Raw genomic sequence first — 72,089 nt, 5'->3', positions numbered from 1 at the left:
TTGGAAAAACACGTCAGACAGCTTAGATTTGATGTGCAACTACTAGAAATACCTTTTCTGCTATAGTGGAAGTTTAAAAGGTCATGTTCTGATGCTTCCCTGAAAAGTTATGGCACAATGTAGAAAACGCGTGTTTAGCCCGAGATAAGGTCGATTCCGGAACGGCAAACATAAAAATGTTCATTACTTTGGAAAAACACTTCAGACAGCTTAGATTTGATGTGCAACTACTTGAAAGACCATTTCTGCTATAGTGGGAGTTGCAAATTTCATGTTCTGAAGCTTCCCTGCAAAGTTATGGCACAATGCAGAAAACGCGTTTTCAGCCTGAGATATGGTCGATTCCGGAACGCCAAACATAAAAATGTTGATAGCTTCGGAAAAACACATCAGACAGCTTAGATTTCATTTGCAACTACGGGAAAGACCCTTTCTGCTATAGTGGTTCGTGAAAATTCGATGTTCGGAAGCTTCCCTGCAAAGTTATGGAACAGTGCGTTAAACGCGTTTTCAGCCTGAGATAAATCGATTCCGGAACGCCAAACATAAAAATGTTGTTAACTTTGGAAAAACACTTCAGACAGCTTAGATTTGATGAGCAACTACTAGAAACACCCTTTCTGCTATAGTGGGAGGTTAAAATTTCATGTTCTGAAGCTTCCCTGCAAAGTTATTGCACAATGCGTAAAACGCCTTTTCAGCCTGAGATAAGGTCGATTCCGGAAGGCCAAACGTAAAAATGTTGATAACTTTGGAAAAACACTTCAGACAGCTTAGATTTGATCTGCAACTACAAGAAAGACCCTTTCTGCAATAGTGGGAGGTTAAAATTTCATATTCTGAAGTTTCCTGCAAAGTTATGGCACAATGCAGAAAACACGTTTTCAGCCTGAGATAATGTGGGTTCCCGAACGCCAAACATAACAATTTTGATAACTTTGGCAAAACACTTCAGACAGCATTGATTTGATGTGCAATCCATGTTCTCAAGCTTCTCTGCAAAGTTATTGTACAATGCAGAAAAAGCGTTTTCAGCCTGAGATAAGGTCGATTCCGGAATGCCAAACATAAAAATGTTGATAACTTTCGAAAAACACTTCAGACAGCTTAGATTTGATGTGCAACTACTAGAAAGACCCTTTCTGCTATAATGGGAATTGAAAATTTCATGTTCTGAAGCTTTCCTCCCAAGTTATGGCACAATGCAGAAAACGCGGTCACAGCCTGTAATAAGGTGGGTTGCGGAACGCCAAACGTAAAAATGTTGATAACTTTGGAAAAACACTTCAGACAGCTAAGATTTGATGTGCAACTACTAGAAAGACCCTTTCTGCTATAGTGGGAGGTGAAAACTTCATGTTCTGAAGCTTCCCTGCAAAACTATGGCACAATTCCGAAAACGCGTTTTCAGCCTGAGATAAGGTCGATTCCGGAACGCCAAACATAAAAATGTTGAAAACTTCGGAAAAACACATCAGACAGCTTAGATTTCATTTGCAACTACGAGAAAGACCCTTTCTGCTATAGTGGTTTGTGAAAATTCGATGTTCGGAAGCTTCCCTGCAAAGTTCTGGAACAGTGCGTTAAACGTGTTTTCAGCCTGAGATAAGGTCGATTCCGGAACGCCAAACATAAAAATGTTGTTAACTTTGGAAAAACACGTCAGACAGCTTAGATTTGATGTGCAACTACTAGAAATACCTTTTCTGCTATAGTGGAAGTTTAAAAGGTCATGTTCTGATGCTTCCCTGAAAAGTTATGGCACAATGTAGAAAACGCGTGTTTAGCCCGAGATAAGGTCGATTCCGGAACGGCAAACATAAAAATGTTGATTACTTTGGAAAAACACTTCAGACAGCTTAGATTTGATGTGCAACTACTTGAAAGACTATTTCTGCTATAGTGGGAGTTGCAAATTTCATGTTCTGAAGCTTCCCTGCAAAGTTATGGCACAATGCAGAAAACGCGTTTTCAGCCTGAGATATGGTCGATTCCGGAACGCCAAACATAAAAATGTTGATAGCTTCGGAAAAACACATCAGACAGCTTAGATTTCATTTGCAACTACGGGAAAGACCCTTTCTGCTATAGTGGTTCGTGAAAATTCGATGTTCGGAAGCTTCCCTGCAAAGTTATGGAACAGTGCGTTAAACGCGTTTTCAGCCTGAGATAAATCGATTCCGGAACGCCAAACATAAAAATGTTGTTAACTTTGGAAAAACACTTCAGACAGCTTAGATTTGATGAGCAACTACTAGAAACACCCTTTCTGCTATAGTGGGAGGTTAAAATTTCATGTTCTGAAGCTTCCCTGCAAAGTTATTGCACAATGCGTAAAACGCCTTTTCAGCCTGAGATAAGGTCGATTCCGGAAGGCCAAACGTAAAAATGTTGATAACTTTGGAAAAACACTTCACACAGCTTAGATTTGATCTGCAACTACAAGAAAGACCCTTTCTGCAATAGTGGGAGGTTAAAATTTCATATTCTGAAGTTTCCTGCAAAGTTATGGCACAATGCAGAAAACACGTTTTCAGCCTGAGATAATGTGGGTTCCCGAACGCCAAACATAACAATTTTGATAACTTTGGCAAAACACTTCAGACAGCATTGATTTGATGTGCAACTACTTGAAAGACCCTTTCTACTATAGTGGGAGGTGAACATTTCATGTTCTGAAGCTTCCCTGCAAAGTTATGGCACAATGCAGAAAACGCGTTTTCAGCCTGAAATAAGGTCGATTCCGGAACGCCAAACATAAGAATATTGATAACTTTCGAAAAACACTTCAGACAGCTTAGATATCATGTGCAACTACTAGAAAGACCCTTTCTGCTATAGTGGGAGGTGAAAATTTCATGTTCTGGAGCTTTGTGTAAAGTTATGGCACAATGCGTAAAACGCGTTTTCAGCCTGAGATAAGGTGGGTTCTGGAACGCCAAAAATAAAAATGTTGTTAACTTTGGAAAAACACTTCAGACAGCTTAGATTTCATGTGCAACTACTAGAAAGACCCTTTCTGCTATAGTGGGCGCTGAAAATTTCATGTTTTGAAGCTTCCCTGCAAAGTTATGGCACAATGCAGAAAACGCATCTTCAGCCTGAGATAAGGTGGGTTCCAGAACGCCAAACATAAAAATGTTGATGACTTTGCAAAAACACTTCAGACAGCTTAGATTTGATGTGCAACTACTAGAAAGACCCTTTCTGCTATAGTGGGAGGTGAACATTTCATGTTCTGAAGCTTCCCTGAGAAGTTATGGCACAATGCACAAAACGCGTTTTCAGCCTGAGATAAGGTGGGTTCCGGAACGCCAAACGTGAAAATGTTGATAACTTTGGAAAAACATTTCAGACAGCTTAGATTTGATGTGCAACTACTAGAAAGACCCTTTCTGCTACAGTGGGATGTCAAAATTTCATGTTATGAAGCTTCCCTCGAAAGTTATGGGACAATGCAGAAAAAGCATTTTCATCCTGAGATTAGGTCGATTCCGGAACGCCAAACATAAAAATTTTGATAACTTTCGAAAAACACTTCAGACAGATTAGATTTGATGTGCAACTACTAGAAAGACCCTTTCTGCTATATTGGGAGGTCAAAATTTCATGTTCTGAAGCTTCCCTGCAAAGTTATGGGACAATGCAGAAAACGATTTTTCATCCTGTGATAAGGTCGATTCCGGAACGCCAAACATAAAAATGTTGATAACTTTCGAAAAACACTTCAGACAGCTTAGATTTGATGTGCAACTACTAGAAATACCCTTTCTGCTCTAGTGGGACGTGAAAATTTCATGTTCTAAAGCTTCCCTGCAAAGTTATGGCACAATGCAGAAAACGCGTTTTCAGCCTGAGAAAAGGTCGATTCCGGAACGCCAAACATAAGAATGTTGATAACTTTGGAAAAACACTTCAAACAGCTTAGATTTGATGTGCAACTACTAGAAAGACCCTTTCTGCTATAGTGGGAGGTGAAAATTTCATGTTCTGAAGCTTCCCTGCAAAGTTATGGCACAATGCAGAAAATGCGTTTTCAGCCTGAGATAAGGTGGGTTCCACAACGCCAAACACAAAAATGTTGATAACTTTCGAAAAACACTTCAGACAGATTAGATTTGATGTGCAACTACTAGAAAGACCCTTTCTGCTATATTGGGAGGTCAAAATTTCATGTTCTGAAGCTTCCCTGCAAAGTTATGGGACAATGCAGAAAACGCGTTTTCATCCTGTGATAAGGTCGATTCCGGAACGCCAAACATAAAAATGGTGTTAACTTTTGAACAACACATCAGACAGCTTAGATTTGATGTGCAACTACTAGAAAGACCATTTCTGCTATTGTGGGAGGTGAAAATTTCATGTTCTGAAGCTTCCCTGCAAAGTTATCGCACAATGCAGAAAACGCGTTTTCAGCCTGAGATAAGGTGGGTTCCGAAACGCAAAACGTAAAAATGTTGATCACTTTGGAAAAACACTTCAGACAGCTTAGATTTGAAGTGCAACTACTAGAAAGACCCTTTCTGCTATAGCGGGAGGTGAAAATTTCATGTTCTAAAGGTTCCCTGCTAAGTTAGGGCACAATGCGTTAAACGCATTTTCAGCCTGAGATAAGGTCGATTCCGGAACGCCATACATAACAATGTTGATAACTTTGGAAAAACACTTCAGACAGCTTAGATTTGATGTGCAACTACTAGAAAGACCCTTTCTGCTATAGTGGGAGGTGAACATTTCATGTTCTGAAGCTTCCCTGGAAAGTTATGGCACAATGCAGAAAACGCGTTTTCAGCCTGAGATAAGATGTTTTCCGGAACGCCAAAAATAAAAATGTTGATAACTTTGGAAAAACACTTCAGACAGCTTAGTTTTGAGGTGCAACTACTAGAAAGACCCTTTCTGCTACAGTGGGAGGTTAAAATTTCATTTTCTGAAGCTTCCCTGCAAAGTTATGGCACAACGCAGAAAACAAGTTTTCAACCTGAGATCAGGTGGGTTCCGGAACGCCAAACTTAAAAATGTTGATAACTTTGGAAAAACAATTCAGACAGCTTAGATTTGATGTGCAACTACTAGAAAGACCCATTCTGCTACAGTGGGAGGTTAAAATTTCATGTTCTGAAGCTTCCCTGGAAAGTTATGGCACAATGCGTAAAACGCGTTTTTAGCCTGAGATAAGGTCGTTTCCGGAACGCCAAACATAAAAATGTTGATAGCTTTCGAAAAACACTTCAGACAACTTAGATTTGATGTGCAACTACTAGATAGACCCTGTCTGTTATAGTGGGAGTTGAAACTTTCATGTTCTGAAGCTTCCCTGCAAAGTTAAGGAAAAATGCAGAAAACGCGTTTTCAGCCTGAGATAAGGTGGGTTCCGGAACGCCAAACATAAAAATGTTGATAACTTTGGAAAAACACTTCAAACAGCTTAGATTTGATGTGCAACTACTAGAAAGACCCTTTCTGCTCTAGTGGGAGGTGAAAATTCCATGTTCTAAAGCTTCCCTGCAAAGTTATGGCACAATGCAGAAAACGCGTTTTCAGCCTGAGAAAAGGTCGATTCCGGAACGCCAAACATAAGAATGTTGATAACTTTGGAAAAACACTTCAAACAGCTTAGATTTGATGTGCAACTACTAGAAAGACCCTTTCTGCTCTAGTGAGAGGTGAAAATTTCATGTTCTGAGGCTTTCCTGCAAAGTTATGGCAAATTGCGTAAAACGCGTTTTCAGCCTGAGACAAGGTCGATTCTGGAACGCCAAAAATAAAAATGTTGATAACTTTGGAAATACACTTCAGACAGCTTAGATTTGATGTGCAACTACTAGAAAGACCATTTCTGCTATTGTGGGAGGTGAAAATTTCATGTTCTGAAGCTTCCCTACGAAGTTATGGCACAATGCAGAAAACGCGTTTTCAGCCTGAGATAAGGTGGGTTCCAGAACGCCAAACATAAAAATGTTGATAACTTTGGAAAAACACTTCAGACAGCTTAGATTTGATGTGCAACTACTAGAAAGACCCTATCCGCTATAGTGGTAGGCGAACATTTCATGTTCTGAAGCTTCCCTGAAAAGTTATGGCACAATGCAGAAAACGCGTTTTCAGCCTGAGATTAGGTGGGTTCCAGGACGCCAAACATAAAAATGTTGATAACTTTGGAAAAACACTTCAGACAGCTTAGATTTGATGTGCAACTACTAGAAAGATCCTTTCTGCTACAGTGGGAGGTGAAAATTTCATGTTCTGAAGCATCCCTGCAAAGTTATGCCACAATGCAGGAAACGCGTTTTCAGCCTGAGATAAGGTCGATTCCGGAAAGCCAAACATAAAAATGTTGACAACTTTGGAAAAACACTTCAGACAGCTTAGATTTGATGTGCAACTACTAGAAAGACCCTTTCTGCTATAGTGGGAGGTAAAAATTTCATGTTCTGAATCTTTCCTGCAAAGTTATCGCACAATGCGTAAAACGCGTTTTCAGCCTGAGATAAGGTTGATTCCGGAACGCCAAACATAAGAATGTTGATAACTTTGGAAAAACACTTCAGACAGCTTAGATTTGATGTGCAACTACTAGAAAGACCCTTTCTGCTATAGTGGGACGTAAAAATTTCATGTTCTGAAGCTTTCCTGCAAAGTTATGGCAAATTGTGTAAAACGCGTTTTCAGCCTGAGATAAGGTTGTTTCTGGAACGCCAAACATAAAAATGGTGTTAACTTTGGAAAAACACTTCAAACAGCTTGGATTTGATGTGCAACTACTAGAATTACCCTTTCTGCTATAGTGGGAGGTGAAAATTTCATGTTCTGAAGCTTCCCTGCAAAGTTATGGCACAATGCAGAAAACGCGTTTTAAGCGTGAGATAAGGAGAGTTCCGGAACGCCAAACATAAAAATGTTGATAACTTTTGAACAACACATCAGACAGCTTAGATTTGATGTGCAACTACTAGAAATACCCTTTCTGCTCTAGTGGGGGGTGAAAATTTCATGTTCTAAAGCTTCCCTGCAAAGTTATGGCACAATGCAGAAAACGCGTTTTAAGCGTGAGATAAGGAGAGTTCCGGAACGCCAAACATAAAAATGTTGATAACTTTGGAAAAACACTTCAGACAGCTTAGATTTGATGTGCAACTACTAGAAAGTCCATTTCTGCTATTGTGGGAGGTGAAAATTTCATGTTCTGAAGCTTCCCTGCAAAGTTATGGCACAATGCAGAAAACGCGTTTTCATCCTGACATAAGGTGGGTTCCAGAACGCCAAACATAAAAATGTTGATAACTTTGGAAAAACACTTCAGACAGCTTAGATTTGATGTGCAACTACTATAAAGACCCTATCCGCTATAGTGGTAGGCGAACATTTCATGTTCTGAAGCTTCCCTGAAAAGTTATGGCACAATGCAGAAAACGCGTTTTCAGCCTGAGATAAGGTCGATTCCGGAAAGCCAAACATAAAAATGTTGACAACTTTGGAAAAACACTTCAGACAGCTTAGATTTGATGTGCAACTACTAGAAAGATCCTTTCTGCTACAGTGGGAGGTGAAAATTTCATGTTCTGAAGCATCCCTGCAAAGTTATGCCACAATGCAGGAAACGCGTTTTCAGCCTGAGATAAGGTCGATTCCGGAAAGCCAAACATAAAAATGTTGACAACTTTGGAAAAACACTTCAGACAGCTTAGATTTGATGTGCAACTACTGGAAAAAGCCTTTCTGCTATAGTGATAGTTGAAAATTTCATGTTCTGAAGCTTCCCTGCAAAGTTATGGCAAAATGCAGAAAATGCGTTTTCAGCATGAGACAAGGTCAATTACGGAACGCCAAACATAAAAATATGATAACTTTGAAAAAACACTTCAGACAGCTTAGATTTGATTTGCAACTACTAGAAAGACCCTTTCTGCTATAGTGGCAGGTTAAAATTTCATGTTCTGAAGCTTCCCTCCAAAGTTATGGCACAACGCAGAAAACGCTTTTACAGCCTGAGATAAGGTGGGTTCCGGAACGCCAAACATAAAAATGTTGATAACTTTGGAAAAACACTTCAAACAGCTTAGATTTGATGTGCAACTATTAGAAAAACCCTTTCTGCTATATTGGGAGGTGAAAATTTCATGTTCTGAAGATTCCCAGCAAAGTTATGGCATAAAGCAGAAAACGCGTTTTCAGCCAGAGATAAGGTTGATTCCGGAACGCCAAACATAAGAATGTTGATAACTTTGGAAAAACACTTCAGACAGCTTAGATTTGATGTGCAAGTAGGAGAAAAACCCTTTCTGCTTTAGTGGGAATTGAAAATTTCATGTTCTGAAGCTTTCCTGCAAAGTTATGGCACAATGCGTAAAACGCGTTTTCAGCCTGAGATAAGGTTGATTCCGGAACGCCAAACATAAGAATGTTGATAACTTCGGAAAAACACATCAGTCAGCTTAGATTTGACGTGCAACTACGAGAAAGACCCTCTCTGCTATAGTGGGATGTGAAAATGTAATGTTCTGAAGCTTTATGCAAAGTTATGGGACAATGCGTAAAACGCGTTTTCAGCCTGAGATAAGGTCGATTCCGGAATGCCAAAGATTAAAATGTTGATAACTATGGAAAAACACTTCAGACAGCTTAGATTTGATGTGCAACTACTAGAAAGACCCTTTCTGCTATAGTGAGAGGTGAAAATTTCATGTTCTGAGGCTTTCCTGCAAAGTTATGACAAATTGCGTAAAACGCGTTTTCAGCCTGAGACAAGGTTGATTCTGGAACGCCAAACATAAAAATGTTGATAACTTTGGAAATACACTTCAGACAGCTTAGATTTGATGTGCAACTACTAGAAAGACCCTTTCTGCTATAGTCAGAGGTGAAAATTTCATGTTCTGAAGCTTCCCTGCAAAGTTATGGCACAATGCAGAAAACGCGTTTTCAGCCTGAGATAAGGTCGATTCCGGAACGCCAAACATAAAAATGTTGATAACTTTGGAAAAACACTTCAGACAGCTTCGATTTGATGTGCAACTACTAGAAAGGCCCTTTCTACTATAGTGGGAGGTGAAAATTTCATGTTCTGAGGCTTCACTGCAAAGTTATAGCACAATGCAGAAAACACGTTTTCAGCCTGAGATAAAGTGGGTTCCGGAACGCCAAACATAAAAATGTTGATAAGTTTGGAAAAACATTTCAGACAGCTTAGATTTGATGTGCAACTACTCGAAAAACCATTTCAGCTATAGTGGGAGGTGAAAATAAAATTTTATGTTCTGAAGCTTCCCTGCAAAGTTATGGCACAATGCGTAAAACTCGTTTTCAGTCTGAGATAAGGTCGATTCCGGAACGCCAAACATAATAGTGTTGTAACTTTGGAAAAACACTTCAGACAGCTTAGATTTGATGTGCAACTACTAGAAAAACCCTTTCTGCTGTATTGGGAGGTGAAAATGTCATGTTCTGAAACTTCCCTACAAAGTTAGGGCACAATGCAGAAAACGCGTTTTCAGCGTAAGATAAGGTGAGTTCCTGAACGCCAAAGATTAAAATGTTGATAACTTTGGAAAAAATCTTCAGACAGTTTAGATTTGATGTGCACCGACTAGAAAGACCCTTTCTACTATAGTGGGAGGTTGAAAATTTCATGTTTTGAAGCTTGCATGCAAAGTTATGGCACAATCCAGAAAACGCGTTTTCAGTCTGAGATAAGGTGGGTTCCGGAACGCCAAACATATAAATGTTGATAACTTTTGAAAAACACTTCAGACAGCTTAGATTTGTTGTGCAACTACTAAAAAGACCTTTTCTGCTATAGTGGGACGTGAAAATGTAATGTTCGGAAGCATCCAAGCAAAGTTATGGCACAATGCAGAAAACGCGTTTTCTGCCAGAGATAAGGTCGATTCCAGAACGCCAAACATAAAAATGTTGATAACTTTCGAAAAACACTTCAGACAGCTTAGATTTGATGTACAACGACTAGAAAGACCCTTTCTGTTGTAGTGGGAGGTGAAAATTTCATGTTCTGAGGCTCCCCAGAAAAGTAAGGGCACAATGCAGAAAACGCATTTTGAGCCTGAGATAAGGTCGAATCCCGAACGCCAAACATAAAAATGTTGATCAGTTTGGAAAAACACTTCAGACAGCTTAGATTTGATCTTAACTACTAGAAAGAGCCTTTCTGCTATAGTGGGAGGTCAAAATTTCATGTTCTGAAGCTTACCTGCAAAGTTATGGCACAATGCAGAAAACGATTTTTCATCCTGAGATAAGGTCGATACCGGAACGCCAAACATAAAAATGTTGATAACTTTTGAAAAACACTTCAGACAGCTTAGATTTGATGCGCAACTACTAAAAAGACCCTTTCTGCTATAGTGGGAGGTCAAAATTTCATGTTCTGAAGCTTCCCTGCAAAGTTATGGGACAATGCAGAAAACGATTTTTCATCCTGAGATAAGGTCGATTACGGAACGCGAAACATAAAAATGTTCATAAGTTTCGAAAAACACTTCAGACCGCTTAGATTTGATGTGCAACTACTAGAAAGACCCTTTCTGCTATAGTGGGAGGTGAAAATTTCATGTTCTGAAGCTTCCCTGCAAAGTTATGGGAAAATGCAGAAAACGATTTTTCATCCTGAGATAAAGTCGATTCCGGAACGCCAAACGTAAAAATGTTGATAACTTTTGAAAAACACTTCAGACAGCTTAGATTTAATGTGCAACTACTAGAAAGACCCTTTCTGGTATAGTGGGAGGTGAACATTTCATGTTCGGAAGCTTCCCTGCAAAGTTATGGCACAATGCAGAAAACGCGTTTTCAGCTTGAGATAAGGTGGTTTCCGGAACGCCAAACATAAAAATTTTGATAACTTTGGAAAAACACTTCAGACAGCTTACATTTGATGTGCAACTACTAGAAAGACCCTTTCTGCTATAGTGGGAGGTTAAATTTTCATGTTCGGAATCTTCCATGCAAAGTTATGGCACAATGCAGACAACGCGTTTTCAGCCTGAGATAAGGTCGATTCTGGAACGCCAAACGTAAAAATGTTGATAACTTTGGAAAAACATTTCAGACAGCTAAGATTTGATCTGCAACTACTAGAAAGACCCTTTCTGCTATAGTGGGAGTTGAAAATTTCATGTTCGGAAGCTTCCCTGCAAAGTTATGGCACAATGCAGAAAACGCGTTTTCAGCTTGAGATAAGGTGGGTTCCGGAACGCCAAACATAAAAATGTTGATAACTTTGGAAAAACACTTCAGACCGCTTACATTTGATGTGCAACTACTAGAAAGACCCTTTCTGCTATAGTGGGAGGTGAACATTTCATGTTCTGAAGCTTCCCTGCAAAGTTATGGCACAATGCGTAAAACGCGTTTTCAGCCTAAGATAAGGTCGATTCCGGAACGCCAAACATAAAAATGTTGATAACTTTTGAAAAACACTTCAGACAGCTTAGATTTCATGTGCAACTACTAGAAAGACCCTTCCTGCTGTAGTGGGAGTTGAAAATTTCATGTTCTGAAGCTTCCCTGCAAAGTTATGGCACAATGCAGAAAACGTGTTTTCAGCCAGAGATAAGGTCGATTCCGGAACGCCAAACATTAAAATGTTTATAACTATGGAAAAACACTTCAGACAGCTTAGATTTGATGTGCAACTACTAGAAAGACCCTTTCTGCTATAGTGGGAGGTTAAATTTTCATGTTCGGAAGCTTCCATGCAAAGTTATGGCACAATGCAGACAACGCGTTTTCAGCCTGAGATAAGGTCGATTCTGGAACGCCAAACGTAAAAATGTTGATAACTTTGGAAAAACATTTCAGACAGCTTAGATCTGATGTGCAAATACTAGAAAGACCCTTTCTGCTATAGTGGGACGTGAAAATTTCATGTTCTGAAGCTTTCCTGCAAAGTAATGGGACAATGCAGAAAACGATTTTTCATCCTGAGATAAGGTCGATTCCGGAACGCCAAACATAAAAATGTTGATAACTTTCGAAAAACACTTCAGACAGCTTAGATTTGATGTGCAAATACTAGAAACACCCTTTCTGCTATAGTGGGACCTGAAAATTTCATGTTCTGAAGCTTCCCTGCAAAGTTATGGCACAATGCGTAAAACGCGTTTTCAGCCTAAGACAAGGTCGATTCCGGAACGCCAAACATAAAAATGTTGATAACTTTGGAAAAACATTTCAGACAGCTTAGATTTGATGCGCAACTACTAGAAAGACCCTTTCTGCTATAGTGGGAGGTTAAATTTTCATGTTCGGAAGCTTCCATGCAAAGTTATGGCACAATGCAGACAACGCGTTTTCAGCCTGAGATAAGGTCGATTCCGTAACGCCAAACGTAAAAATGTTGATAACTTTGGAAAAACATTTCAGACAGCTAAGATTTGATCTGCAACTACTAGAAAGACCCTTTCTGCTATAGTGGGAAGTTAAATTTTCATGTTCGGAAGCTTCCATGCAAAGTTATGGCACAATGCAGACAACGCATTTTCAGCCTGAGACAAGGTCGATTCTGGAACGCCAAACGTAAAAATGTTGATAACTTTGGAAAAACATTTCAGACAGCTTAGATTTGTTGTGCAACTACTAGAAAGACCCTTTCTGCTATAGTGGGAGTTGAAAATTTCATGTTCTCAAGCTTCCCTGCAAAGTTATGGCAAAATATGTAAAACGCGTTTTCTGGCTGAGATAAGGTGGGTTCCGGAACGCCAAACATAAAAATGTTGATAACTTTGGAAAAATACTTCAGACAGCTTAGATTTGATGTGCAACTACGAGAAAGACCCTTTCTGCTATCGTGGGAGCTGTAAATTTCATGTTCTGAAGCTTCCCTGCAAAGTTATGGCACAATGCAGAAAATGCGTTTTCAGCCTGAGATAAGGTGGGTTCCAGAACGCCAAACATAAAAATGTTGATAACTTTGGAAAAACACTTCAGACAGCTTAGATTTGATGTGCAACTACTAGAAAGACCCTTTCTGCTATTCTGGGATGTTAAAATTTCATCTTCTGAAGCTTCCCTGCAAAGTTATGGCACAATGCGTAAAACGCGTTTTCAGCCTGAGATAAGGTCGATTCCGGGACGCCAAAGTAAAAATGTTGATAACTTTGGAAAAACACTTCAGACAGCTTAGATTTGATGTGCAACTACTAGAAAGACCCTTTCTGCTATAGTTGGAGGTGAAAATTTCATGTTCTGAAGTTTCCCTGCAAAGTTATGGCACAATGCAGAAAACACGTTTTCAGTCTGAGATAAGGTTGATTCCGGAACGCCAAACATAAGAATGTTGATAACTTTGGAAAAACACTTCAGACAACTTAGATTTGATGTGCAACTACTAGAAAGACCATTTCTGCTATAGTGGGAGGAGAAAATTTCATGTTCTGAAGTTTCCCTGCAAAGTTATGGCACAATGCAGAAAACACGTTTTCAGTCTGAGATGAGGTTGATTCCGGAACGCCAAACATAAGAATGTTGATAACTTTGGAAAAACACTTCAGACAGCTTAGATTTGATGTGCAACTACAAGAAAAACCCTTTCTGCTATAGTGGGCGCTGAAAATTTCATGTTTTGAAGCTTCCCTGCAAAGTTATGGCACAATGCAGAAAACGCATCTTCAGCCTGAGATAAGGTGGGTTCCAGAACGCCAAACATAAAAATGTTGATAACTTTGGAAAAACACTTCAAACAGCTTAGATTTGATGTGCAACTACTAGAAAATCCCATTCTGCTATAGTGGGATGTTTAAATGTCATGTTCTGAAGCTTCCCTGCAAAGTTATGGCACAATGCAGAAAACGCGTTTTCAGCCTGATATAAGGTCGATTCAGGAACACCAAACATAAAAATGTTGAAAACTTTCGAAAAACACTTCAGACAGCGTAGATTTGATGTGCAACTACGAGAAAGACCCTTTCTGCTATAGTGGGAGGTGAAAATTTGATGTTCTGAAGTTTTATGCAAAGTTATGGCACAATGCGTAAAACGCGTTTTCAGCCTGAGATAAGGTCGATTCCAGAACGCCAAACATTAAAATGTGGATAACTTTGGAAAAAAACTTCACACAGCATAAATTTGATCTACAACTACTGGAAAGACCTTTTCTGCTATAGCGCAAGTTTAAAATTTCATGTTCTGAAGCTTCCCTGCAAAGTTATGGCACAATGCAGAAAACGCATTTTCAGCCTGATATAAGGTGGGTTCAGGAACGAGAAACATAAGAATGTTGATAACTTTGGAAAAACACTCCAGACAGCTTAGATTTGATGTGCAACTACTATAAAGACCTTTTCTGCTATTGTGGAACTTTAAAATGTCATTTTCTGATGCATCCCTGCAAAGTTATGGCACAATGCAGAAAACGGGTGTTCAGCCTGAGATAAGGTGGGTTCCGAAACGCAAAACGTAAAAATGTTGATCACTTTGGAAAAACACTTCAGACAGCTTAGATTTGATGTGCAACTACTAGAAAGACCCTTTCTGCTATAGTGGGAGGTGAAAAATTCATTTTCTGAAGCTCCCCTGAAAAGTTAAGGCACAATGCGTAAAACTCGTTTTCAGCCTGAAATGAGGTTGATTTCAGAACGCAAAACATAAAAATGTTGATAACTTTGGAAAAACACTTCAGACAGCTTAGATTTAATGTGCAACTACTAGAAGGACCCTTTCTGCTATAGTGGGAGGTTAAAATTTCATGTTCTGAAGCTTCCCTGCAAAGTTATGGCACAATGCGTAAAACGCGTTTTCAGCCTGAGACAAGGTTGATTCCGGAACGCCATACATAAAAATGTTGATAACTTTAGAAAAACACTTCAGACAGCTTCGATTTGATGTGCAACTACTAGAAAGACCCTTTCTGCTATAGTGGGAGGTGAACATTTCATGTTCTGAAGCTTCCCTGCAAAGTTATGGCACAATGCGTAAAACGCGTTTTCAGCCTGAGATAAGGTCGATTCCGGAACGCCATACATAAAAATGTTGATAACTTTGGAAAAACACTTCAGACAGCTTCGATTTGATGTGCAACTACTAGAAAAACCCTTTCTGCTATAGTGGGAGGTGAAATTTTTATTTTCTGAAGCTTCCCTGCAAAGTTATGGCACAAAGCGTAAAAAGCGTTTTCAGCCTGTGATAAGGTCGATTCCGGAACGCCAAACATAAAAATGTTGATAACTTTGGAAAAACACTTCAGACAGCTTAGATTTGATGTGCAACTACTAGAAGGACCCTTTCTGCTATAGTGGGAGGTTAAAATTTCATGTTCTGAAGCTTCCCTGCAAAGATATGGCACAATGCAGAAAACGCGTTTTCAGCCTGAGATAAGGTGGGTTCCGAAACGCAAAACGTAAAAATGTTGATCACTTTGGAAAAACACTTCAGACAACTTAGATTTGATGTGCAACTACTAGAAAGACCCTTTCTGCTACAGTGGGAGGTTAAAATTTCATGTTCTGAAGCTTCCCTGCAAAAGTTATGGCACAATGCAGAAAACGCGTTACCAGCTAGAGATAAGGTGGGTTCCGGAACGCCAAACATAAAAATGTTGATAACTTTGGAAAAACACTTCAGACAGCTTAGATTTGATGTGGGACTACTAGAAAGACCCTTTCTGCTATAGTGGGATATGAAAATTTCATGTTCTGAAGCTTCACTGCAAAGTTATGGCACAATGCGTAAAATGCGTTTTCAGCCTAAGAAAAGGTTGATTCCGGAAAGCCAAACATAAAAATGTTGATAACTTTGGACAAACACTTCAGACAGCTTAGATTTGATGTGCAACTGCTAGAAAGACCCTTTCTGCTATAGTGGGAGGATAAAATTTCATGTTCTGAATCTTCGCTGCAAAGTTATGGCACAATGCGTAAAACTCGTTTTCAGCCTGAGATGAGGTTGATTTCAGAACGCCAAACATAAAAATGTTGATAACTTTGGAAAAACACTTCAAACAGCTTAGATTTGATGTGCAACTACTCGAAAGACCCTTTCTGCTATCGTGGGATGTGAAAATTTCATGTTCTGAAGCATCCCTGCAAAGTTATGGCACAATGCAGAAAACGCGTTTTCAGCCTGAGATAAGGTGGGTTCCAGAACGCCAAACATAAAAATGTTGATAACTTTGGAAAAACACTTCAGACAGCTTAGATTTGATGTGGGACTACTAGAAAGACCCTTTCTGCTATAGTGGGATATGAAAATTTCATGTTCTGAAGCTTCCCTGCAAAGTTATGGCACAATGCGTAAAACGCGTTTTCAGCCTGAGATAAGGTGGGTTCCAGAACACCAAACATAAAAATGTTGATAACTTTGGAAAAACACTTCAGACAGCTTAGATTTGATGTGCAACTACTAGAAAGACCCGTTCTGCTATAGTGAGAGTTGAAAATTTCATGTTCTGAAGCTTTCCTGCAAAGTTATGGCACAATGCGTAAAACGCGTTTTCAGCCTGAGATAAGGTTGATTCCGGAACACCAAACATAAGAATGTTGATAACTTTGGAAAAACACTTCAGACAGCTTAGATTTGATGTGCAACTACTAGAAAGACCCTTTCTGCTATAGTGGGAGGTGAAAATTTCATGTTCTGAAGCTTCCCTGCAAAGTTATGGCAAAATATGTAAAACGCGTTTTCAGGCTGAGATAAGGTGGGTTCCGGAACGCCAAACATAAGAATTTTGATAACTTTGGAAAAACACTTCAGACAGCTTACATTTGATGTGCAACAACTAGAAAGACCCTTTCTGCTATAGTGGGAGTTGAAAATTTCATGTTCTGAAGCTTCCCTGCAAAGTTATGGCAGAATGCGTAAATGGTGTTTTCAGCCTGAGATAAGGTCGATTCCGGAACACCAAACATAAAAGTGTTGATAACTTTGGAAAAACACTTCGAACAGCTTTGATTTGATGTGCACCTACTAGAAAGACCCTTTCTGCTATAGTGGGAGGTGAAATTTTCATGTTCTGAAGCTTCCCTGCAAAGTTATGACACAATGCAGAAAACCCGTTTTCAGCCTGAGAAAAGGTCGATTCAGGAACACCAAACATAAAAATGTTGATAACTTTGGAAAAACATTTCAGACAGCTTAGAGTTGATGTGCAACTACTAGAAAGACCCTATCTGCTATAGTGGGAGGCGAATATTTCATGTTCTGAAGCTTCCTTGAAAAGTTATGGCACAATGCAGAAAACGCGTTTTCAGCCTGAGATAAGGTCGATTCCGGAACGCCAAACATAAAAATGTTGATAACTTTGGAAAAACACATCAAACAGCTTAGATTTGATGTGCAACTACTCGAAAGACCGTTTCTGCTATAGTGGGATATGAAAATTTCATGTTCTGAAACTTCCCTGCAAAGTTATGGCAGAATGCGTAAATCGTGTTTTCAGCCTGAGATAAGGTCGATTCCGGAACGGCAAACATAAAAGTGTTGATAACTTTGGAAAAACACTTCAGACAGCTTCGATTTGATATGCACCTACTAGAAAGACCCTTTCTGCTATAGTGGGAGGTTAAAATTTCATGTTCTGAAGCTTCCCTGCAAAGTTATGGCACAATGCAGAAAACTCTTGTTCAGCCTCACATAAGGTCAATTCCGGAACGCCAAACATAAAAATGTTAATAACTTCGGAAAAACACTTCAGACAGCTTAGATTTGATGTGCAACTTCTAGAAAGACCCTTTCTGCTATAGTGGGATGTGGAAATTTCATGTTCTGAAGCTTGCCGAAAAAGTTATGGCACAATGCAGAAAACATGTTTTCAGCCTGAGATATGGTTGATTCCGGAACGCCAAACATAAGAATGTTGATAACTTTGGAAAAACACTTCAGACAGCTTAGATTTGATGTGCAACTACGAGAAAGACCCTTTCTGCTATAGTGGGAGCTGAAAATTTCATGTTCTGAAGCTTCCCTGCAAAGTTATGGCACAATGCATAAAACGCGTTTTCAGCCTGAGATAAGGTCGATTCAGGAACGCCAAACATAAAAGTGTTGATAACTTTGGAAAAACACTACAAACAGCTTAGATTTGATGTGCAACTTCTAAAAAGACCCTTTCTGGTATACTGGGAGGTGAAAATTTCATGTTCTGAAGCTTCCCTGAAAAGTTATGGCACAATGCAGACAACGCGTTTTCAGCCTGAGATAAGGTCGATTCCGGAACGCCAAACATAAAAATATTGATAACTTTGGAAAAACACTTCGAACAGCTTTGATTCGATGTGTACCTACTAGAAAGACCCTTTCTGCTATAGTGGGAGGTGAAAATTTCATGTTCTGAAGCTTTCCTGCAAAGTTATGGCACAATGCGTAAAATGCGTTTTCAGCCTAAGAAAAGGTTGATTCCGGAACGCCAAACATAAAAATGTTGATAACTTTGGACAAACACTTCAGACAGCTTAGATTTGATGTGAAACTACTAGAAAGACCCTTTCTGCTATAGTGAGAGTTGAAAATGTCATGTTCTGAAGCATTCCCGCAAAGTTATGGCACAATGCGTAAAACGCGTTTTCAGCCTGAGATAAGGTTGATTCCGGAACGCCAAACATAAAAATATTGATAACTTTGGAAAAACATTTCAGACAGCTTAGAGTTGATGTGCAACTACTAGAAAGACCCTATCTGCTATAGTGGGAGGCGAATATTTCATGTTCTGAAGCTTCCTTGAAAAGTTATGGCACAATGCAGAAAACGCGTTTTCAGCCTGAGATAAGGTCGATTCCGGAACGCCAAACTTAAAAATGTTGATAGCTTTGGAAAAACACCTCAGACAGCTTAGATCTGATGTGAGACTACTAGAAAGACCCTTTCTGCTATAGTGGGATATGAAAATTTCATGTTCTGAAGCTTCCCTGCAAAGTTATGGCAGAATGCGTAAATCGTGTTTTCAGCCTGAGATAAGGTGGGTTCCGGAACGCCAAACATAAGGATGTTGATAACTTTGGAAAAACACTTCAGACAGCTTAGATTTGATGTGCAATTTCTAGAAAGACCCTTTCTGCTATAGTGGGAGGTGAAAATTTCATGTTCTGAAGCTTCCCTGCAAAGTTATGGCAAAATATGTGAAACGCGTTTTCAGCATGAGATAAGGTGGGTTCCAGAACGGCAAACAAAAAAATATTGATAACTTTTGAAAAACACTTCAGACAGCTTAGATTTGATGTGCAACTACTAGAAAGACCCTTTCTGCTATAGTGGGAGTTGAAAATTTCATGTTCTGAAGCTTTCCTGCAAAGTTGTGGCACAATGCGTAAAACACGTTTTCAGCCTGAGATAAGGTTGATTCCGGAACGCCAAACATAAGAATGTTGATAACTTTGGAAAAACACTTCTGACAGCTTAGATTTGATGTGCAACTACTTGAAATACCCTTTCTGCTATAGTGGGAGGAGAAAATTTCATGTTCTGAAGCTTTCCTGCAAAGTCAAGGCACAATGCGTAAAACGCGTTTTCAGCCTGAGATAAGGTTGATTCCGGATCACCAAACATGAAAGTGTTGATAACTTTGGAAAAACAATTCAAACAGCTTCGATTTGATGTGCAACTACTAGAAAGACCCGTTCTGCTATCGTGGGAGGTGAAAATTTCATGTTCTGAAGCTTTCCTGCAAAGTTATGGCACAATGCGTAAAACGCGTTTTCAGCCTGAGATAAGGTCGATTCCGGAACGCCAAACATAAAAAGGTTCATAATTCTGGAAAAACACCTCAGACAGCTTAGATTTGATGTGCAACTACTAGAAAGACCATTTCTGCCATTGTGGAAGTGAAAATTCGATGTTCTGAAGCTTCCCTGCAAAGTTATGCCACAATGCAGGAAACGCGTTTTCAGCCTCACATAAGGTCAATTCCGGAACACCAAACATAAAAATGTTAATAACTTCTGAAAAACACTTCAGACAGCTTAGATTTGATGTACAAGTACTAGAAAGACCCGTTCTGCTATAGTGGGAGGTGAAAATTTCATGTTCTGACGCTTTCCTGCAAAGTTATGGCACAATGCGTAAAACGCGTTTTCAGCCTGAGATAAGGTCGATTCCGGAACGCCAAACATAAAAAGGTTCATAATTCTGGAAAAACACCTCAGACAGCTTAGATTTGATGTGCAACTACTAGAAAGACCATTTCTGCCATTGTGGAAGTGAAAATTCGATGTTCTGAAGCTTCCCTGCAAAGTTTTGCCACAATGCAGGAAACGCGTTTTCAGCCTGAGATAAGGTCGATTCCGGAACGCCAAACATAAAAATATTGATAACTTTGGAAAAAAACTTCAGACAGCTTAGATTGGATGTGCAACTACTAGAAAGACCCTTTCTGCTATAGTGGGAGGTCGAAATTTCATGTTCTGAAGCTTCTCATGGAAAGTTATGGGACAATGCAGAAAACGATTTTTCATCCTGAGATAAAGTCGATTCCGGAATGGCAAACGTGAAAATGTTGATGACTTTCGAAAAACACTTCAGACAGCTTAGATTTGATGTGCAACTACTAGAAAGACCCTTCCTGCTATAGTGGGAGGTGAACATTTCATGTTCCGAAGCTTCCCTGCAAAGTTATGGCACAATGCAGAAAACGCATTTTCAGCTTGAGATAAGGTCGATTCCGGAACGCCAAACGTAAAAATGTTGATAACTTAGGAAAAACACTTTAGACAGCTTAGATTTGATGTGCAACTACTAGAAAGACCCTTTCTGCTATAGTGGGAGATTAAAATTTCATGTTCGGAAGCTTCCATGCAAAGTTATGGCACAATGCAGGAAACGCGTTTTCAGCCTGAGATAAGGTGGTTTCCGAAACGCCAAACGTAAAAATGTTGATAACTTTTGAAAAACATTTCAGACAGCTTAGATTTGATCTGCAACTACTAGAAAGACCGTTTCTGCTATAGTGGAAGGTGAAAATTCGATGTTCTGAGGCTTCCCGGCAAAGTTACGGCACAAAGCAGAAAACACATTTTCAGACTGAGATAAGGTGGGTTCCGGAACGCCAAACATAAAAGTGTTGATAACTTTCGAAAAACACTTCAGACAGCTTAGATTTGAAGTGCAACTACTAGAAAGACCCTTTCTGCTATAGTGTTAGGTCGAAATTTCATGTTCTGAAGCTACCCTGGGAAGTTAATGGACAAAGCAGAAAACAATTTTTCATCCTGAGATACGGTCGATTCTGTAACGCCAAACATTAAAATGTTGATAACTTTGGAAAAACACTTCAGACAGCTTAGATTTGATGTGCAACTACTAGAAAGACCCTTTCTGCTATAGTGGGATGTTAAAATTTCATGTTCTGAAACTTCCCTGCAAAGTTATGGCACAATGCAGAAAACGCGTTTTCAGCGTAAGATAAGGGGGGTTCCGGAACGCCAAACATATAAATGTTGATAACTTTGGAAAAACACTTCAGACAGCTTAGATTTGATGTGCAACTACTTGAAAGACCCTTTCTGCTATAGTGGGAGGTCAAAATTCCATGTTCTGAAGCTTCCCATGGAAAGTTATAGGACAATGCAGAAAACGATTTTTCATCCTGAGATAAGGTCGATTACGGAACGCGAAACATAAAAATGTTCATAACTTTCGAAAAACACTTCAGACAGCTTAGATTTGATGTGCAACTACTAGAAAGACCCTTTCTGCTATAGTGGGACGTGAAAATTTCATGTTCTGAAGCTTCCCAGCAAAGTTATGGCACAATGCCGAAAACGCGTTTTCAGCCTGAGATAAGGTGGGTTCCGGAACGCCAAACATAAAAATGTTGATAACTTTGGAAAAACACTTCAGACAGCTTAGATTTGATGTGCAACTACTAGAAAGACCCTTTCTGCTATAGTGGGACGTGAAAATTTCATGTTCTGAAGCTTCCCAGCAAAGTTATGGCACAATGCCGAAAACGCGTTTTCAGCCTGAGATAAGGTGGGTTCCGGAACGCCAAACATAAAAATGTTGATAACTTTGGAAAAACACTTCAGACAGCTTAGATTTGATGTGCAACTACGAGAAAGACCCTTTCTGCTATAGTGGGAGGACGAAATTTCATGTTCTGAAGCTTCTCATGGAAAGTTATGGGACAATGCAGAAAATGATTTTTCATCCTGTGATAAGGTCGATTACTGAACGCGAAACATAAAAATGTTCATAACTTTCGAAAAACACTTCAGACAGCTTAGATTTGATGTGCAACTACTAGAAAGACCCTTTCTGCTATAGTGGGAGGTGAAAATTTCATGTTCTGAAGCTTCCCTGCAGAGTTATGGGACAATGCAGAAACCGATTTTTCATCCTGAGATAAAGTCGATTCCGGAACGCCAAACGTGAAAATGTTGATAACTTTGGAACAACACTTCTGACAGCTTAGATTTGATGTGCAACTACTAGAAAGACCCTTTCTGCTATAGTGGGAGGTGAACATTTCATGTTCTGAAGCTTCCCTGCAAAGTTATGGCACAATGCGTAAAACGCGTTTTCAGCCTGAGATAAGGTCGATTCCGGAACGCCAAACATAAAAATGTTGATAACTTTGGAAAAACACTTCAGACAGCTTAGATTTGATGTGCAACTACTAGAAAGACCCTTTCTGCTATAGTGGGAGGTGAACATTTCATGTTCTGAGCTTCCCTGCAAAGTTATGGCACAATGCGTAAAACGCGTTTTCAGCCTGAGATAAGGTCGATTCCGGAACGCCAAACATAAAAACGTTGATAACTTTCGAAAAACACTTCAGACAGCTTAGATTTGATGTGCAACTACTAGAAAGACCCTTTCTGCTATAGTGGGACGTGAAAATTACATGTTCTGAAGCTTCCCTGAGAAGTTATGGCACAATGCAGAAAACGCGTTTTCAGCCTGAGATAAGGTGGTTTCCAAATCGCCAAACGTAAAAATGTTGATTACTTTGGAACAACACTTCTGACAGCTTAGATTTAATGTGCAACTACTAGAAAGACCCTTTCTGCTATAGTGGGAGGTTAAAATTTCATGTTCTGAAGCTTCCCATGGAAAGTTATGGGACAATGCAGAAAACGATTTTTCATCCTGACATAAGGTCGATTACGGAACGCCAAACATAAAAATGTTGATAACTTTGGAAAAACACTTCAGACAGCTTAGATTTGATGTGCAACTACTAGAAAGACCCTTTCTCCTATAGTGGGACGTGAAAATTTCATGTTCTGAAGCTTCCCAGCAAAGTTATGGCACAATGCCGAAAACGCGTTTTCAGCCTGAGATAAGGTGGGTTCCGGAACGCCAAACATAAAAATGTTGATAACTTTGGAAAAACACTTCAGACAGCTTAGATTTTATGTGCAACTACTAGAAAGACCCTTTCTGCTATAGTGGGAGGTCAACATTTCATGTTCTGAAGCTTCCCTGCAAAGTTATGGCACAATGCGTAAAACGAGTTTTCAGCCTGAGATAAGGTCGATTCCGGAACGCCAAACATAAAAATGTTGATAACTTTCGAAAAACACTTCAGACAGCTTAGATTTGATGTGCAACTACTAGAAAGACCCGTTCTGCTATAGTGGGACGTGAAAATTTCATGTTCTGAAGCTTCCCTGCAAAGTTATGGGACAATGCAGAAAACGATTTTTCATCCTGAGATAAGGTCGATTCCGGACCGCCAAACGTAAAAATATTGATAACTTTCGAAAAACATTTCAGACAGCTTAGATTCGGTGTGCAACTACTAGAAAGACCCTTTCTGCTGTAGTGGGAGGTGAAAATTTCATGTTCTGAAGATTCCTTGCAAAGTTATGGCACAATGCGTAAAACGCGTTTTCAGCCTAAGATAAGGTCGATTCCGGAACGCCAAACATAAAAATGTTGATAACATTGGAAAAACACATCAGACAGCTTAGATTTGATCTGCAACTACTAGAAAGACCCTTTCTGCTATAGTGGGAGGTTAAAATGTCATGTTCTGAAGCTTCCCTGCAAAGTTATGGCACAATGCAGACAACGCGTTTTCAGCCTGAGATAAGGTCGATTCCGTAACGCCAAACGTAAAAATGTTGATAACTTTGGAAAAACATTTCAGACAGATTAGATTTGGTGTGCAACTACGAGAAAGACCCTTTCTGCTGAAGTGGGAGGAGAAAATTTCATGTTCTGAAGATTCCCTGCAAAGTTATGGCACAATGCAGGAAACGCGTTTTCAGCCTGAGATAAGGTCGATTCAGGAACACCAAACATAAAAATGTTGAAAACTTTCGAAAAACACTTCAGACAGCTTAGATTTGATTTGCAACTACTCGAAAGACCCTTTCTGCAATAGTGGGACGTGAACATTTCATGTTCTGAAGCTTCCCTGAGAAGTTATGGCTCAATACAGAAAACGCGTTTTCAGCCTGAGATAAGGTGGTTTCCGAAACGCCAAACGTAAAAATGTTGATAACTTTGGAAAAACATTTCAGACAGCTTAGATTTGATGTGCAACTACTAGAAAGACCCTTTCTGCTGTAGTGGGAGGTGAAAATTTCATGTTCTGAAGCTTCCCGGCAAAATTATTGCACAATGTGTAAAACGCCTTTTCAGCCTAAGATAAGGTCGATTCCGAAACGCTAAACGTAAAAATGTTGATAACTTTGGAAAAACATTTCAGACAGCTTAGATTTGATGTGCAACTACTAGAAAGAGCCTTTCTGCTATAGTGGGAGGTTAAAATTTCATGTTCGGAAGCTTCCATGCAAAGTTATGGCACAATGCAGACAACGCGTTTTCAGGCTGACATAAGGTCGATTCTGGAAAGCCAAACATAAAAATGTCGATAACTTTCGAAAGACACTTCAGACAGCTTAGATTTGATGTGCAACTACTAGGAAGACCCTTTCTGCTATAGTGGGAGGTGAACATTTCATGTTCTGAAGCTTCCCTGCAAATTTATGGCACAATGCAGAAAACGCGTTTTCAGCTTGAGATAAGGTCGATTCCGGAACGCCAAACATAAAAATGTTGATAGCCTTGGAAAAAAACTTCAGACAGCTTAGATTTGATGTGCAACTACTAGAAAGACCCTTTCGGCTGTTGTGGGAGGTGAAAATTTCATGTCCTGAAGCTTCCTTGCAAAGTTATGGCACAATGCAGAAAACGCCTTTTCAGCCTGAGATAAGATCGATTCTGGAATGCCAAACATAAAAATGTTGATAACTTTCGAAAAACACTTCAGACAGCTTAGATTTGATGTGCAACTGCTAGAAAGACCCTTTCTGCTATAGTGGGAGGTGAACATTTCATGTTCTGAAGCTTCCCTGCAAAGTTATGGGACAATGCAGAAAACGATTTTTCATCCTGAGATAAGGTCGATTCCGGAACGCCAAACATAAAAATGTTGATAACTTTCGAAAAACACTTCAGACAGCTTAGATTTGATGTGCAACTACTAGAAAGACCCTTTCTGCTATAGTAGGAGGTGAACATTTCATGTTCTGAAGCTTCCCTGCAAAGTTATGGCACAATGCAGAAAACGCGTTTTCAGCTTGAGATAAGGTGGGTTCCGGAACGCCAAACATAAAAATGTTGATAACTTTCGAAAAACACTTCAGTCAGCTTAGATTTGATGTGAATCCACTAGAAAGACCCTTTCTGCTATATTGGGAGGTCAAAATTTCATGTTCTGAAGCTTCCCTGCAAAGTTATGGGACAATGCAGAAAACGATTTTTCATCCCGAGATAAGGTCGATTCCGGAACGCCAAACATAAAAATGTTGATAATGTTGTATATACTGGAAATTCGAAAATATTATCATGAAAACCTGCTAAATAATATTTGATATCATTTCTGTTTTTATCATTGACAAACCTGCTAAATAATATTTGATATTATTTCTGATTTTTTATCATTTATTGTTTGATGTTTTGAACTTTAGTGAACCTGTATGCTTTTGATCGTGAACGTTTGAACTCACGAACAGCTGTGTGCTTTGAACTAAGAATGACCTTGTAGGCGCGCTCGTTTGAAGTCATGAGCAGGTGGCCATCTTGAACTGAGGTCGAACTTGTAAGCGCACGTGCAGACAAAGATGGAGTAGATGTACTGACCTAATATGGTAAACCGGGCATCATTGACGTAAATAATGATGCAAGTGCTGATGCAATTGACACTAATATGATCTATCACCAAACATGCATCCTTTTGAGGGAAGGACTTCAAAGGCCATCTGGAGAAAAACAAGATAAGTTTAAGATATGATTAATTGCCTCGGCATGAGAAACGGACGTCGGTATGTCTTCAAAGCCATGCGTGTGGCTATATAAGCGCTCGGAGATGTGACCCTGGGTTCTTGCTCTTTTTGGATCTTCACCCGCGTCAGTCCGCCGTAAGTTTTTATCTTATCTTGGGATGGTGCTCTTGCTGTTTGCTCTCAGACCATCTGATTTTAACTCATCTTTTATTTTTCTCTTACTATTTTTGAATTAATTCTTTTTATTGCATGTATTTTGATTATATGACTTTTGAAGTATTTTTGATTATATGGTTTTTGAAGTATATGTACTAGTACCAGCGTCTGGCGGTACTTTTGATATTGTTAGGTATCAGCGTCTGGCAATACCCTTGAGTTTATGGATTTTATTATTTTTGGTTGACTTTGCTGTTTTTACTATTCTTTTATTCATTTTTTGAAGAAACAATTTTGTGACAAAAAACATAATAAAATTGAGTACGAATTAAGTACTGAAAAGGCACAACGGCGTTGATCCCTGACTACTAAAGAATCAACTGGCTCCTACCTACTACCATCAATTGGGTTATAGGTGAGTTACTGTTTGATTTCCTCCTGTTGCACATTTAATGAGTGTCTCACATGGCAGCATTATTCCATCCTGAATTATTGTGTCAATGATTAGGTGGTAGTTTTAGGCATTTATGGGGAAAATGTTATTTGAAAGGAATGGATTTAGGATCCGATCATGAGTCCCTAAACGAAGTTAAGTAAAGAGACTACGGTAAGAGGTGTAGCATTGTAAGGTCAAGAACCTGTTTTTTAACAGGTCGGGCTAATTAAATAACCCGCTCAGTGAAGCGCCGACACTACTCACTAATATAATAAGGTATAGTTGATATGCTTATTATAGTCTTAGAACCGTGTCCGCAACAAGAGGCTGACTGAGTTGACCAACCGAGGGGCCCTTTACCAGAGAGGCAAAGGGAGGTAGTGTGCTCGGAACTAGGGACGGCTTATGTTATAGCCAATCGCCTTGTACACAAGACCTTGAAAACCTAAACCCGACGACATGGCGCCCGAACAGGGACATGATTGAAAAACGTACAATCTATTTGTGAGTAACTGGACCACAGATTAAAATTCTGGCGGGAAAAGTTCGGTAGTGAATAGATGGATCCTACAATCTCTGAGTTTTGAATCAAAGAGAAAGATTCAGGCTCTATCACTCGACAACGTACGATCGTGTTGACTCTACAATTTACCGAAAGACTGTCCCTTGGGACTGATCACCCCGAGCAGGATAGTTAAAGTATTAAGGTAATTGTAGTACAACTATATAATATAGCTGGAATACAGAAGTACAGCAAAAAGTCCCGTGAGGCCTTATAACGGGCACCCCATGGTAAGGAGTCCGCTAAGGACAACTGGGGAACTGCAGCAGGAAGCAGCGGCATAGTTCGGGAAACTGTTCATAGCCGGTAAAGTGAATTCCTTAAAAATAATTTGACTGAGATTGAAAAATGGAAATGAGCAAAGAGGTTGTGCCAAAAAGTGGTGGAGCTCTTACGAGAAGAGCTTCCATGGATAATGCCGCCATGTGCACTTCCAAGCACTTTCGTTCATGGTTGGAGCAGGAAGGGATACGACATGTCTTATCCATCCCGCATCAATCCAACACTAACGGAGTCGCGGAACGTGCAGTACGCGCGGCAAAATCACAAATACTACTGTATAAGCACAGATGGCACTTACCTGAAAACCTCTTTGCCATTAACCAACAACTCAGTCTCCCCAAGTTACAGGGTTCTACCCCTGCCCACTCTCACGAGCCCTCTGTATCGTCATAGGTGGGAAGTGAGGTGTGGATACTCGCCACCGGAAAATCTACCACTATAGTAAAAGTCGAAGGGAACGTACTTACGGGTAAAGATGGCCACAGGTACCACCCCAAGCAACTTCGACTTAAGTATAAAAATCAGGATGGAAGCTGACCGAGACCATGTGCCAGGTTGGGTTCAGGGGGTTGGGGAGGACTATGTGAAGATGCTCCCCGACCGAGTCTTCCCAAATAATGGCCTTTTGGTCATGGCCTGGGATGGTGTTAATCATTCCTGGAAAAAAGGGATTGTTATGCCCTATACTCACCCCACCACCAGTGTTAGATGGTCTAACTATGAGCCTGGTGACTGTGTCCTTTGTGCTGCGCCCGTTTTTGCCCTTCTTTGGTCTGGGGATGCAAAGTACAAGCATGAGCACCGTCCTAAGTGAGCGGAAGTGGGCGCTGAACACTTGATGTGCGGGATCGAATTAATGGGGTCTGCCCCCTTCACGTTTTGCAAGTGCTGCTGGGACTCGTGGGGATGTCGATATCAAATACTACGCAAAGACACCCATTGTGGGCCATGCACCTGTGGCCGACGTAACGGGGTTTGGAATGTGTGCGATACTGGCACCCCCTGGCAGATAAACCCAGCACAGTTCTTGGCGCTACGGTATCGTTTCGACTCAAACGATCACCTTCCTCAGCCGCCGTTTGCTTTACGGGCCAGTGTCATAGATTCTTGGAACTGCCCCATTCTGATATACCAGACTGTGATGACTATTGGCTATGACAAATTGTCATCTAAACAGGAAAAGAAACTCTCAGTCATCCCCAGGGATACCACCATGAAGTGGGAAGACTTTCTCCCTTGGAAGTGGGAGGATGGCTTGCGTTTGTCTGGAGATGGAAGCCTATCCTTGCCAGGCTATAGCCAGAGAGATTGGGAATCCACCTCCATGGGAAGGTGGTGGACCGAGCAAATATGGCCACAAGATAGAGTGGCTAAGGGGAAAATATTCTGCCCAGACGTGTACAACTACCCGCATTTAACCAACAATAAGAGGATTTTTACAACTTCTGGAACCTTGCCCAGGCATGCTAAGGAGGTACAGGAAGCCAGGGTCTCCACTATTGAACGTAACCTTATTCTTGTTACTGAATGCGGCCCACGTGTAGTGTCTGGGACCGCCCATGTCCTTATCTCGTTCACTGGCTTCATATGGTGCCCGTTGGGGGTCTTCATAGAAGTTGACACAAAGGACTTGATGATACTGACTAATGTCTCGATCCCGGTTAGACCTGTAGCAAGGACAAAGGTGACTGGATGGTGGTCAGCTTGGCTGAAGAGGAGAGCTAAGCTCAGCCGTACTGGATTTACTGGAGCTGTCCTGGATCATGAAATGCCAGGCTGCACGTTTTTCCAGCAGCACCTGGAACCATGCCTGGGAGGTGCGATTGGTCCAGAGGGGGAGAGGAATAATCCCAAGAACAGTTCGGCTATTATGAACCAATCAGGAGAGATCAAAAAGACGGCGTCGCAAGAACTAATGCCACCACCCTCTTCTCACCCATAGGATTTTGATAGTCCTGGGTCAGAAGACGAGGAGGTGCCTAAAGTACGCGATAAAGGCAAGCGACCAGCTAGTGACTCCTGTCACCTGCTGCAATGGCTGTGATTATAAAAGAAATGGTCAGCCGGAACAAAAGGAGATACCAGGAGGATGGCTTCGACCTGGACTTAACATATATATACCCGAACATCATAGCTATGGGCTTTCCAGCAGAGAGACTTGAGGGAGTGTACAGAAACAATATAGACGATGTAGTACGGTTTTTGGATTCAAAACATAAAAACCATTACAAAATCTACAACCTCTGTGCAGAAAGACACTACGATGCTGCCAAATTTAACTGCAGAGTTGCACAGTACCCCTATGAAGACCCCAACACAAAGAGGCATAGTGTGACTGTGCCGTATGAACCGCCTCAGCTTGGCTCTCGCCATTTTGCTGTCATACATGTGCAACAGCTCATGCATGGGGGGCATGAATCGCCGGCCTATCCTCACCATCCTTACGCTGGAAACCACTGATGGTAACGTGCTGGGGAGAAGGTGTTTTGAGGCACGAATCTGTGCGTGCCCTGGACGGGACAGAAAGACGGAGGAGGAAAACGGCACCAAGCAAGAAAAATGGAAAAAAGTCAATGGACAAAGGGTATAGCTAGGTTTGAATTAGGCACCCTACTTATGTCTTAAGGGTTAAGGTACTGGCCACGAAAGTACCTGAGGGGGAAGTAAATAAGGAAAATCTTAGGATGAAAATCATAATTTTAACCTGAGTGTTAGGCATCATTTTAATAATATTAATATTACTTAACTTCAAAGTTACCCAGTTCTCCTAAAGAGAGGACTGGTGTTGAAGGACGGACAATACACCGTGTAAAATCATAGTTACTTAGAGTTCTCTTAAAACTCTCAGAGGGTGGAGAGAGAGAGAGAAAGAGAGTGAGAGATCAAAAATTACCACTGTAATAACAGAAAAATACATCTTAATCAGTACCAAAGTATTAGTTTACGATATCAATTCAGGATTGATTAAAATGAGAACTAAATGATACAACTTTGCAGAGCAATGTAATACGCTCCATAGCTTTTACCCACGATTACATTAAAATACCCATAAAGTGTTTAAATACAGCACGGAACCAGACAATAGTTTGGACTCTCTTCTGGATGACATGGGCGTGTACTGGAGCAGATGCACTGACGCTCCGCCTACATCAACAGGGGACTCAAGGTAACGCCTCCATCCGCAAGCACCTGCAAAGAGCAGCGCAGCAAGTATCTCACGTTTAGTCGCGCTGAACATGGCAAGCAACCAGACGAACACCACCGGGTATCACCCCGAGAGTCCTCCCCAGGTAGGGGCAGATTTTATTGATTTTGCAATGCTGTCCATTTTGCAAGTAATATTTGTTCCTCCATTACATAAGCAAAAAACTTGTCTGGGATGCATCCTCGGATTAATAGTAGGGTGCATTCGCTTTTCCGTTAGAAAAGCATCCCCTTTACATGCCTCGTTCGGCCTCATTGGAGGCGCGGGTTTAAATTTAAGCCCTCAGAGACCATGGCTTTGGCCGACCGCGGTCGCCATAGTATACGTACTGGACAGTCTGTACACCGAATTGGCCCTTTTGTTTTGCATAGGTTCTCAGTGTACCTATTGCATTATAGCAGGAACGGCGATATATTTCATACTCATAGGTTTATTGCTGACATTAATTTGGTCAACCCTGGGGAGGTATAAAAAGGCAGCACTTAATCTTACTGCGCAATGGATAATTCTGATGATATGGATTCTGTTCAAAAAGTTAGCTGGAGGAACTTCTTTGTATGTCTCTGTGTTTTATATAGGTTACCTGATGGGGACTTGTTACCCCATAAAGATATGGAAAACTTCGAACAGCATAAGGCTGTTTGGAATGGCGTCTACTGTTCGTAGACCTTCTCAGAATTGACATTTTGTAATGTTTCTACAGGGCTCAATTGTGATTACGGACGGGAACAACAAAGCAGATCAATGGGATCCATGGCACACGCAAAAAACGAGAGTCCTGTATGCCCTAGATGTGATCATGGAGCCCCTTGATCCCGGAACCAAAGTCCGCCCTGTAGACAAAGGAAGACATAGGATTTTTAGTTGGGGACCCTCCACCAAAATGGTTGAATATTGGAGGGGCGAGCCCTGCATGAGATTTACAGCAAAGGCGTCACGCGGTGTAATTACCCAAGATCATAAAAAGAAGGTCCAAAAATTGTGAATACCGCATGAAATCAAAGCGAGGGATCGGGTTGTGTGGTCATTCGAAAAGGAGACCCCGTTCATTCTCCAGGCATGGCCACGCTTTGTGGTAATGTGCCAGGAGAACGAGCCATTGAACCATTGGCTCCCAGTTGTTTGTGCTGAACTCTGGGAGTTTACGTTCCCCGGGGATGGTAAGCTGCCCCCGTTGACCACGTACGCCATTAGGGCGTACCATTGTAAAATAGGACCTGGGCAGACATCCTGGATTGAACGCGGAGCATTCCATCCCCCGTATATGATGGAGGGAATGGTGCTGAAAACCGAACAGGTGGGAGAAATATACAACGAAGACTTGGGAAATGTTAGCCCAGCCAGACCTTGGGGGCCAGGAAACATTCAGCCAGGCTACCAACCTCCCGGAAAGCAGATTTACCTCTATGACCCAAACTTACTGATGGTGACTCAATGGCAGAAAGATGTCGTGAGTGTGTATGAGGACTGGGAGGAGTGCGTCGTCAGGGAGCATGATGAATTGTGGCATGGGGGGTTTGGTACACAACATTACCAAGGAGGATATTGTCCTAGTGGTTACTATGAGTGGATCGAAAGGTTGTTGAAAGGCAGATCAGTGGTGCCCACGGCACTTGGTTGGCATATGCAAGGACCAGTCACTTGGGAAAAATTCGCCCGACTGGTGATGAGTGGAGCTAAGGAGGAAGCAATGGCGGTGTTGGAGGGGAATCGCGACTGGAGGCGCCCTGCCATGCTCCAACAGTACAAACGGCAACGCGGGAGGCCCGCCCCCCGGAGACCAAACCCGGCGAGACGTTGGGCAAGGAGAGCCGCGACATCCAGTAGCACAGAGGTGGCCTCTGGAGGGAGAAGCAATCTCCCGTCCAATGACGAGACACCTGCTAGCTCGGAGTCGGTGGCTACTCCAGCCCCAAGGGCACCCAAGTGTCGGAGGGCCTCCGTGTCTGTACCGATGTACCCTGAGCCAGCGCGGTCCTCTCCCGAACCACTGCCGAATGCCCCACCACCTTCAGAAAGTAGTGCAGTTGAGGACAACCAGGAAGAACAGCCAGCTCACCAAGGAGATGCCAGTGCAGCAAATTGTGCTTATTGTAAGGGAGAATTAGTAGCCCTTAAAGATCCACTCCTTTGTAAGCACGATGACCATATCCTGGGAAGTTGCCACCTGTGTGGGTTAAACATGAGGGACATCAGCTTTGTCTTCCCTGATGTAGGACAGTTCGTAGCAGGCCCCGTTAATGGCTCTCACACGGGGACAGATGGCCCTGTGGAGATGAACCCCGGAAGCATGCTAAACCCTGTTCCCCCGGCATCACCAAGACGCCAGACACCTTCTCCTCAAACTGAAGACTCCAGTGATCTGTGCCCCACATCTTCTCAATCTGCAAGCCACTCGACTCCAGCCCCACGAAATGAATATTCACCCAGTACTCCCCAAGATGAGGTTCCAGGTCCCGCAGCGTCTGAGGATTGTGGTGGAGAACCTAATGACTACACTGCCCCTTTGACGTCCAGCCCTACGTCGCCTGGTGTGCCAAGATCGGCATCGGCGCTGATGTGGATCTGCTACTACGTGAACATGATGAGAGAATTGGATGATCTCGAGTCACTGCTGAGACAACGAAATGATGACGACGAAGGAATCGGACCACTGGACTTTGACGAATTGGACAAATGGTGAAGGAAGATATTTTCGGAGGGGGATGTTGTATATACTGGAAGTTCGAAAATATTGTAATCAAAACCTGCTTAATAATATTTGGTATTGTTTCTGTTTTTATCATTAATGGACCTGCTAAATAATATTTGATATTGTTTCTGATTTTTTATCATTAATTGTTTAATGTTTCGAACTTTAGTGAACCTGTATGCTTTTGATCGTGCGCGTTTGAACTCACGAACAGCTGTGTGCTTGGATCTGAGAATGACCTTGTAGGCGCGCTCGTTTGAAGTCATGAGAAAGTGGCCATCTTGAACTTAGTTTGAACTTGTGCGCACGTGCTGGCAAAATGGAGTAGATGTACTGACCTAATATGGTAAACCGGGCATCAGTGACGTAAAAAAAAATGATGCAAGAGCTGACGCAATTGACACTAATATGATCCATCACCAAACATGTATCCTTTTGAGGGAAGGACTTCAAAAGGCCACCTGGAGAAAAACAAGATAAGTTAGAGATATGATCAATTGGCTTGGCGTGAGAAAACGGACGTCGGTATGTCTTCAAAGCCGTGTGTGGCTATATAAGCGCTCGGAGATGTGACCCTGGGTTCTTGCTCTTTTTGGATCTTCGCCCGCGTCTGTCCGCTGTAAGGTTTTATATCTTATCTTGGGACGGTGCTCTTGCTGTTTGCTCTCGGACCATTTGATTTTAACTCATCTTTTATTTCTCTCTTACTATTTTTGAATTAATCCTTTTTATTGCAGTAATTTTGATTATATGATTTTGAAGTATTTTTTGATTATACGGTCTTTGAAGTATTTTTGATTATATGGTTTTGAAGTATTTTTAATTATACGGTCTTTGAAGTATTTTTGATTATATGGTTTTTGAAGTATATGTACTAGTACCAGCGTCTGGCGGTACTTTTGATATTGTTAGGTATCAGCGTCTGGCGATACCCTTGAGTTTATGGATTTTATTATTTTTGGTTGACTTTGCTGTTTTTACTATTCTTTTATTCATTTTTTGAAGAAACATTTTTGTGACAAAAAACATAATAAAATTGAGTACGAATTAAGTACTGAAAAGGCACAACGGCGTTGATCCCTGACTACTAAAGAATCAACTGGCTCCTACCTACTACCATCAATTGGGTTATAGGTGAGTTATTGTTTGATTTCCTCCTGTTGCACATTTAATGAGTGTCTCACATGGCAGCATTATTCCATCCTGAATTATTGTGTCAATGATTAGGTGGTAGTTTTAGGCATTTATGGGGAAAATGTAATTTGAAAGGAATGGATTTAGGATCCGATCATGAGTCCCTAAACGAAGTTAAGTAAAGAGACTACGGTAAGAGGTGTAGCATTGTAAGGTCAAGAACCTGTTTTTTAACAGGTCGGGCTAATTAAATAACCCGCTCAGTGAAGCGCCGACACTACTCACTAATATAATAAGGTATAGTTGATATGCTTATTATAGTCTTAGAACCGTGTCCGCAACAAGAGGCTGACTGAGTTGACCAACCGAGGGGCCCTTTACCAGAGAGGCAAAGGGAGGTAGTGTGCTCGGAACTAGGGACGGCTTATGTTATAGCCAATCGCCTTGTACACAAGACCTTGATAACCTAAACCCGACGACAGATAACTCAGGAAAAACTCTACAGACAGCTTAGATTTGATGTGCAACTACGAGAAAGACCCTTTCTGCTCTAGTGGGATGTTAAAATTTCATGTTCTGAAGCTTCCCACAAAGTTATGGCAAAATATGTAAAACGTGTTTTTTAAGGCTGAAATAAGGTGGGTTCCGGAACGCCAAACATAAGTATGTTGATAACTTTGGAAAAGCACTTCAGACAACTTAGATTTGATGTGCAACTACTAGAAATACCCTTTCTGCTATAGTGGGAGGAGAAAATTTCATGTTCTGAAGTCTCCCTGCAAAGTTATGGCACAATGCAGAAAACGCGTTTTCAGCCTGAGATAAGGTGGGTTCCGGAACGCCAAACATAAAAATGTTGATAACTTTGGAAAAACACTTTCGACAGATTAGATATGATGTGCAACTACTAGAAAGACCCTTTCTGCTATAGTGGGAGGTTAAAATTTCATGTTCTGAAGCTTCCCTGCAAAGTAATGGCACAATGCAGAAAACGCGTTTTCAGCCTGAGATAAGGTCGATTCCGGAACGCCAATCATAAAAATGTTGATAACTTTGGAAAAACACTTCAGACAGCTTAGATTTGATGTGCAACTACTAGAAAGACCCTTTCTGCTATAGTGGGAGGTGAACATTTCATGTTCTGAAGCTTCCCTGCAAAGTTATGGCACAATGCAGAAAACGCCTTTTCAGCCTGAGATAAGGTTGATTCCCGAACGATAAACATAAAAATGTTCATAACTTTGGAAAAACACTTCAGACAGCTTACATTTGATGTGAAGCTACTAGAAAGACCCTTTCTGCTATAGTGGGATGTGAACATTTCATGTTCTGAAGCTTCCCTGCAAAGTTATTGCACAATGTGTAAAACGCGTTTTCAGCCTAAGATAAGGTCGATTCCGGAACGCCAAACATATAAATGTTGATAACTTTGGAAAAACACATCAGACAGCTTAGATTTGATCTGCAACTACTAAAAAGACCCTTTCTGCTATAGTGGGAGGTGAACATCTCATGTCTTGAAGCTTCCCTGCAAAGTTATGGCACAATGCAGAAAACGCGTGTTCAGCCTGAGATAAGGTGGGTTCCGGAACGCCAAACGTAAAAATGTTGATAACTTTGGAAAAACATTTCAGACAGCTTAGATTTGATGTGCAACTACTAGAAAGACCCCTTCTGCTGTAGTGGGAGGTGAAAATTTCATGTTCGGAAGCATCCATGCAAAGTTATGGCACAATGCAGAAAACGCGTTTTCAGCCTGAGATAAGGTCGATTCTGTAACGCCAAACCTAAAAATGTTGATAACTTTGGAAAAACACTTCAGACAGCTTAGATTTGATGTGCAACTACTAGAAAGACCCCTTCTGCTGTAGTGGGAGGTGAAAATTTCATGTTCGGAAGCATCCATGCAAAGTTATGGCACAATGCAGAAAACGCGTTTTCAGCCTGAGATAAGGTCGATTCTGTAACGCCAAACATAAAAAAGTAGATAACTTTGGAAAAACACTTCAGACAGCTTAGATTTGATGTGCAACTACTAGAAAGACCCTTTCTGCTATAGTGGGAGGTGAAAATTTCATGTGCTGAAGCTTTATGCAAAGTTATGGCACAATGCGTAAAACACGTTTTCAGCCTGTGATAAGGTCGATTCCGGAACACCAAACATAAAAATGTTGATAACTTTGGAAAAAAACTTCAGACAGCTTAGATTTGAAGTGTAACGACTAGAAATATCCTTTCTGCTATAGTTGGAGGTGAAAATTCCATGTTCTGAAGCGTCCCTGCAAAGTTATGGCACAATGCGTAAAACGCGTTTTCAGCCTGACATAAGGTCGATTCCGGAACGGGAAACATAAAAAAGTTGATAACTTTGTAAAAACACTTCAGACAGCTTAGATTTGATGTGCAACTACTAGAAAGACCCTTTCTACAATAGCGGCAGGTGAAAATTTCATGTTCTGAGGCTTTATGCAAAGTTATGGCACAATGCGTAAAACGCGTTTTCAGCCTGAGATAAGGTCGATTCCGGAACGCCAAACATAAAAATGTTGATAACTTTGTTAAAACACTTCAGACAGCTTAGATTTGATGTGCAACTAGAAGACAGATCCTTTCTGCAATAGTGGGAGGTTAAAATTTCATATTCTGAAGTTTCCTGCACAGTTATGCCACAATGCAGAAAACATGTTTTCAGCCTGAGATAAGGTGGGTTCCCGAACGCCAAGCATAAAAATGTTGATAACTTTGAAAAAACACTTCACACAGCTTAGATTTCACGTGAAACTACTAGAAAGACCCTTTCTGCTATAGTGGGAGGTTAAAATTTCATGTTCTGAAGCTTCCCAGCAAAGTTATGGCACAAAGCAGAAAACCCGTTTTCAGTCTGAGATAAGGTCAATTGCCGAACGCCAAACATAAAAATGTTAATCACTTTGGAAAAACACTTCAGACAGCTTAGATTTGATGTGCAACTACTAGAAATACCCTTTCTGCTATAGTGGGAGGTGAAATTTTCATGTTCTGAAGCTTTATGCAAAGTTATGGCACAATGCGTAAAATGCGTTTTCAGCCTGAGATAAGGTCGATTCCGGAACGCCAAACATAAACATGTTCATAATTCTGGAAAAACACTTCAGACAGCTTAGATTTGATGTGCAACTACTAGAAAGACCCTTTCTGCTATAGTGGGAGGTGAAAATTTCATGTTCTGAAGATTCCCTGCAAAGTTATGGCACAATGCAGAAAACGCGTATTCAGCCTGAGATAAGGTCGATTCCGTAATGCCAAACATAAAAATGTTAATCACTTTGGAAAAACACTTCAGACAGCTTAGATTTGATGTGCAACTACTAGAAATACCCTTTCTGCTATAGTGGGAGGTGAAAATTTCATGTTCTGAAGCTTTATGCAAAGTTATGGCACAATGCGTAAAATCCGTTTTCAGCCTGAGATAAGGTCGATTCCGGAACGCCAAACATAAACATGTTCATAATTCTGGAAAAACACTTCAGACAGCTTAGATTTGATGTGCAACTACTAGAAAGACCCTTTCTGCAATAGTGGGAGGTTAAAATTTCATATTTTGAAGTTTCCTGCACAGTTATGCCACAATGCAGAAAACATGTTTTCAGCCTGAGATAAGGTGGGTTCCCGAACGCCAAGCATAAAAATGTTGATAACTTTGAAAAAACACTTCACACAGCTTAGATTTCACGTGAAACTACTAGAAAGACCCTTTCTGCTATAGTGGGAGGTTAAAATTTCATGTTCTGAAGCTTCCCAGCAAAGTTATGGCACAAAGCAGAAAACCCGTTTTCAGTCTGAGATAAGGTCGATTGCCGAACGCCAAACATAAAAATGTTAATCACTTTGGAAAAACACTTCAGACAGCTTAGATTTGATGTGCAACTACTAGAAATACCCTTTCTGCTATAGTGGGAGGTGAAAATTTCATGTTCTGAAGCTTTATGCAAAGTTATGGCACAATGCGTAAAATGCGTTTTCAGCCTGAGATAAGGTCGATTCCGGAACGCCAAACATAAACATGTTCATAATTCTGGAAAAACACTTCAGACAGCTTAGATTTGATGTGCAACTACTAGAAAGACCCTTTCTGCTATAGTGGGAGGTGAAAATTTCATGTTCTGAAGATTCCCTGCAAAGTTATGGCACAATGCAGAAAACGCGTATTCAGCCTGAGATAAGGTCGATTCCGTAATGCCAAACATAAAAATGTTTATAACTTTGGAAAGACTTCAGACAGCTTAGATTTGATGTGAGACTACTAGAAAGACCCTTTCTGCGATAGTGGGACGTGAAAATTTCATGTTCGGAAGCATCCATGCAAAGTTATGGCAAATTGCAGAAAACGCGTTTTCAGCCTGAGATAAGGTCGATTCTGTAACGCCAAACATAAAAATGTTGATAACTTTGGAAAAACACTTCAGACAGCTTAGATTTGATGTGCAACTACTGGAACGACCCTTTCTGCTATAGTGGGATGTGAAAATTTTATGTTCTGAAGCTTCCCTGCAAAGTTATGGCACAATGTGTAAAACCCGTTTTCAGCCTGAGATAAGGTCGATTGCGGAACGCCAAACATAAATATGTTAATAACTTTGAAAAAACACTTCAGATAGCTTAGATTTGATGTGCAACTACTCGAAAGACCCTTTCTGCTATAGTGGGAGGTGAAAATTTCATGTTCTCAAGATTCCCTGCAAAGTTATGGCACAATGCAGAAAACGCCTTTTCAGCCTGAGATAAGGTCGATTCCGGAGCGCCAAACATAAAAATGTTGAGAACTTTGGAAAAACATTTCAGACAGCTTAGATTTGATGTGCAACTACTAGAAAGATCCTATCTGCTATAGTGGGAGGCGAACATTTCATGTTCTGAAGCTTCCCTGAAAAGTTATGGCACAATGCAGAAAACGCGTTTTCAGCCTGAGATTAGGTGGGTTCCAGAACGCCAAACATAAAAATGTTGATAACTTTCGAAAAACACTTCAGACAGCTTAGATTTGATGTGCAACTACTACAAAGACTCTTTGTGCTATAGTGGGAGGATAAAATTTAATGTTCAGAAGCTTCTCTGCAAAGTTATGGCACAATGCAGAAAACGCATTTTGAGCCTGAGATAAGGTCGATTCCGGAACGCCAAACATTAAAGTGTTGAAAACTTTGCAAAAACACTTCAGACAACTTAGATTTGATGTGCAAATACAAGAAAGAGCCTTTCTGCTATAGTGGGAGGTGAAAATTTGATGTTCTGAAGCTTCTTGGCAAAGTTATGGCACAATGCTGAAAACGCACTTTCAGCCAGAGATAAGGTCGATTCCCGAACGCCAAACATAAAAATGTTGATCACTTTGGAAAAACACTTCAGACAGCTTAGATTTGATGTGCAACTACTGGAAATACCCTTTCTGCGATAGTGGGACGTGAAAATTTCTTGTTCGGAAGCATCCATGCAAAGTTATGGCACAATGCAGAAAACGCGTTTTCAGCCTGAGATCAGGTCGATTCTGCAACGCCAAACATAAAAATGTTGATGACTTTCGAAAAACACTTCCGACAGCTTAGATTTGATGTGCAACTACTAGAAAGACCCTTTCTGCTATAGTGGGAGGTGAACATTTCGTGTTCTGAAGCTTCCCTGAGAAGCCATGGCACAATGCAGACAACGCGTTTTCAGCCTGAGATAAGGTCGATTCCATAACGCCAAACATAAAAATGTTGATCACTTTGGAAAAAGACTTCAGACAGCTTAGATTTGATGTGCAACTACTAGAAATACCCTTTCTGCGATAGTGGGACGTGAAAATTTCATGTTCGGAAGCATCCATGCAAAGTTATGGCACAATGCAGAAAAGACGTTTTCGCCCTGAGATAAGGTCGACATAAAACATAACATAAAAACATAAAAATGTTGAAAACTTTCGAAAAACACTTCAGACAGGTTAGATTTGATGTGCAACTACGAGAAAGAGCCTTTTTGCTATAGTGGGAGGTGAAAATTTCATGTTCTGAAGCTTCCCTGCAAAGTTATGGCACAATGCGTTAAAAGCGTTTTCAGACTGAGATGAGGTTGATTTCAGAACGCCAAACATGAAAATGTTGATAACTTTGGAAAAACACTTCAGACAGCTTCGATTTGATGTGCAACTACAAGACAGACCCTTTATACAACAGTGGGAGGTTAAAATTTCTTATTCTGAAGTTTCCTGCAAAGTTATGGCACAATGCAGAAAACGCGTTTTCAGCCTGAGATAAGGTCGATTCTGGAACGCCAAACATTAAAATGTTGATAACTTTCGAAAAACACTTCAGACAGCTTAGATTTGATGTGCAACTACTAGAAAGACCCTTTCCGCTATAGTGGGAGGTGAACATTTCATGTTCTGAAGCTTCCCAGCAAAGTTATGGCACAATGCCGAAAACGCGTTTTCAGCCTGAGATAAGGTGGGTTCCGGAACGCCAAACATAAAAATGTTGATAACTTTGGAAAAACACTTCAGACAGCTTAGATTTGATGAGCAACTACTAGAAAGACCCTTTCTGCTATAGTGGGAGTTGAAAATTCGATGTTCTGAAGCTTCCCTGCAAAGTGATGGCACAATGCGTAAAACGCATTTTCAGCCTGAGATAAGGTCGATTCCGGAACGCCAAACATAAAAATGTTGATAATTTTGGAAAAACACTTCAGACAGCTAAGATTTTATGTGCAACTACTAGAAAGACACTTTCTGCAATAGTGGGAGGTTAAAATTTCATATTCTGAAGTTTCCTGCAAAGTTATGGCACAATGCAGAAAACTCGTTTTCAGCTTGAGATAAGGTGGGTTCCCGAACGCCAAACGTAAAAATGTTGAAAAGTTTGGAAAAACACTTCAGACAGCTTAGATTTGATGTACAACTACCAGAAAGACCTTTTCTGCTATAGTGGAAGTTTAAAATTTCATGTTCTGAAGCTTCCTTGCAAAGTTATGGCACAATGCGGAAAACACGTTTTCAGCCTGAGATAAAGTCGATTCCGGAACGCCAAACATAAAAATGTTGATAACTTTGGAAAAACACTTCAGACAGCTTAGATTTCACGTGAAACTACTAGAAAGACCCTTTCTGCTATAGTGGGAGGTGAAAATTTCATGTTCTGAAGATTCCCTGCAAAGTTGTGGCACAATGCGTAATACGCGTTTTCAGCCTGAGATAAGGTCGATTCCGGAACGCCAAACGTAAAAATGTTGATAACTTTGGAACAACACTTCAGACAGCTTAGATTTGATGTGAAACTACTCGAAAGACCATTTCTGCTATAGTGGGAGGTCGAAAATTCATGTTCTGAAGCTTCCCTGGAAAGTCATGGCACAATGCAGAAAACGCGTTTTCAGCCTGAGATAAGGTGGGTTCCGGAACGCCAAGCGTAAAAATGTTGATAACTTTGGAACAACACTTCAGACTGCTTAGATTTGATGTGCAACTACTAGAAAGACCCTTTCTGCTACAGTGGGAGGTGAAAATTTCATGTTCTGAAGCTTCCCTGCAAAGATATGGCACAATGCAGAAAACGTGTATTCAGCCTGAGATAAGGTCGATTCCGGAACGCCAAACATAAAAATGTTAATAACTTTGGAAAAACACGTCAAACAGCTTAGATTTGATGTGCAACTACTAGAAAGACCCTTTCTGCTATAGTGGGATGTGAAAATGTCATGTTCTGAAGCCTCCCTAGAAAGTTATGGGACAATGCAGAAAACGCGTTTTCAGCCCGAGATAAGGTGGGTTCCGAAACACCAAACGTAAAAATGTTGATCACTTTGGAACAACACTTCAGACAGCTTAGATTTGATGTGCAAGTACTAGAAAGATCCTTTCTGTTATAGTCGGAGGTGAAAATTTCATTTTCTGAAGCTTCCCTGCAAAGTTATGGCACAATGCGTAAAACGTGTTTTCAGCCTTAGATAAGGTCGATTCCGGAACGCCAAACGTAAAAATGTTGATGACTTTGGAACAACACTTCAGACAGCTTAGATTTGATGTGCAACTACTAGAAAGACCCTTTCTGCTATTGTGGCAGGTGGAAATTTCATTTTCTGAAGCTTCCCTGCAAAGTTATGGCACAATGCGTAAAACGCGTTTTCAGCCTGAGATAAGGTCGATTCTGGAACGGCAAACATAAAAATGTTGATAACTTTTGAAAAACACTTCAGACAGCTTAGATTTGATGTGCAACTACTCGAAAGACCCTTTCTGCTATAGTGGGAGGTTAAAATTTCATGTTCTGAAGCTTCCCTGCAAAGATATGGCACAATGCAGAAAACGCGTTTTCAGCCTGAGATAAGGTTGTTTCTGGAACGCCAAACATAAAAATGGTGTTAACTTTGGAAAAACTCTTCAAACAGCTTAGATTTGATGTGCAACTACTAGAAATACCCTTTCTGATATAGTGGGAGGAGAAAATTTCATGTTCTGAAGCTTCCCTGCAAAGGTATGGCACAATGCGTTAAACGCGTTTTCAGCCTGAGATAAGGTCGATTCTAGAACGCCATACATAACACTGTTGATAATTTTGGAAAAACACTTCAGACAGCTTAGATTTGATGTGCAACTACTAGAAAGACCCTTTCTGCTATAGTGGGAGGTGAACATTTCATGTTCTGAAGCTTCCCTGAGAAGTTATGGCACAATGCGTAAAACGCGTTTTCAGGCTGAGATAAGGTCGATTCCGGAACGCCAAACATTAAAATGTTGATAACTTTGGAAAAACACTTCAGACAGCTTAGATTTGATGTGCAACTACTAGAAAGACCCTTTCTGCTATAGTTGGACGTGAAAATTTCATGTTCTGAAGCTTCCCTGCAAAGTCATGGGACAATGCAGAAAACGATTTTTCATCCTGAGATTAGGTCAATTCCGGAACGCCAAACATAAAAATGTTGATAACTTTCGGAAAACATTTCAGACAGCTTAGATTTGATGTGCAACTACTAGAAAGACCCTTTCTGCTATAGTGGGAGGTGAAAATTTCATGTTCTGAAGCTTCCCTGCAAAGTTATGGCACAATGCAGAAAACGCGTTTTCAGCCTCAAAAAAGGTGGGTTCCGGAACGCCAAACATAAAAATGTTGATAACTTTGGAAAACCACTTCAGACAGCTTAGATTTGATGTGCAACTACTAGAAAGACCCTGTCTGTTATAGTGGGAGTTGAAACTTTCATGTTCTGAAGCTTCCCTGCAAAGTTAAGGAACAATGCGGAAAACGCGTTTTCAGCCTGAGGTAAGGTGGGTTCCGGAGCGCCAAACGTAAAAATGTTGATAACTTTGGAAAAAAACTTCAGATAGCTTAGATTTGATGTACAACGACTAGAAAGACCGTTTCTGCTATAGTGGGAGGTGAAAATTTCATGTTCTGAAGCTTCCCTGCAAAGTTATGGCACAATGCAGAAAATGCGTTTTCAGCCTGAGATAAGGAGGGTTCCGGAACGCCAAACATAAAAATGTTTATAACTTTGGAAAAAACATTTCAGACAGCTTAGATTTGATGTGCAACTACTAGAAAGACCCTGTCTGTTATAGTGGGAGTTGAAAATTTCATGTTCTGAAGCTTCCCTGCAAAGTTATGGAACAATGCGGAAAATGCATTTTCAGCCTGAGATAAGGTGGGTTCCGGGACGCCAAACTTGAAAATGTTGATAACTTTGGAAAAACTCATCAGACAGCTTAGATTTGATGTGCAGCTACTAGAAAGACACGTTCTGCAATAGTGGGAGGTGAAAATTTCATGTTCTGAAGCTTTCCTGCAAAGTTATGGCAAATTGCGTAAAACGCGTTTTCAGCCTGAGATAAGGTTGTTTCTGGAACGCCAAACATAAAAATGGTGTTAACTTTGGAAAAACACTTCAAACAGCTTAGATTTGATGTGTAACTACTAGAAATACCCTTTCTGATATAGTGGGAGGAGAAAATTTCATGTTCTGAAGTCTCCCTGCAAAGTTATGGCACAATGCAGAAAACGCGTTTTCAGCCTGAGATAAGGTGGGTTCCAGAACGCCAAACATAAAAATGTTGATAACTTTGGAAAAACACTTCAGACAGCTTAGATTTGATGTGCAACTACTAGAAAGACCCTGTCTGTTATAGTGGGAGTTGAAAATTTCATGTTCTGAAGCTTCCCTGCAAAGTTATGGAACAATGCGGAAAATGCATTTTCAGCCTGAGATAAGGTGGGTTCCGGGACGCCAAACTTGAAAATGTTGATAACTTTGGAAAAACTCATCAGACAGCTTAGATTTGATGTGCAGCTACTAGAAAGACACGTTCTGCAATAGTGGGAGGTGAAAATTTCATGTTCTGAAGCTTTCCTGCAAAGTTATGGCAAATTGCGTAAAACGCGTTTTCAGCCTGAGATAAGGTTGTTTCTGGAACGCCAAACATAAAAATGGTGTTAACTTTGGAAAAACACTTCAAACAGCTTAGATTTGATGTGCAACTACTAGAAATACCCTTTCTGATATAGTGGGAGGAGAAAATTTCATGTTCTGAAGTCTCCCTGCAAAGTTATGGCACAATGCAGAAAACGCGTTTTCAGCCTGAGATAAGGTGGGTTCCAGAACGCCAAACATAAAAATGTTGATAACTTTGGAAAAACACTTCAGACAGCTCAGATTTGATGTGCAACTACTAGAAATACCCTTTCTGATATAGTGAGAGGTGAAAATTTCATGTTCTGAGGCTTTCCTGCAAAGTTATGGCAAATTGCGTAAAACGCGTTTTCATCCTGAGACAAGGTCGATTCTGGAACGCCAAACATAAAAATGGTGTTAACTTTGGAAAAACAATTCAAAAAGCTTAGATTTGATGTGCAACTACTAGAAATACCCTTTCTGCTATAGTGGGAGGAGAAAATTTCATGTTCTGAAGCTTTCCCGCAAAGTTACGGCAAATTGCGTAAAACGCGTTCTCAACCTGAGATAAGGTTGTTTCTGGAACGCCAAACATAAAAATGGTGTTAACTTTGGAAAAACACGTCAAACAGCTTAGATTTGATGTGCAACTACTAGAAAGACCCTTTCTGCTATAGTGGGAGGTCAAAATTTCATGTTCTGAAGCTTCCCTGCAAAGTGATGGCACAATGCGTAAAACGCGTTCTCAACCTGAGATAAGGTTGTTTCTGGAACGCCAAACATAAAAATGGTGTTAACTTTGGAAAAACACTTCAAACAGCTTAGATTTGATGTGCAACTACTAGAAATACCCTTTCTGCTATAGTGGGATGTTAAAATTTCATGTTCTGTAGCTTCCCTGCAAAGTTATGGCAAAATATGTAAAACGCGTTTTCAGCCTGAGGTAAGGTGGGTTCCGGAACGCCAAACATAAAAATGTTGATAACTTTGGAAAAACACTTCAAACAGCTTAGATTTGATGTGCAACTATTAGAAAAACCCTTTCTGCTATAGTGGGAGGTGAAAATTTCATGTTCTGAAGCTTCCCTGCAAAGTTATGGCACAATGCAGAAAACACGTTTTCAGCATGAGACAAGGTCAATTACGGAACGCCAAACATAAAAATATGATAACTATGAAAAAACACTTCAGACAGCTTAGATTTGATGTGCAACTACTAAAAAAACCCTTTCTGCCATTGTGGGAGGTAAAAATTTCATGTTGTGAAGCTTCACGGCAAAGTTATGGAACAATGCGTAAAACGCGTTTTCAGCCTGTGATAAGGTTGATTCAGGAACGTCAAACATTAAAAAGTTGATTACTTTTGAAATACACTTCAGACCGCTTAGATTTGATGTGCAACTACTAGAAAGACCCTTTCTGCTATAGTGGGAGGTGAACATTTCATGTTCTGAAGGTTCCCTGCAAAGGTATGGCACAATGCAGAAAACGCGTTTTGAGTCTGAGATAAGGTCGATTCCGGAAAGCCAAACATAAAAATGTTGATAACTGTGGAAAAACACTTCAGACAGCTTAGATTTGATGTGCAAGTAGGAGAAAAACCCTTTCTGCTTTAGTGGGAATTGAAAATTTCATGTTCTGAAGCTTTCCTGCAAAGTTATGGCACAATGCGTAAAACGCGTTTTCAGCCTGAGATAAGGTTGATTCCGGAACGCCAAACATAAAAATGTTGATAACTTCGGAAAAACACATCAGTCAACTTAGATTTGACGTGCAACTACGAGAAAGACCCTTTCTGCAAAAGTGGGATGTGAAAATGTAATGTTCTGAAGCTTTATGCAAAGTTATGGCACAATGCAGAAAACACGTTTTCAGACTGAGATAAGGTGGGTTCCAGAACGGCAAACATAAAAATGTTGATAACTTTGGAAAAACATTTCAGACAGCTTAGATTTGATGTGCAACTATTAGAAAAACCCTTTCTGCTATAGTGGGAGGTGAAAATTTCATGTTGTGAAGCTTCACGGCAAAGTTATGGAACAATGCGTAAAACGCGTTTTCAGCCTGTGATAAGGTCGATTCAGGAACGTCAAACATTAAAAAGTTGATAACTTTTGAAATACACTTCAGACCGCTTAGATTTGATGTGCAACTATTAGAAAAACCCTTTCTGCTATAGTGGGAGGTGAAAATTTCATGTTCTGAAGCTTCCCTGCAAAGGTATGGCACAATGCAGAAAACGCGTTTTCAGTCTGAGATAAGATGGGTTCCGGAACGCCAAACATAAGAATGTTGATAACTTTGGAAAAACACTTCAGACAGCTTAGATTTGATGTGCAACTATTAGAAAAACCCTTTCTGCTATAGTGGGAGGTGAAAATTTCATGTTCTGAAGCTTCCCTGCAAAGTTATGGCACAATGCAGAAAACGCGTTTTCAGCCTGAGATAAGGTCGATTCCGGAACGCCAAACATAAAAATGTTGATAACTTTGGAAAAACACTTCAGACAGCTTAGATTTGATGTGCAACTACTAGAAAGACCCTTTCTGCAATAGTGGGAGGTTAAAATTTCATATTCTGAAGTTTCCTGCAAAGTTATGGCACAATGCAGAAAACGCGTTTTCAGCTTGAGATAAGATGGGTTCCCGAACGCCAAACGTAAAAATGTTCAAAAGTTTAGAAAAACACTTCAGACAGCTTATATTTGATGTGCAACTACTAGAAAGACCCTTTCTGCTATAGTGGGAGGTGAAAATTTCATGTTCTGAAGCTTCCCTGCAAAGTTATGGGACAATGCAGAAAACGATTTTTCGTCCTGAGATAATGTCGATTCCGGAATGCCAAACGTAAAAGTGTTGATAACTTTCGAAAAACACTTCTGACAGCTTAGATTTGATGTGCAAATACTAGAAAGACCCTTTCTGCTATAGTGGGACGTGAAAATTTCATGTTCTGAAGCTTCCCAGCAAAGTTATGGCACAATGCCGAAAACGCGTTTCCAGCCTGAGATAAGGTGGGTTCCGGAACGCCAAACATAAAAATGTTGATAACTTTGAAAAAACACTTCAGATAGCTTAGATTTGATGTGCAACTACTAGAAAGACCCTTTCTGCTATAGTGGGAGGTGAACATTTCATGTTCTGAAGCTTCCCTGAGAAGTTATGGCACAATGCAGAAAACGCATTTTCAGCCTGAGATGAGGTTGATTTCAGAACGCCAAACATAAAAATGTTGATAACTCAGGAAAAACTCTACAGACAGCTTAGATTTGATATGCAACTACTAGAAATACCCTTTCTGCTCTAGTGGGAGTTGAAAATTTCATGTTCTTAAGCTTCCCTGCAAAGTTATGGCACAATGCAGAAAACACGTTTTCAGCCTGAGATAAGGTCGATTCCGAAACGCCAATCATAAAAATGTTGATAACTTTGGAAAAACACTTCCGACAGCTAAGATTTGATGTGCAACTACTAGAAAGACCCATTCTGCTATAGTGGGAGGTTAAAATTTCATGTTCTAAAGCTTCCCTGCAAAAATATGGCACAATGCAGAAAACACGTTTTCAGCCTGAGATAAGGTGGGTACCAGAACGCCAAACATAAAAATGTTGATAACTTTGGAAATACACTTCAGACAGCTTAGATTTGAAGTGCAACTACTAGAAATACCCCTTCTGCAATAGTGGGAGGAGAAAATTTCATGTTCTGAAGTCTCCCTGCAAAGTTATGGCACAATGCAGAAAACGCGTTTTCAGCCAGAGATAAGGTGGGTTCCAGAACGCCAAACATAGAAGTGTTGATAACTCAGGAAAATCTCTACAGACAGCTTATATTTGATGTGCAACTACTAGAAATACCCTTTCTGCTCTAGTGGGAGGTGAAAATTTCATGTTCTAAAGCTTCCCTGCAAAGTTATGGCACAATGCAGAAAACGCGTTTTCAGCCTGAGATAAGGTGGGTACCAGAACGCCAAACATAAAAATGTTGATAACTTTGGAAATACACTTCAGACAGCTTAGATTTGAAGTGCAACTACTAGAAATACCATTTCTGCAATAGTGGGAGGAGAAAATTTCATGTTCTAAAGCTTCCCTGCAAAGTTATGGCACAATGCAGAAAACGCGTTTTCAGCCAGAGATAAGGTGGGTTCCAGAACGCCAAACATAAAAATGTTGATAACTCAGGAAAAACACTTCAGACATCTTAGATTTGATGTGAGACTACTAGAAAGACCCTTTATGCTATAGTGGGATATGAAAATTTCATGTTCTGAAGCTTCCCTGCAATGTTATGGCAGAATGCGTAAATCGTGTTTTCAGCCTGAGATAAGGTCGATTCCGGAACGCCAAACATAAAAGTGTTGATAACTTTGGAAAAACACTTCAAACAGCTTTGATTTGATGTGCACCTACTCGAAATACCCTTTCTGCTATAGTGGGAGGTGAAATTTTCATGTTCTGAAGCTTCCCTGCAAAGTTATGGCACAATGCGTAAAACGCGTTTTCAGCCTGAGAAGAGGTTGATTTCAGAACGCCAAACATAAAAATGTTGATAACTCAGGAAAAACCCTTTCTGCTGTAGTGGGATGTTAAAATTTCATGTTCTGAAGCTTCCCTGCAAAGTTATGGCACAATGCGTGAAACGCGTTTTCAGCCTGAGATAAGGTCGATTCCGGAACGCCAAACATAAAAGTGTTGATAACTTTGGAAAAACACTTCAAACAGCTTAGATTTGATGTGCAATTACTAGAAAGACCCTTTCTGCTATAGTGGGAGGTGAAAATTTCATTTTCTGAAGCTTCCCTGAGAAGTTATGGCACAATACGCAAAACGCGTTTTCAGCCTGAGATAAGGTGGGTTCCGGAACGCCGAACGTAAAAATGTTGATAACTTTGGAACAACACTTCAGACAGCTTAGATTTAAAGTGCAACTACTAGAAAGACCCTGTCTGTTATAGTGGGAGTTGAAACTTTCATGTTCTGAAGCTTCCCTGCAAAGTTAAGGAACAATTCAGAAAACGCGTTTTCCGCCTGAGGTAAGGTGGGTTCCGGAACGCCAAACACAAAAATGTTGATAACTTTGGGAAAAACATTTCAGACAGCTTAGATTTGATGTGCAACTACTAGAAAGACCCTTTCTGCTATAGTGGGAGGTGAAAATTTCTTGTTCTGAAGCTTCCTTGCAAAGTTATGGCACAATGCAAAAAACGTGTTTTTAGCCTATGATAATGTGGGGTCCGGAGCGCCAAACGTAAAAATGTTGATAACTTTGGAAAAACACTTCAGATAGCTTAGATTTGATGTACAACGACTAGAAAGACCGTTTCTGCTATAGTGGGAGGTGAAAATTTCATGTTCTGAAGCTTCCCTGCAAAGTTATGGCACAATGCAGAAAATGCGTTTTCAGCCTGAGATAAGGAGGGTTCCGGAACGCCAAACATAAAAATGTTGATGACTTTGGAAAAACATTTCAGACAGCTTAGATTTGATGTGCAACTACTAGAAAGACCCTTTCTGCTATAGTGGGAGGTGAAAATTTTTTGTTCTGAAGCTTCCCTGCAAAGTTATGGAACAATGCGGAAAACGCATTTTCACCCTGAGATAAGGTTGGTTCGGGGACGCCAAACATAAGAATGTTGATAACTTTCGAAAAACACTTCAGACAGCTTAAATTTGATGTGCAACTACTAGAAAGACACTTTCTGCAATAGTGGGAGGTGAAAATTTCATGTCTTGAAGCTTCCCTGCAAAGTTATGGCACAATGCAGAAAACGCTTTTTCAGCCTGAGATAATGTGGGTTCCGGAACGCCAAACATAAAAATGTTGATAACTTTGGAAAAACACTTCAGACAGCTTAGATTTGATGTGCAACTACTAGAAAGACCCTTTCTGCTATAGTGGGAGGTGAAAATTTCATTTTCTGAAGCTTCCCTGAGAAGTTATGGCACAATACGCAAAACGCGTTTTCAGCCTGAGATAAGGTGGGTTCCGGAACGCCGAACGTAAAAATGTTGATAACTTTGGAACAACACTTCAGACAGCTTAGATTTAAAGTGCAACTACTAGAAAGACCCTGTCTGTTATAGTGGGAGTTGAAACTTTCATGTTCTGAAGCTTCCCTGCAAAGTTAAGGAACAATTCAGAAAACGCGTTTTCCGCCTGAGGTAAGGTGGGTTCCGGAACGCCAAACACAAAAATGTTGATAACTTTGGGAAAAACATTTCAGACAGCTTAGATTTGATGTGCAACTACTAGAAAGACCCTTTCTGCTATAGTGGGAGGTGAAAATTTCTTGTTCTGAAGCTTCCTTGCAAAGTTATGGCACAATGCAAAAAACGTGTTTTTAGCCTATGATAATGTGGGGTCCGGAGCGCCAAACGTAAAAATGTTGATAACTTTGGAAAAACACTTCAGATAGCTTAGATTTGATGTACAACGACTAGAAAGACCGTTTCTGCTATAGTGGGAGGTGAAAATTTCATGTTCTGAAGCTTCCCTGCAAAGTTATGGCACAATGCAGAAAATGCGTTTTCAGCCTGAGATAAGGAGGGTTCCGGAACGCCAAACATAAAAATGTTGATGACTTTGGAAAAACATTTCAGACAGCTTAGATTTGATGTGCAACTACTAGAAAGACCCTTTCTGCTATAGTGGGAGGTGAAAATTTTTTGTTCTGAAGCTTCCCTGCAAAGTTATGGAACAATGCGGAAAACGCATTTTCACCCTGAGATAAGGTTGGTTCGGGGACGCCAAACATAAGAATGTTGATAACTTTCGAAAAACACTTCAGACAGCTTAAATTTGATGTGCAACTACTAGAAAGACACTTTCTGCAATAGTGGGAGGTGAAAATTTCATGTCTTGAAGCTTCCCTGCAAAGTTATGGCACAATGCAGAAAACGCTTTTTCAGCCTGAGATAATGTGGGTTCCGGAACGCCAAACATAAAAATGTTGATAACTTTGGAAAAACACTTCAGACAGCTTAGATTTGATGTGCAACTACTAGAAAGACCCTTTCTGCTATAGTGGGAGGTCAAAATTTCATGTTCTGAAGCTTCCCTGAGAAGTTATGGTACAATGCACCAAACGAGTTTTCAGCCTGAGATAAGGTGGGTTCCGGAACGCCAAACGTAAAAATGTTGATAACTTTGGAACAACACTTCAGACAGCTTAGATTTGATGTGCAACTACTATAAAGACCCTTTCTGCTATAGTGGGAGGTGAAAATTTCATGTTCTAAAGGTTCCCTGCAAAGTTATGGCACAATGCGTAAAACGCGTTTTAAGCCTGAGATAAGGTCGATTCCGGACAGCCAAAGGTAAAAATGTTGATAACTTTGGAAAAACACTTCAGACAGCTTAGATTTGATGTGCAACTACTAGAAAGACCCTTTCTGCTATAGTGGGAGGTGAACATTTCATGTTCTGAAGCTTCCCTGAGAAGTTATGGCACAATGCAGAAAACGCGTTTTCAGCCTGAGATAAGGTCGATTCCGGAACGCCAAACATAAAAATGTTGATAACTTTCGAAAAACACTTCAGACAGCTTAGATTTGATGTGCAACTACTAGAAAGACCCTTTCTGCTATAGTTGGAGGTGAAAATTTGATGTTCTCAAGCTTCCCTGCAAAGTTATGGGACAATGCAGGAAACGATTTTTCATCCTGAGATAAGGTCGATTACGGAACGCGAAAAATAAAAATGTTCATAACTTTCGAAAAACACTTCAGACAGCTTAGATTTGATGTGCAACTACTAGAAAGACCCTTTCTGCTATAGTGGGAGGTGAAAATTTCATGTTCTGAAGCTTCCCTGCAAAGTTATGGGACAATGCAGAAAACGATTTTTCGTCCTGAGATAAAGTCGATTCCGGAATACCAAACGTAAAAATGTTGATAACTTTCGAAAAACACTTCAGACAGCTTAGATTTGATGTGCAACTACTAGAAAGACCCTTTTTGCTATAGTGGGACGTGAAAATTTCATGTTCGGAAGCTTCCCAGCAAAGTTATGGCACAATGCCGAAAACGCGTTTTCAGCCTGAGATAAGGTGGGTTCCGGAACGACAAACGTAAAAATGTTGATAACTTTGGAACAACACTTCAGACGGCTCAGATTTGATGTGCAACTACTAGAAAGTACCTTTCTGCTATAGTGGGAGGTCAAAATTTCATTTTCTGAAGCTTCCCTGCGAAGTTAAGGCACAATGCGTAAAACACGTTTTCAGCCTGAGATATGGTCGATTCCAGAACGCCAAACATTAAAATGTTGATAACTTTGGAAAAACACTTCAGACAGCTTAGATTTGATGTGCGATTACTAGAAAGACCCTTTCTGCTATAGTGGGAGGTGAAAATTTCATTTTCTGAAGCTTCCCTGAGAAGTTATGGCACAATACGCAAAACGCGTTTTCAGCCTGAGATAAGGTGGGTTCCGGAACGCCAAACATAAAAATGTTGATAACTTTAGAAAAACACTTCAGACAGCTTAGATTTGATGTGCAACTACTAGAAAGACCCTTTCTGCTATAGTGGGAGGTGAACATTTCATGTTCTGAAGCTTCCCTGAGAAGTTATGGCACAATGCAGAAAACGCGTTTTCAGCCAGAGATAAGGTCGATTCCGGAACGCCAAACATAAAAATGTTGATAACTTTCGAAAAACACTTCAGACAGCTTAGATTTGATGTGCAACTACTAGAAAGACCCTTTCTGCTATAGTTGGAGGTGAAAATTTCATGTTCTCAAGCTTCCCTGCAAAGTTATGGGACAATGCAGAAAACGATTTTTCATCCTGAGATAAGGTCGATTACGGAACGCCAAACATAAAAATGTTCATAACTTTCGAAAAACACTTCAGACAGCTTAGATTTGATGTGCAACTACTAGAAAGACCCTTTCTGCTATAGTGGGAGGTGAAAATTTCATGTTCGGAAGCTTCCCAGCAAAGTTATGGCACAATGCCGAAAACGCGTTTTCAGCCTGAGATAAGGTGGGTTCCGGAACGCCAAACATAAAAATGTTGATAACTTTAGAAAAACACTTCAGACAGCTTAGATTTGATGTGCAACTACTAGAAAGACCCTTTCTGCTATAGTGGGAGGTGAACATTTCATGTTCTGAAGCTTCCCTGAGAAGTTATGGCACAATGCAGAAAACGCGTTTTCAGCCTGAGATAAGGTCGATTCCGGAACGCCAAACATAAAAATGTTGATAACTTTCGAAAAACACTTCAGACAGCTTAGATTTGATGTGCAACTACTAGAAAGACCCTTTCTGCTATAGTTGGAGGTGAAAATTTGATGTTCTCAAGCTTCCCTGCAAAGTTATGGGACAATGCAGGAAACGATTTTTCATCCTGAGATAAGGTCGATTACGGAACGCGAAACATAAAAATGTTCATAACTTTCGAAAAACACTTCAGACAGCTTAGATTTGATGTGCAACTACTAGAAAGACCCTTTCTGCTATAGTGGGAGGTGAAAATTTCATGTTCTGAAGCTTCCCTGCAAAGTTATGGGACAATGCAGAAAACGATTTTTCGTCCTGAGATAAAGTCGATTCCGGAATACCAAACGTAAAAATGTTGATAACTTTCGAAAAACACTTCAGACAGCTTAGATTTGATGTGCAACTACTAGAAAGACCCTTTTTGCTATAGTGGGACGTGAAAATTTCATGTTCGGAAGCTTCCCAGCAAAGTTATGGCACAATGCCGAAAACGCGTTTTCAGCTTGAGATAAGGTGGGTTCCGGAACGCCAAACATAAAAATGTTGATAACTTTAGAAAAACACTTCAGACAGCTTAGATTTGATGTGCAACTACTAGAAAGTGCCTTTCTGCTATAGTGGGAGGTCAAAATTTCATTTTCTGAAGCTTCCCTGCAAAGTTAAGGCACAATGCGTAAAACACGTTTTCAGCCTGAGATATGGTCGATTCCAGAACGCCAAACATTAAAATGTTGATAACTTTGGAAAAACACTTCAGACAGCTTAGATTTGATGTGCGATTACAAGAAAGACCCTTTCTGCTATAGTGGGAGGTGAAAATTTCATTTTCTGAAGCTTCCCTGAGAAGTTATGGCACAATACGCAAAACGCGTTTTCAGCCTGAGATAAGGTGGGTTCCGGAACGCCAAACATAAAAATGTTGATAACTTTGGAAAAACACTTCAGACAGCTTAGATTTGATGTGCAACTACTAGAAAGACCCTTTCTGCTATAGTTGGAGGTGAAAATTTCATGTTCTCAAGCTTCCCTGCAAAGTTATGGGACAATGCAGAAAACGATTTTTCATCCTGAGATAAGGTCGACTACGGAACGCCAAACATAAAAATGTTGATAACTTTCGAAAAACACTTCAGACAGCTTAGATTTGATGTGCAACTACTAGAAAGACCCTTTCTGCTATAGTGGGAGGTGAAAATTTCATGTTCTGAAGCTTCCCTGCAAAGTTATGGGACAATGCAGAAAACGATTTTTCGTCCTGAGATAAAGTCGATTCCGGAATACCAAACATAAAAATGTTGATAACTTTCGAAAAACACTTCAGACAGCTTAGATTTGATGTGCAATTACTAGAAAGACCCTTTCTGCTATAGTGGGACGTGAAAATTTCATGTTCTCAAGCTTCCCTGCAAGGTTATGGCACAATGCGTAAAACGCGTTTTCAGCCTGAGATAAGGTCGATTCCGGAACGCCAAACATAAAAATGTTGATAACTTTCGAAAAACACTTCAGACAGCTTAGATTTGATGTGCAAATACTAGAAAGACCCTTTCTGCTATAGTGGGACGTGAAAATTTCATGTTCGGAAGCTTCCCAGCAAAGTTATGGCACAATGCCGAAAACGCGTTTTCAGCCTGAGATAAGGTGGGTTCCGGAACGCCAAACATAAAAATGTTGATAACTTTAGAAAAACACTTCAGACAGCTTAGCTTTGATGTGCAACTACTAGAAAGACCCTTTCTGCTATAGTGGGAGGTGAACATTTCATGTTCTGAAGCTTCCCTGAGAAGTTATGGCACAATGCAGAAAACGCGTTTTCAGCCTGAGATAAGGTCGATTCCGGAACGCCAAACATAAAAATGTTGATAACTTTCGAAAAACACTTGAGACCGCTTAGATTTGATGTGCAACTACTAGAAAGACCCTTTCTGCTATAGTGGGAGGTGAAAATTTCATGTTCTGAAGCTTCCCTGCAAAGTTATGGGACAATGCAGAAAACAATTTTTCGTCCTGAGATAAAGTCGATTCCGGAATGCCAAACGTAAAAATGTTGATAACTTTCGAAAAACACTTCAGACAGCTTAGATTTCATGTGCAACTACTAGAAAGACCCTTTCTGCTATAGTGGGAGGTGAAAATTTCATTTTCTGAAGCTTCCCTGCAAAGTTATGGCACAATGCGTAAAACGCGTTTTCAGCCTGAGATAAGGTCGATTCCGGAACGCGAAACATAAAAATGTTCATAACTTTCGAAAAACACTTCAGACAGCTTAGATTTGATGTGCAACTACTAGAAAGACCCTTTCTGCTATAGTGGGAGGTGAAAATTTCATGTTCTGAAGCTTCCCTGCAAAGTTATGGGACAATGCAGAAAACGATTTTTCGTCCTGAGATAATGTCGATTCCGGAACGCCAAACGTAAAAATGTTGATAACTTTCGAAAAACACTTCAGACAGCTTAGATTTGATGTGCAACTACTAGAAAGACCCTTTCTGCTTTAGTGGGAGGTGAACATTTCATGTTCTGAAGCTTCCCTGCAAAGTTATGGCACAATGCGTAAAACGCGTTTTCAGCCTGAGATAAGGTCGATTCCGGAACGCGAAACATAAAAATGTTCATAACTTTCGAAAAACACTTCAGACAGCTTAGATTTGATGTGCAACTACTAGAAAGACCCTTTCTGCTATAGTGGGAGGTTAAAATTTCATGTTCTGAAGCTTCCCATGGAAAGTTATGGCACAATGCAGAAAACGATTTTTCATCCTGAGATAAGGTCGATTACGGAAAGCGAAACATAAAAATGTTCATAACTTTCGAAAAACACTTCAGACAGCTTAGATTTGATGTGCAACTACTAGAAAGACCCTTTCTGCTTTAGTGGGAGGTGAACATTTCATGTTCTGAAGCTTCCCTGCAAAGTTATGGCACAATGCGTAAAACGCGTTTTCAGCCTGAGATAAGGTCGATTCCGGAACGCGAAACATAAAAATGTTCATAACTTTCGAAAAACACTTCAGACAGCTTAGATTTGATGTGCAACTACTAGAAAGACCCTTTCTGCTATAGTGGGAGGTTAAAATTTCATGTTCTGAAGCTTCCCATGGAAAGTTATGGCACAATGCAGAAAACGATTTTTCATCCTGAGATAAGGTCGATTACGGAAAGCGAAACATAAAAATGTTCATAACTTTCGAAAAACACTTCAGACAGCTTAGATTTGATGAGCAACTACGAGAAAGACCCTTTCTGCTATAGTGGGAGGTGAAAATTTCATTTTCTGAAGCTTCCCTGCAAAGTTATGGCACAATGCGTAAAACGCGTTTTCAGCCTGAGATAAGGTCAATTCCGGAACGCCAAACATAAAAATGTTGATCACTTTCGAAAAACACTTCAGACAGCTTAGATTTGATGTGCAACTACTAGAACGACCCTTTCTGCTACAGTGGGAGGTGAACATTTCATGTTCTGAAGCTTCCCTGCAAAGTTATGGCACAATGCAGAAAACGCGTTTTCAGCCTGAGATAAGGTGGGTTCCGGAACGCCAAACATAAAAATGTTGATAACTTTCGAAAAACACTTCAGACAGCTTAGATTTGATGTGCAACTACTAGAAAGACCCTTTCTGCCATAGTTTGAGGTGAAAATTTCATGTTCTGAAGCTTCCCTGCAAAGTTATTGCACATTGCAGAAAACGCGTTTTCAGCCTGAGATAAGGTCGATTCAGGAACACCAAACATAAAAATGTTGAAAACTTTCGAAAAACACTTCAGACAGCTTAGATTTGATGTGCAACTACTAAAAAGACCCTTTCTGCTACAGTGCGAGGCTAAAATTTCATGTTTGGAAGCTTCCATGCAAAGTTATGGCACAATGCAGACAACTCGTTTTCAGCCTGAGATAAGATCGATTCTGGAATGCCAAACATAAAAATGTTGATAACTTTCGAAAAACACTTCAGACAGCATAGATTTGATGAGCAACTACGAGAAAGACCCTTTCTGCTATAGTGGGAGGTGAAAATTTCATTTTCTGAAGCTTCCCTGCAAAGTTATGGCACAATGCGTAAAACTCGTTTTCAGCCTGAGATAAGGTCAATTCCGGAACGCCAAACATAAAAATGTTGATCACTTTCGAAAAACACTTCAGACAGCTTAGATTTGATGTGCAACTACTAGAAATACCCTTTATGCTCTAGTGGGAGGTGAAAATTTCATGTTCTAAAGCTTCCCTGCAAAGTTATGGCACAATGCAGAAAACGCGTTTTCAGCCTGAGATAAGGTGGGTACCAGAACGCCAAACATAAAAATGTTGATAACTTTGGAAAAACACTTCAGACAGCTTAGATTTGAAGTGCAACTACTAGAAATAGCCTTTCTGTAATAGTGGGAGTTGAAAATTTCATGTTCTGAAGCTTTCCTGCAAAGTTATGGCACAATGCGTAAAACGCGTTTTCAGCCTGAGATAAGGTTGATTCCGGAACGCCAAACATAAGAATGTTGATAACTTTAGAAAAACCCTTTCTGCTATAGTGGGATGTTAAAATTTCATGTTCTGAAGCTTCCCTGCAAAGTGATAGCAGAATGCGTAAATCGTGTTTTCAGCCTGAGATAAGGTCGATTCCGGAACGCCAAACATAAAAGTGTTAATAACTTTGGAAAAATTCTTCAAACACCTTAGATTTGAGGTGCAACTACTAGAAAGACCCTTTCTGCTATAGTGGGAGGTGAAATTTTCATGTTCTGAAGCTTCCCTGCAAAGTTATGGCACAATGCAGAAAACGCGTTTTCGGCCTGAGATAAGGTCGATTCAGGAACACCAAACATAAAAATGTTGAAAACTTTCGAAAAACACTTCAGACAGCTTAGATTTGATGTGCAACTACGAGCAAGACCCTTTCTGCTCTAGTGGGAGGTGAAAATTTCATGTTCTAAAGCTTCCCTGCAAAGTAATGGCACAATGCAGAAAACGGATTTTCAGCCTGAGATAAGGTCGATTCCGGAACGCCAAACATAAAAGTGTTGATAACTTTGGAAATACACTTCAGACAGCTTAGATTTGATGTGCAACTACTAGAAATACTCTTTCTGCTTTAGTGGGACGAGAAAATTTCATGTTCTGAAGTCTCCCTGCAAAGTTATGGCACAATGCAGAAAACGCGTTCTCAGCCAGAGATAAGGTGGGTTCCACAACGCCAACCATAAAAATGTTGATAACTTTAAAAAAACACTTCAGATAGCTTAGATTTGATGTGCAACTACTAGAAAGACCCTTTCTGCTATAGTGGGATGTTAAAATTTCATGTTCTGAAGCTTCCCTGCAAAGTTATGGCACAATGCGTGAAATGCGTTTTCAGCCTGAGATGAGGTTGATTTCAGAACGCCAAACATAAAAATGTTGATAACTTTGGAAAAACACTTCAGACAGCTAAGATTTGATGTGCAACTACTAGAAAGACCCATTCTGCTATAGTGGGAGGTTAAAATTTCATGTTCTGAAGCTTCCCTGCAAAGTTATGGCACAATGCAGAAAACGCGTTTTCAGCCTGAGATAAGGTCGATTCCGGAACGCCAAACATAAAAGTGTTGATAACTTTGGAAAAACACTTCAAACAGCTTTGATTTGATATGCACCTACTCGAAAGACCCTTTCTGCTATAGTGGGAGGTGAAAATTTCATTTTCTGAAGCTTCCCTGAAAAGTTATGGCACAAAGCGTAAAAAGCGTTTTCTGCCTGAGATAAGGTCGATTCCGGAACGACAAACATAAAAATGTGGATAACTTTGGAAAAACACTTCAGACATCTTAGATTTGATGTGCAACTACTAGAAGGACCCTTTCTGCTATAGTGGGAGGTGAACATTTCATGTTCTGAAGCTTCCCTGCAAAGTTATAGCACAATGCAGAAAACGCGTTTTCGGCCTGAGATAAGGTCGATTCAGGAACACCAAACATAAAAATGTTGAAAACTTTCGAAAAATACTTCAGACAGCTTAGATTTGATGTGCAACTACTAGAAAGACCCTTTCTGCTATAGTGGGATGTTAAAATTTCATGTTCTGAAACTTCCCTGCAAAGTTATGGCACAATGCGTGAAATGCGTTTTCAGCCTGAGATGAGGTTGATTTCAGAACGCCAAACATGAAAATGTTGATAACTCAGGAAAAACTCTACAGACAGCTTAGATTTGATGTGCAACTACTAGAAAGACCCTTTCTGCTATAGTGGGAGGTAAAAATTTCATGTTCTGAAGCTTCCATGCAAAGTTATGGCACAATGCAGAAAACGCGTTTTCAGCCTGAGAAAAGGTCGATTCCGGAGCGCCAAACATAAAAATGTTGATAACTTTGGAAAAACACTTCAGACAGCTTAGATTTGATGTGAGACTACTAGAAAGACCCTTTCTGCTATAGTGGGATTTGAAAATTTCATGTTCTGAAGCTTTCCTGCAAAGTTATGGCACAATGCGTAAAACGCATTTTCAGCCTGAGATAAGGTTGATTCTGGAACGCCAAACATAAGAATGTTGATAACTTTAGAAAAACACTTCAGACAGCTTAGATTTGATGTGCAACTACTAGAAAGACCCTTTCTGCTATAGTGGGATGTTAAAATTTCATGTTCTGAAGCTTCCCTGCAAAGTTATGGCAAAATATGTAAAACGCGTTTTCTGGCTCAGATAAGGTCGATTCCGGAACGCCAAACGTAAAAATGTTGATAACTTTGGAAAAACACTTCAGACAGCTTAGATTTGATGTGCAACTACTAGAAAGACCCTTTCTGCTATAGTGGGATATGAAAATTTCATGTTCTGAAGCTTCCCTGCAAAGTTATGACAGAATGCGTAAATCGTGTTTTCAGCCTGAGATAAGGTCGATTCCGGAACGGCAAACATAAAAGTGTTGATAACTTTGGAAAAACACTTCAGTCAGCTTCGATTTGATATGCACCTACTCGAAAGACCCTTTCTGCTATAGTGGGAGTTGAAAATTTCACGTTCTGAAGCTTTCCTGCAAAGTTATGGCACAATGCGTAAAACGCGTTTTCAGCCTGAGATAAGGTTGATTCTGGAACGCCAAAAATAAGAATGTTGATAACTTTAGAAAAAGACTTCAGACAGCTTAGATTTGATGTGCAACTACTAGAAAGACCCATTCTGCTATAGTGGGAGGTGAAAATTTCATGTTCTGAAGCTTCCCTGGAAAGTTATGGCACAATGCAGAAAACCTGTTTTCAGCCTGAGATAAGGTGGTTTCCAGAACGCCAAACATAAAAATGTTGATAACTTTGGAAAAACACTTCAGACAGCTTAGATTTGATGTACAACTACTAGAAAGACCGTTTCTACAATAGCAGCAGGTGAAAACTTCATGTTCTGTGGCATCCCTGCAAAGTTATGGCACAATGCGTAAAACGCGTTTTCAGCCTGAGATAAGGTTGATTCTGGAACGCCAAACATAAGAATGTTGATAACTTTAGAAAAACACTTCAGACAGCTTAGATTTGATGTGCAACTACTAGAAATACTCTTTCTGCTGTAGTGGGAGGAGAAAATTTCATGTTCTGAAGTCTCCCTGCAAAGTTATGGCACAATGCAGAAAACGCGTTTTCAGCCAGATATAAGGTGGGTTCCACAACGCCAACGATAAAAATGTTGATAACTATAAAAAAACACTTCAGACAGCTTAGATTTGATGTGCAACTGCTAGAAAGACCCTTTCTGCCATAGTGGGAGGTAAAAATTTCATGTTCTGAAGTCTCCCTGCAAAGTTATGGCACAATGCAGAAAACGCGTTTTCAGCCTGAGATAAGGTGGGTTCCAGAACGCCAAACATAAAATGTTGATAACTTTGGAAAAACACTTCAGACAGCTTAGATTTGATGTGCAACTACTAGAAAGTCCCTTTCTGCTATAGTGGGAGGTGAAAATTTCATGTTCTGAACCTTCCTTGCAAAGTTATCGCACAATGCAGAAAACGCGTTTTCAGTCGGAGATTAGGTCGATTCCGTAACGCCAAACATAAAAATGTTGATAACTTTGGAAAAAGACGTCAGACAGCTTAGATTTGATGTGCAACTACTAGAAAGACCCTTTCTGCTTCAGTGGGATGTTAAAATTTCATGTTCTGAAGCTTCCCTGAAAAGTTATGGCACAATGCAGAAAACGCGTTTTCAGCCTGAGATAAGGTCGATTCCGGAACGCCAAACATAAAAATGTTGAGAACTTTGGAAAAACACTTCAGACAGCTAAGATTCGATGTGCAACTACTAGAAAGACGCATTCTGCTATAGTGGGAGGTTAAAATTTCATGTTCTGAAGCTTCCCTGCAAAGTTATGGCAGAATACGTAAATCGTGTTTTCAGCCTGAGATAAGGTCGATTCCGGAACGGCAAACATAAAAGTGTTGATAACTTTGGAAAAACACTTCAGACAGCTTCGATTTGATGTGCAACTACTAGAAAGACCCTTTCTGCTATAGTGGGAGGTGAACTTTTCATGTTCTGAAGCTTCCCTGCAAAGTTATGGGACAATGCAGAAAACGATTTTTCATCCTGAGATAAGGTCGATTCCGGAACGCCAAACATAAAAATGTTGATAACTTTCGAAAAACACTTCAGACAGATTAGTTTGTTGTGCAACTACTAGAAATACTCTTTCTGCTATAGTGGGAGGTGAAAATATCATGTTCTGAAGCTTCCCTGCAAAGTAATGCTACAATGCAGAAAACGTGTTTTAAGCGTGAGATAAGGTGAGTTCCGGAACGCCAAACACAAAAATGTTAATAACTCTGGAAAACCATTTCAGACAGCTTAGATTTGATGTGCAACTACTAGAAAGACCCTTTCTGCCATTGTGGGAGGTGAAAATTCAATGTTCTGAAGCTTCCCTCCAAAGTTATGGCACAATGCGTAAAACGCGTTTTCAGCCTGAGATAAGGTCGATTCCAGAACGCCAAACATTAAAATGTGGATAACTTTGGAAAAACACTTCAGACAGCATAAATTTGATGTTCAACTACTAGAAAGACCTTTTCTGCTATAGCGCAAGTTTAAAATTTCATGTTCTGAAGCTTCCCTGCAAAGTAATGGCACAATGCAGAAAACGCGTTTTCAGCCTGAGATAAGGTCGATTCCCGTACGCCAAACATAAAAATGTTGATAACTTTGAAAAAAACTTCAGACTGCTTAGATTTGATGTGCAACTACTAGAAAGACCCTTTCTGCAATAGTGGAAGTTTAAAATGTCACGTTCTGAAGCTTCCCTGCAAAGTTATGGCACCATGCGTAAAACGCGTTTTCAGCCTGAGATAAGGTCGATTCCGGAACGCCAAACATAAACATGTTCATAATTCTGGAAAAACACTTCAGACAGCTTAGATTTGATGTGCAACTACTGGAAAGACCATTTCTGCTATAGTGGGAGGTGAAAATTCGATGTTCTGAAGCTTCCCTGCAAAGTTATGTCACAATGCAGAAAACGCGTTTTCAGCCTGACATAAGGTTGATTCCGGAACGCCAAACTTAAAAATGTTGATTACTTTGGAAAAACATTTCAGACAGCTTAGATTTGATGTGCAACTACTAGAAAGACCCTTTCTGCTATAGTGGGAGGTGGAAATTTCATGTTCTGAAGCTTCCCTGCCAAGTTATGGCACAATTCCGAAAACGCGTTTTCAGCCTGAGATAAGGTCGATTCCAGAACGCCACACATAAAAATGTTGATAACTTTGGAAAAACTCTTCAGACAGCTAAGATTTGATGTGCAACTACAAGACAGACCCTTTCTGCATTAGTGGGAGGTTAAAATATCATATTCTGAAGCTTCCATGCAAAGTTATGGCACAATGCAGAAAACGCGTTTTCAGCCTGAGATAAGGTCGATTCCGGAACGCCAAACATAAAAATGTTGATCACTTTGGAAAAACACTTCAAACAGCTGAGATTTGATGTGCAACTATTAGAAATACCCTTTCTGCTATAGTGGGAGGTGAAAATTTCCTGTTCTGAGGCTTCCCTGCAAAGTTCAAGCACAATGCAGAAAACGCGTTTTCAGCCTGAAATAAGGTCGATTCCGGAAAGCCAAACATAAAAATGTTGATAACTTTGGAAAAACACTTCAGACAGCTTAGATTTGATGTGCAAGTAGGAGAAAAACCCTTTCTGCTTTAGTGGGAATTGAAAATTTCATATTCTGAAGCTTTCCTGCAAAGTTATGGCACAATGCGGAAAACACGTTTTCAGCCTGAGATAAAGTCGATTCCGGAACGCCAAACATAAAAAATGTTGATAACTTTGGAAAAACACTTCAGACAGCTTAGATTTGATTTGCAATTACTAAAAAAAACCCTTTCTGCCATTGTGGGAGGTGAAAATTTCATGTTCTGAAGCTTCCCTGAGAAGTTATGGCACAAAGAAAGAAACACGTTTTCAGCCTGAGATAAGGTGGGTTCTGGAATGCCAAATATAAAAATGTTGATAACTTTGGAAAAACACTTCAGACAGCTTAGATTTGATGTGCAACTACTAGAAAGACCCTTTCTGCTATTGTGGGAGGTGAAAATTTCATGTTCTGAAGCTTCCCTGCAAAGTTATGGCACAATGCGTAAAACGCGTTTTCAGCCTGAGATAAGGTCGATTCCGGAACGCCAAACATAAAAAGGTTAATAACTTTCGAAAAACACTTCAGACAGCTTAGATTTGATGTACAACGACTACAAAGACCATTTCTGTAATAGTGGGAGGAGAAAATTCCATGTTCTGAAGCTCCCCAGAAAAGTAAAGGCACAATGCAGAAAACGCGTTTCCAGCCAGAGATAAGGTCGATTCCGGAACGCCAAACAGAAAAATGTTGATAACTTTCGAAAAACACTTCAGACAGCTTAGATTTGATGTGCAACTACTAAAAAGACCCTTTCTGCTATAGTGGGATGTTAAAATTTCATCTTCAGAAGCTTCCCTGAAAAGTTATGGCACAAAGAACAAAAACGCGTTTTCAGCCTGAGATAAGGTTGATTCTGGAACGCCAAACATAAGAATGTTGATAACTTTAGAAAAACACTTCAGACAGCTTAGATTTGATGTGCAACTACTAGAAAGACCCTTCCTGCTATAGTGGGAGGTGAACATTTCATGTTCTGAAGCTTCCCTGCAAAGTTATGGCACAATGCAGAAAACGCGTTTTCAGCTTGTGATAAGGTGGGTTCCAGAACGCCAAACATAAAAATGTTGATAACTTTCGAAAAACACTTCAGACAGCTTAGATTTGATGTGCAACTACTAGAAAGACCCTTTCTGCTATAGTGGGAGGTCAAAATTTCATGTTCTGAAGCTTCCCATGGAAAGTTATGGGACAATGCAGAAAACGATTTTTCATCCTGAGATAAGGTCGATTACGGAACGCGAAACATAAAAATGTTCATAACTTTCGAAAAACACTTCAGACAGCTTAGATTTGATGTTCAAATACTAGAAAGACCCTTTTTGCTATAGTGGGACGTGAAAATTTCATGTTCTGAAGCTTCCCTGCAAAGTTATGGCACAATGCCGAAAACGCGTTTTCATCCTGAGATAAGGTCGATTCCGGAACGCCAAACATAAAAATGTTGATAACTTTCGAAAAACACTTCAGACAGCTTAGATTTGATGTTCAAATACTAGAAAGACCCTTTCTGCTGTCATGGGACCTGAAAATTTCATGTTCTGAAGCTTCCCTGCAAAGTTATGGCACAATGCCGAAAACGCGTTTTCAGCCTGAGATAAGGTGGGTTCCGGAACGCCAAACATAAAAATGTTGATAACTTTGGAAAAACACTTCAGACAGCTTAGATTTGATGTGCAACTGCAAGACAGACCCTTTCTGCTATAGTGGGGGGTGAAAATTTCATGTTCTGAAGCTTCCCTGCAAAGTTATGGAACAATGCGTTAAACGCGTTTTCAGCCTGAGATAAGGTCGATTCCGGAACGCCAAACATAAAAAATATGATAACTTTTGAAATACACTTCAGACAGCTTAGATTTGATGTGCAAGTACTATAAAGACCTTTTCTGCTATTGTGGAACTTTAAAATGTCATTTTCTGATGCATCCCTGCAAAGTTATGGCACAATGCAGAAAACGGGGTGTTCAGTTGATTCCGGAACGTCAAACATAAAAATGTCGATAACGTTGGAAAGCCACTTCAGACAGCTTAGATTTGATGTGCAACTACTAGAAAGACCCTTTCTGCTATAGTGGGAGGTGAAAATTTCATGTGCAAAAGCTTTATGCAAAGTTATGGCACAATGCGTAAAACGCGTTTTCAGCCTGAGATTAGATGGGTTCCCGAAGGCCAAACATAAAAATGTTGAAAACTTTGGAAAAACACTTCAGACAGCTTAGATTTCATGTGAAACTACTAGAAAGACCCTTTCTGCTGTAGTGGGAGGTGAAAATTTCATGTTCTGAAGCTTCCCTGCAAAGTTATGCCACAATGCAGGAAACGCGTTTTCAGCCTGAGATAAGGTGGGTTCCGGAACGCAAAACATAAAAATGTTGATAACTTTGAAAAAACACTTCAGACAGCTTAGATTTGATGTGCAACTACGAGAATGACCTTTTCTGCTATAGTGGCAGGTTAAAATTTCATGCTCTGAAACTTCCGTGCAAAGTTATGGCACAATGCAGAAAACGCGTTTTCGGCCACAGATAAGGTCGATTCAGGAACACCAAACATAAAAATGTTGAAAACTTTGGAAAAACACTTCAGACAGCTTAGATTTGATGTGCAACTACGAGAAAGACCCTTTCTGCTATAGTGGGAGGTGAAAATATCATGTTCTGAAGGTTCCCTGCAAAGTTATGCCACAATGCAGGAAATGCGTTTTCAGCCTGAGATAAGGTCGATTCCGCAACGCCAAACATAAAAATGTTGATAACTTCGGAAAAACACTTCAAACAGCTCAGATTTGATGAGCAACTACTAGAAAGACCCTTTCTGCTACAGTGGGAAATGAAAATTTCATGTTCTGAAGCTTCCCTGCAAAGTTTTGGCACAATGCAGAAAACACGTTTTCACCCTGAGATATGGTTGATTCCGGTACGCCAAACATCAGAATGTTGATAACTTTGGACAAACACTTCAGACAGCGTAGATTTGATCTGCAACTACGAGAAAGACCCTTTCAGCTAAAGTGGGAGGTGAACATTTCATGTTCTGAAGCTTCCCTGCAATGTTATGGCACAATGCAGAAAACGCGTTTTCAGCCTGAGATAAGGTGGATTCCGGAACGCCAAACATAAAAATGTTGATAACTTTGGAAAAACACTTCAAACAGCTTCGATCTGATGTGCAACTACTAGAAAGACCCTTTTTGCTATAGTGGGAGGTGAAAATTTCATGTTCTGAAGCTTCCCTGCAAAGTTATGGCACAATGCAGAAAACGCGTTTTCAGCCTCACATAAGGTCAATTCCGGAATGCCAAACATAAAAATGTTGATAACTTCGGAAAAACACTTCAGACAGCTTAGATTTGATGTGTAAGTACTAGAAAGACCCTTTCAGCTATAGTGGGAGGTGAACATTTCATGTTCTGAGGCTTCACTGCAAAGTTATGGCACAATGCAGAAAACGCGTTTTCAGCCTGAGATAAGGTTGATTCCGGAACGCCAAACATGAAAATGGTAATAACTTTGGAAAAACACTTCAGACAGCTTAGATTTGATCTGCAACTACTAGAAAGACCCTTTCTGCTATAGTGGGAGGTGAAAATTTCATGTTCTGAAGCTTTATGCAAAGTTATGGCACAATGCGTAAAACGCGTTTTCAGCCTGAGATAAGGTCGATTCCGGAACGCCAAACATGAAAATGTTGATAACTTTGGAAAAACACTTCAGACAGCTCAGATTTGATGTGCAACTACAAGACAGACCCTTTCTGCAATAGTGGGAGGTTAAAATTTCATATTCTGAAGTTTCCTGCAAAGTTATGGCACAATGCAGAAAACGCGTTTTCAGCTTGAGATAAGGTGGGTTCCCGAACGCCAAAACATAAAAATGTTGAAAACTTTGGAAAAACACTTCAGACAGCTTAGATTTGAGGTGCAACTACCAGAAAGACCTTTTCTGCTATAGTGGAAGTTTAAAATTTCATGTTCTGAAGCTCCCTTGCAAAGTTATGGCACAATGCGGAAAACTCGTTTTCAGCCTGAGATAAAGTCGATTCCGGAACGCCAAACATAACAATTTTGATAACTTTGGAAAAACACTTCAGACATCTTAGATTTGATGTGCAACTACGAGAAAGACCGTTTCTGTTATAGTGGGAGGTGAAAATTCGATGTTCTGAAGCTTCCCTGCAAAGTTATGGCACCATGCGTAAAACGCGTTTTCAGCCTGAGATAAGGTCGATTCCGGAACGCCAAACATAAACATGTTCATAATTCTGGAAAAACACTTCAGACAGCTTAGATTTGATGTGCAACTACTAGAAAGACCCTTTCTGCAATAGTCGGAAGTGAAAATTTCATGTTCTGAAGCTTCCCTGCATAGTTCTGCCACAAAGAAAGAAACACGTTTTCAGCCTGAGATAAGGTTGATTCCGGAACGCCAAACATAAGAATGTTGATAACTTTGGAAAAACACTTCAGACAACTTAGATTTTATGTGCAACTACCAGAAAGACCCTTTCTGCTATAGTGGGATGTGAAAATGTCATGTTCTGAAGCTTCCCTGCAAAGTTATGGCACAATGCAGAAAACGCGTTTTCAGCCTGAGATATGTTCGATTCCGGAATGCCAAACATAAAAATGTTGATAACTTTGGAAAACAACTTCAGACAGATTAGATTTGATGTGCAACTACTAGAAAGACCCTTTCTGCTATAGTGAGAGGTGAAAATTTCATATACTGCAGCTTTCCTGGAAAGTGATGGCACAATGCAGAAAACGCGTTTTCAGCCTGAGATAAGGTTGATTCCGGAACGCCAAACATAAGAATGTTGATAACTATGGAAAAACACTTCAGACAGCTTAGATTTGATGTGCAACTACTAGAAAGACCCTTTCTGCTATAGTGGGGTATGAAAATTTCATGTTCTGAAGATTCCCTGCAAATTTATGGCAGAATGCGTAAATCGCGTTTTCAGACTGAGATAAGGTCGATTCCTGAACGCCAAACATAAGAATGTTGATAACTATGGAAAAACACTTCAAACAGCTTAGATTTGATGTGCAACTACTAGAAAGACCCTTTCTGCTATAGTGGCATGTGAATATTTCATGTTCTGAAGCTTGCCTGCAAAGTTATGGCACAATGCAGAAAACGCGTTTTCAGCCTGAGATAAGCTCGATTCCGTAACGCTAAACATAAAAATGTTGACAACTTTGGAAAAAGACTTCAAACAGCTTAGATTTGATGTGCAACTACTAGAAAGACCCTTTCTGCTATAGTGGGAGGTGAAAATTTCATGTTCTGAAGATTCCCTGCAAAGTTATGGCAGAATGCGTAAATCGTGTTTTCAACCTGAGATAAGGTCGATTCCTGAACGCCAAACATAAAAATGTTGATAACTTTCGAAAAACCCATCAGACAGCTTAGATTTGATGTGCAACTACTAGAAAGACCCTTTCTGCTATAGTGGGAGGTGAAAATTTCATGTTCTGAAGCTTCCCTGCAAAGTTATGGCACAATGCAGAAAACGCGTTTTCAGCCTGAGATAAGGTCGATTCCGGAACGCCAAACATAAAAATGGTGTTAACTTTGGAAAAACACTTCAAACAGCTTAGATTTGATGTGCAACTACTAGAAATACCCTTTCTGATATAGTGGGAGGAGAAAATTTCATGTTCTGAAGTCTCCCTGCAAAGTTACGGCACAATTCAGAAAACGCGTTTTCAGCCTTATATAAGGTGGGTTCCAGAACGCCAAACATAAAAATGTTGATAACTTTGGAAAAACACTTCAGACAGCTTAGATTTGATGTGCAACTACTAGAAAGACCCTTTCTGCTACAGTGGGAGGTGAAAATTTCATGTTCTGAAGCTTCCCTGCAAAGTTATGCCACAATGCAGGAAACGCGTTTTCAGCCTGAGATAAGGTCGATTCCGGAACGCCAAACATAAAAATATTGATAACTTTGGAAAAACACTTCAGACAGCTTAGATTTGATGTGCAACTACTAGAAAGACCCTTTCTGCTACAGTGGGAGGTGAAAATTTCATGTTCTGAAGCTTCCCTGCAAAGTTATGGCACAATGCAGAAAACGCGTTTTCAGCCTGAGATAAGGTGGGTTCCAGAAAGCCAAACATAAAAATGTTGATAACTTTGGAAAAACACTTCAGACAGCTTAGATTTGATGTGCAACTACTAGAAAGACCCTTTCTGCTACAGTGGGAGGTGAACATTTCATGTTCTGAAGCTTCCCTGCAAAGTTATGCCACAATGCAGGAAACGCGTTTTCAGCCTGAGATAAGGTCGATTCCGGAACGCCAAACATAAAAATGTTGATAACTTTGGAAAAACACTTCAGACAGCTTAGATTTGATGTGCAACTACTAGAAAAACACTTCCTGCTATAGTGGGAGGTGAAAATTTCATGTTCTGAAGCTTTCCTGCAAAGTTAGGGCAAATTGCGTAAAACGCGTTTTCAGCCTGAGAAAAGGTTGTTTCTGGAACGCCAAACATAAAAATGGTGTTAACTTTGGAAAAACACTTCAAACAGCTTAGATTTGATGTGCAACTACTAGAAAAACACTTTCTGCTATAGTGGGAGGTGAAAATTTCATGTTCTGAAGCTTTCCAGCAAAGTTATGGCAAAATATGTAAAACGCGTTTTCAGGCTGAGATAAGGTGGGTTCCGGAACGCCAAACATAAAAATGTTGATAACTTTGGAAAAACACTTCAGACAGCTTAGCTTTAATGTGCAACTACTAGAAAGACCATTTCTGCTATCGTGGGATGTGAAAATTTCATGTTCTGAAGCTTTCCTGCAAAGTTAGGGCAAATTGCGTAAAATGCGTTTTCAGCCTGAGATAAGGTGGGTTCCAGAACGCCAAACATAAAAATGTTGATAACTTTGGAAAAACACTTCAGACAGCATAGATTTGATGTGCAACTACTAGAAAGACCCTTTCTGCTATAGTGGGATTTGAAAATGTCATGTTCTGAAGCGTCCCTGCAAAGTTATGGCACAATGCGTAAAACGCGTTTTCAGCCTGACATAAGGTCGATTCCGGAACGCCAAACATAAAAATGTTGAAAACTTTCAAAAAACACTTCAGACAGCTTAGATTTGATGTGCAAGTATGAGAAAGACCCTTTCTACTATAATGGGAATTGAAAATTTCATGTTCTGAAGCTTCCCTCCAAAGTTATGGCACAATGCAAAAAAAGCGTTTACAGCCTGAGATAAGGTGGGTTCCGGAACGCCAAACATAAAAATGTTGATAACTTTGGAAGAACACTTCAGACAGCATAGATTTGATGTGCAACTACTAGAAAGACCCTATCTGCTATAGTGGGAGGTTAAAATTTCATGTTCTGAAGCTTTCCTGCAAAGTTAGGGCAAATTGCGTAAAACGCGGTTTCAGACTGAGATAAGGTTGTTTCTGGAACGTCAAACATAAAAATGGTGTTAACTTTGGAAAAACACTTCAAACAACTTAGATTTGATGTGCAACTACTAGAAAGACCCTTTCTGCTATAGTGGGAGGTGAAAATTTCATGTTCGGAAGCTTCCCTGCAAAGTTATGGCACAATGCAGAAAACGCGTTTTCAGCCAGAGATAAGGTGGGTTCCAGAACGCCAAACATAAAAATGTTGATAACTTTGGAAAAACACTTCAG

The sequence above is a fragment of the Synchiropus splendidus genome, chromosome 19, assembly GCF_027744825.2.
Source record: "Synchiropus splendidus isolate RoL2022-P1 chromosome 19, RoL_Sspl_1.0, whole genome shotgun sequence".
In the NCBI taxonomy this organism is placed as follows: domain Eukaryota; kingdom Metazoa; phylum Chordata; class Actinopteri; order Syngnathiformes; family Callionymidae; genus Synchiropus; species Synchiropus splendidus.
This window is presented reverse-complemented; position numbering follows the sequence as displayed.